At 41.5% G+C, this 72089-nt stretch overlaps 1 protein-coding gene across 1 annotated transcript; it reads right to left on the bottom strand.

Moving 5' to 3' along the window:
- Window positions 1–30155: 30155 nt before the first annotated feature.
- BAS1 (Cytochrome P450 superfamily protein) lies at window positions 30156–33655 on the bottom strand. The gene is made up of 5 exons (XM_020665677.2): window positions 33291–33655; window positions 32966–33189; window positions 32604–32836; window positions 32088–32451; window positions 30156–31386 (listed from the first exon to the last, which is right to left on the bottom strand). Exons 1-5 carry the CDS (start codon window positions 33562–33564, stop codon window positions 30943–30945), a joined length of 1539 nt encoding a protein of 512 aa, XP_020521336.1. The 5' UTR covers window positions 33565–33655; the 3' UTR covers window positions 30156–30942.
- Window positions 33656–72089: the final 38434 nt, after the last annotated feature.

Here is a 72089-nt window from a genome sequence, read left to right on the forward strand (position 1 = left end):
ATTTGGGTTTACTCGGATAATGTGGTCCTAAAGGTTCAGGAAACCATAGAATTTGCCAGATTAAAAATGGGGATGTCTACAAAAGGAAGCAATGCCCCTTATCAACGAGCACTACCTGAAGAAGTACTACTCGTGATTTATGACAACACCGTCCTCATGGTCTCAGAGGCAAGATTCTAAAAACATGCCCTCAGGTCTTGGTGTATGACCATTAAACACACCATATCTATGGTCCAGGAGTCGTGATCTTAAAAGTGCCCCCTTAAAAAAAAAGAGAGATGGGCATGGTGAAAACCTGAAAGAACGCCACGAGCAAAAATGTCCAGAAAAAAAAAAACGGGGGAAACGAAAAGGCATGGTAGCATCGTTCGCTATCATGAGTAAAAATGTCAAAAAAGAGACGGACATGATGAAAACCTGAAAGGGCATCATGCGTAAAAAGAGTTAGTATGAGCAAGAATGAGGAAGAGAAAAAGGGAAAACATTCGTCGTGAACAAGTAGAAGTTTCCATTCGATTAAAAAAGAAGTTACGAGTTACAACTAGGTAATCTCAAAAACCTTAAAAAGTAAAAAAGGTCATCAGCGTTGCTCTTGCATCTAAGGAAAAGAGAACAGTTGATCATCAGCGTTACTCTTGCATCAAAGGAAAAGAAAAAGTTGATCATCAACGTTGCTCTTGCATCTGAGGAAAAGAGAGTGGTCGATCGCCAATGCTGCTCTCAAATCAGAGGAAAAAAAAGAGGGCTTTAGATCGAGTATATCAGATGACGAAAATAGACCCCTTGGCAAGGAACCGCCCTATGATGGAAGGAAACAGGCGTATGATGGAAAACACATCCTAATCATAGTAGGCACACTTCCACATAGCAACATGGAGTACACAATTGTGCTTAAGGACTTGGCTTCCAACAGACTTTGTGAGCCATAATGGTTTTCCTTTGACTGACCCAGCACCCATGAGAATGTCAGCCTTTGGTAGATTTCCTCTCAGACCTCAAAATTCTACAAGACTTCAAGTCGTCGCACAAGCCTCTTAAAGCACACGCCGCCATCCATGTAGCCCCCTGGCACATGCACCACCGTGCACGTAACCCGACATGTGTACTCATCGTTGTGCGCAAGCATTGCCATGCACGTTCTCATTACCATGCACGTACTTTTCGCCATGTGTGCTCACTGTCGTGCGTGTGCCTCCTGCCGTGTGCATACCACTGAGTGCGCACATAGGATGCCTCAAATTCCATGCGTAACGCCTCCCTAATGGGTGACCCTTTGCTTTTCGTGCACTATGCTTATAAGTGTAGTGACTCGCTGCATGAGCATGCGTGACACTTCAATTGCCCCACGACCACTTGGCTGCCCGGTGACCCTGCAGCTGCCCTGTGAGCCACCTTATCAGAAAACCACTGACCGTCGCTGGAAGGACTTCTACAACACACCTGCCCCATGACCGTCAGAATTCCCAAAACCCCGATGCAAAAACCTTCCTGCAAGGCTTCAACTCCCTCGGAGTTTCGCTGCAACACCTCTCGACACGTTCACTTTGCCGAAAAAGTGCCAGAGTCCCCCGGGTTCTCTCCTTGCCACTGCTGCCGAATGGCCCTTGCACGAAAAAAGGCCCTGCCGCCCTTTTGTCCCTTCCCGGCGAACACTCTTCTCACTTCCCTACCTGCTTCTTCCCCTTTCCAATGTGTTCCTCTTGTCGGAAAAATCTCACCGTCAGACCTTCTTCTTCTTTCTGGCAGGTTCCTCTCATCGGAAAATACCCACTGCCGGGTCATGTTTCCCTGCTCACTGAAGTTCACCCTCGCACTGCTAAAAACCCTCAGCCTTTTTTGTCACCAAGGTAAAAATGGTAAAAAGGGGGGGTTTAAACCCCTTTTATACTGAGGGATTCCCAAAAGTGCCCCTCACAAAGGAGAAATGACCCCCGGGTCCAGAAGTCCAAACGGTAATGGGCCATACTGGGTCGGGCTTGATCTGTGCCCGAACCCAAACTGAGACATATTGCCAAGCACCCTCCACTGTCGCGCGCCTCTTCCTACCGTTCGCGTTTTGATGCCAAGCACTTCTCACTGCCGTGCGGGTTATTGATGCCAAGCACTTCTCATTGCCATGCGTGTTTGCACGCCACACACTCTCCACTGTCGCACGCCTCTTGCTGCCGTGTGCATTTTTTATGCCAAGAGCTTCTCACTGCCATGTGCACTTTGATGTCCCAAACTCTTCATCGCTCGACTCTTTTCACTGTTGTGCGTGTTTTGATGCCATGTGTTATTCACCATCAAGCACAACTTTCTGTCGAGTGCACTTCTTAACGCCATGAATGCCACTTTTGTGTTGCTATGTGCAACCTTTTGTCGTTGCACCCATGCCTTTTACATGCACTTTCATGCACACCTTCGCTAACTGGCCCGTCCATGTGCGCACGAGCAGGTTCGGCCCCCATCACCAGCAACAAACCACCCTTGGTTCCTAATTTCCCAATGAATCCATTTCTATCTACCATCCCTCACTGGGCCACCATCACCATCTGAACTCACTGCTTATAAATGGTCTCAGCCATTTCATCCCCAGTGAGTTAGACCACCACCCACAGGCCCATTCCCCATGGAGCCTCATCCACTTCACATCTTCCAGTGAGTCCACCCCTCATTGGGGACCCACATACATGGTGACTCATACACAGACCAGTTGTATGACCTTAAACTATAGTGAACGTCCTGGCCACATGACGCTAAACTGTTTTGCGCAAAGGTCTAGCTGTATGACCTTAAACTAAAGTGCATGTCCTGGCCACATGACGCTAAACTGCTTTGCGCAACAGTCCAGTTGTATGACCTTAAACTATAGTGCACGTCCTGGCTGCATGACGTTAAACTGCTTTACGCAACGGTCCAACTGCATGACTTTAAACTATAGTGCATGTCGCGGTCGCATGACGCTAAACTGCTTTGTGCAACGGTCTAGTTGTATAACCTTAAACTATAGTTCACGTCCTGGCTGCATGACGTTAAGCTGGTTCACACAATGGTCTAGTTGCATGACCTTAAATTGTAGCGCACGTCCTGGCTGCTTGACGTTAAACTGCTTTGCCTAGGTCCCGATGGCATGATCTTAAACACGCCTCCATACACGCGTGCCTCCTCCATTGCACACACCTCATTTCTATGCCGGCCCTTTCATGCACACATTTACACACCATCTTCACTTCATCCCTAGTGAGTCTTACCCATGCTCACAAAACGGTAAGCCATTCCATCATCCATACTCGCAGTCAGTTAGTGGGTCACCCATTATCCACCTTTAATACAAACACGATCCACATTCATAGATTGTCTCGTGCCATCCTCACCAAATGAGTCAACTCACCACCATGCTCATTCCATGGCCTCCACTGACCGTAATTCACCACCACAACGGTCCAGATGTATGACCCTAAAGTATAGTGCATGTCCTGGCCGCATGACTTTAAGCTGCTTTGCCTAGGTCCTTGAAGGCATGACCTTAAACACACCCCCACAAAAAAAACGGGCATGGTGTAAACCTGAAAAGGGAACGCCATGAGTAAAAATGACGAACGGGCATGGTCATGAAGCCATGAGTAAAAGCATTCCGTAAAAAAAACCAAGCACGGTGGAAACCCGAAATGGGCACCATGAGAAAAAATGGACAAAAAGGCCGACATGGTCGTCAGGCCATGGGTAAAAAAGCTTAATAAAAAGGAAGTTGGTGAAAACCATCTTTACGACACCGATCCCCCAGTCTAAGTGAAAACCCACAAGGGCACTCTGACCAATGAAGCATGTTGATGCAGTATTTGTCTTCACATGCAGCTACAGCCAGCATTTCAAGAAAAAAATCCTCGATACCAGAATACCGAGTTATCGAGACCCAAAAAAAAGATCATTCATGAGGCAAGAAACTGTCATGTCTAGCACCTTGCAAATCTGGTGTGGCTGCGAACAACACCACCAAGATGTTCAACAAGGTGCAAACATTAAAATCATCCCTCAACATCCACAACAGGCAAGAACCTATCAAACCAGCTAAATACCTGCCTACAGCAACCAGGGTACATCCCTTTCAAGGCCGCCTCAACAAAAACCCTCCCTAACCGAACCAGACATTCATGCAAGCCAACAAAAAGCCCCTGATTGGACCTGGCAGGATGGGACCTCAGAGGTACCCTGCTTGTCAAAGCAAATCTGACGTAGCAGCAAACAATGCCACCAAAATGTCCAACAGGGTGTAGACCTTAAAATCATCCCTTATAGGCAAGAAACTATCATGTCAGGCACCCTACCAACCTAATATGGCTGCCAACGCTGCCGCCAAGGTGTCCAACGAGGTGAAGACTTTAAAATCATCCCTCACCGATTCTACCGCCACCAAGCCGTCCAATAGGCAGTAGACTTTAAAATCATCCCTCACATGCAAGAAATTGTCATACTAGGCATCCTACAACACCTGGTGTGGCTGCCAACAATTTCGGCAAAACATCTAATAGGATGTAGACTTAAAAATCATCTTTCAGAGGTAAGAAATTGCCATACCAGGCATCCTGTAAAACCTGGTGTGGCTGCCAACAACGCCACCAAAACGTCCAACAGGGGTAGACGTTAAAAGCATCCCTCAATATCCCTTATTCCCCAAAGTATCCATGAATGGATCTCCAACAAATGCGTCCAGACATCTGAGCAGCCTGGTTATAGCATTACGCGAATATTCCTTGGGCGTTCATGTCGTTTTATGGCCATGAGAAAAATAATAATAAAGCCGAAGGGTAATTTTTTTGAATGTTGTCCTTCTCTCTTCTCTTGAAGCACACCATTTGACAGGACAAGCTGTTTGAAGGCATTTTTCATTACCTTGTATCCCCTATGCGGAATAAAGAGAAGCCAGGACAATAAAGCCCTAATCTAGAAGCGAAATTTCTGGCAGTCTCATAATGGCCCAAGAAGGATCAAGAATGTTGATAAAGGTCTCTTAAGAACACCTGCCAAGTTTTGTCGCAATCCGACAAGTTTAAGGTAGTGCAGATGCAGAACCAGTTTTGGAAAAATCAGCCTCTTTCGTCCTGAAATGGACCTTATAACTATAGCCCTATCATCGAAGCATCAAATAACTATGGGACCACCACCATTGGATCTGAAACAACCAAAAAGCTCTAGGGACCAAGTTTTGGCTTGATCAGAGTTTCTTGAACCATGTTATGGTCAAATTACCTGAAATGGGTAAGTCACATGCTATTATCATGCACCCTCAATGAACCAATTTCCATTAATGGAAAATGTGTTCATGGGTTTTGGGCTCAGCTTTGAAATATCATATCTCTCTCATCCCAATCCGGATGAAGCTCAAATTTTACAGGTATGTTCCTCTCTTCGACCCAAGCATTTTGACATGTGGCATGACCCATGTCGTGGCTCGAGCCGAGACAAAAACATGAGAGAAGATCACGATTCAAGGCAAGGTTGCAGATTTTTCAGCAGAAGCACACCTCGATCGAGCGGCCACATCATGACGCTCGCATGTCGGATCGACCCGAAATCCAACCCATTACTAGCACAAGGTTCAAGGCTTCATCAGTGTTGAACCTCACATGTGATGGATGGTCAGATTTGACATATGAAGAGTACGAAGTTGTTGCACTTTTCGACCACCAGAAACCAAATTCCGGCCAAAAGATCAAAAATGGAAAATCTTCGTTCGGACACAAAATCCAGCAACATTAGTCGCCAAATTCTCACAACGACTTGCTCGTCGATATTCAGCAAAGAAATCATTGAAAAACCCCAATAAATAAGCGTAGTCCTTAAACAAAGATCGCACATTTCTCGTGATTTTTGCACTTCGTGATCGAGGACTAAAGACCCAGTTTGTGGCTCGAAAGTGGTATCAAAATGGCCATCTTCCAGAACTGATCAAGAAAATAATCATCTTCCAGTCGAATGGAAATCGGAAAGACCCCAAACTAACTCAAGAAGATCGCAAAATTTCTTGAGCACAACAAGGACTCAATTGGTGCAAGGGAAAAATAGTCGTTTTTCCCAATTTCTTAGATTTTCTTTAATTATTTTAAAGTCTAATTTTTTACAATTAGGTTAACTTTTGATTATACACCCATCTTTGGGCCCCACTTCTATATAAACAAGCATGCACCTCATGTAAAAGGACTCAAGTTTCATCAAGGAAAATTCTACTTTTTGCTTGAGATTTTGGTCACGTCTTAGAGAGAGAGAGGAGAGAGAAGACTTTTAGTGTTACCTTCGAGTATAAGGTAAACTTTCTCTCTCTTCCTTCTCTCTCTTCTTCTCTCTCTTCTTTCTCTCTCTTTCTTCTCTCTCTTCTTTCTCTCACTTCCTTCTCTCTCTTCTTCTCTCTTCTTCCTCTCTCTTCTTTCTCTCTTTTTCTCTCTCTTCATGCTCTCTTCTGTTTGTCTCTCGTCTTTCTTCTTTCCCTTTTTTCTTTCTTCTTTCCTTTTCTTTTTTTTCCATCTTTCATTTTCTTTCTTCTCTTTTTCCTTTCTCTCTTTCTTTTTTCCTTTCTTGTCTCTTATCTTTCTTTTTCTCTCTGTTTCTTTCTCATTTAATGTTCTTCTCTTACTCAGTTTGTTGCACACAACAGTGCATACTGCCGAGCGTGACATTCTTTTCCCTCCTTGATCGTTGCGCACGGCAATGCAAATGATGGGCATGATCTTCTTCTCTTCCTCAGTCTGTTGTGACGATCTCTCCTTTCCCTGTTCATTGTGAATGGTAGTGTAAATGTCAGGCATGATCTTCGTTTCTTCCTCAGTCTATTGCATGTGGCAGTGCATACTGCTGAGCGTGACAATCTCTTCTTTCCCTATCCATTGTGCATGGTAGTGCAAATGCCAAGCGTGATCTCCTTCTCTTCCTCAGTCTGTTGTGCACGGCAGTGCATACTGTTGAGCATGACAATCTCTTCTCTCACTGTCCATTGCGCATGACAGTGTGAATTCTGGGCATGATCTCCTTCTCTCTCTCAGTTGTTGCGTACGACAGTGCATATTGCCTGGCATGACAATCTTTTCCTCCTCTGTCTGTTGCGCACAACAGTGCAAATGTCATGCATGATTTTCCCTTCTTCCTCTCAGACTGTTACGCACGGCACTGAACACTGCCAAGTGTGATTTCCCTCCTTTCTCACTTTTTTGTCGCACACAGCAGCACACACTGCTGGGCATGATTTCCTTTTTCTCTTTTCTCCTTTTGCTTGTTTGACCAGAGACCTGGTTGAGCCTTGCATCAAGCAGTTTAACTGTTGTGCCGGACTAGTTACCGTGCCCGTCTAGCTGCCGCGTCAACCTAATCATCGTGCTAGGACAGTCGCCCTACCAGTCTTGTTATCAAGTAGTTTAGTCGTTGTGCCGGACTTGTTACTGTGCCCATCTATCTAGCTGCCGCATAAGATCAACCACTGCGCCAAATTAGTCACTATGTCTATCTAGTCATCAAGAAGTTTAGTCGTAGTGTCAGTCCAGTTACCGCACTCATCTAGCTACCATGCCAAACCAACCATTGCGTTAGTCTTGTCACTACACCAGCCTAGCCGTCGGGTCAGACAACTCCATTCTTCGAAGGTCCAGCGAGAGCCATGCTGACCTTCATCATTTCTTTCATTCATTTTCTTCTCCTCTTCACAAAAATATCTATTCTCTACCTCTGAGGAGTTGGATGAAAACCAAACCAACCTCCATCCCACTTTTCTCTGATGAACCAGTTAAAAGACATACTAGCCTTCAAACCCTTCCTCCTTTTCTCTGTCATTTTCTCTATCTCACCCCTTTCTTTCTTTCCTTGCTATAGGATCTTATTTAAAGTCCCTTGACAAGAGACACCGTAAGGCTATCGAATTGACATGGACCCTCCTATATTGTTCCTTTCATTTCTCTTTGAGTACACACACACACGTGTTTGTTCACCCTGTGACAAGGTGGGGTCCTCAAACCCACTTGTTTGTACTCTAATGTATGTGTGTGTTATGCAGGTAAGAAGAAAACAGATAAGGGGAGGCGATTCCAAACTGGCCACAGGCCAGGGGGCATTCTTCATGATCTAAGAGAGCACCCACAATAGTTCGCCCGAGCGCGTCACGGACCCACGCGAGGTGACTCCCGCCTTGCGACCCTAATTCCTCTCTCATATGTTGGTATTCCTTCCCATCCCTTCTTTGCATGGTTCCCAAGAGGGTTATCTCAGGTCCCTAGTCCATTTCATACCCAGAACCATGCCACCAGGTCTATCCGACCCGGAGGCCAGATCGAGGCACCTAACCAAAGTCCTCTTTGAAGCAAGTGAGAGAGAAGGTTTGATTTTGGGTTGAGTGTGGTGTATGGGACAGGTGTTGGTGGAGTAGGGAATGGTTATGGTGTACAGTGGTCTAGGGGTATTTCTCTCTCTAAGAAAATGTTTCTCTCTCCTCTCTCGTTGGTCAAAAATTCACAACCAAAGAAACAACAACAAGTAAGCAAATCACTCCAAATGCTTCAAAAAGTTAGACTAACCTTCTAATTTTCAAATTTCAATCAACTAACCAACTGTTTTTCATCTCCCCCCATTTTACAAGTGACATGGGTTTCCTTATATATAGCAACTACTAAATAGGGGTGGAATGCTCAAAAGTACCCTAAATTGTCAAAAAATATAGAATTAATGTTAAAATAATCATCTCAAAATTGGACCAAATGATCAAACTACCCCTAAGCACTCTTCAGCAAATGACAAAATCATTCCTCCATGAGGGGCCTCTTGCCATGGCTAGTCTTCGAGAGATTTTTTAGACATCGACAATGGTAATTCAAGCAATCAAATATCATAGCATTAATGCTTGCATTCTTGTGATCAGATACCCATTAATTGCCTTACAACAATTTTTGAGGAAGAAACCAAAATCTGGCCAAGTTCATGAACTTTGCAAATCTTTAACCATCAATTTAGTTCAATTTGTGATGTTCTAAGTCTTTATTTTTATTATAAATTGCAGAGGACACTGCCACAATCAATTTGCAGTAATTTTCATCCTCTTTGGTTAAGAATTAAGCTTTTCCAATTTCGGGAGGTTATCGAAAAATGAGTTTTCGGCCACTTAAAAATAGCACCCTTCTTCAACCTCAAAATTTGCATTACCATGTATAAAAGTTGTACCAAACTGTAGCTCTTCGACACACTGTTGCAATAGAAACATTTTTGCGATGATCCGTTATCGGAATCTTCAGCTGTGGCCTTCCAAACAATTGGATGTTTTATAATGAATTCGCACATTTTTTAGCACATATTCTCTCTAGAAATTCTCTCACTTCAAGTAATGCCAAGATGCTTTCCTTATACCAAAATGATTGGGCCGTCAAGATCTAGCTTGTGTCCAAATTTGCGCTTGATCAAACTAAAATCGAGCAAGATATGATCATTTGAAAATTCACCCAAAATGAGAAGATATAGTTTCCATAAATGGAAACTGGTTCGCTGAAGCCGCACTGCCATAATGGTTCCGAAGGGTCCGTTTGAGCCGAAATTTGACACCTGGGGGTTTTCGATGTTTCGGATTCAATGGCGGTGGTCTCGTACTATTTTGAAACCTAGAAAATGGGGTTGTAGTTTAAGGTCTACTTTTAGCATGATAGGAGCTAGTATTGAAAATCAAGATTCGTTCTGATAATATAAAAACTTATTAGAATATGACCAAACTTTGCGAGTGTCCTTAGGATATCCCAAACTACTCTTTTCATAAATTTTGAAGTTGTTCGAATGCTTCTTTAAAGGTCACCCAGTTTCAGGCTTATTCTTGTTGTATTTCCATGATCTGGAGATGTCTTGGGTACCAACAGAATAGGACCAGGTTGTTACTAGCTCTCTCTTTATTCGTCTCGAGGATACAAGTACATCAAAAATGATGTATAACACACACTAGATGAGGTGCTCACACACTAACCTTCCTCTAGGCTCATAACATGACCAGAGAACCTCGCCTCATGTAATTGGAATTGTTTAGGGCTATTCGGATTATAATTGGAATTGTTTAGGCCTATTCGGATTGTTTAGGCCTATTCGGATTGTTCCTGGTGACTCCCACTGTAACCTGGAACCATGCTAGGAAAATACAAGTGAAAGACCATAATTCTAACAATAACATACTATAGTATCAAACAATTGAATCTTAAGAATCGAAGAGCCATACTTCTAGAACAACCTGAACAGAAAATTTTGCATAGCTAGATAACTGCCAAAGCTAGTAATCAGCATAGGGCTCGATTTGGAGTGCAAGACTCTTGATCGTCATCTTCAAGGTGTCCATAACTCGAGGTGACATGCAGTCAGTTTGGTAAAGAACTATTTGGTTAGGAGCCTTGATCTCGCCCTCTGGGTCAGGATAACCTGGTGGCGTAGCTCCGAGTCCGAGATGGACCCGAGACCTGCGACCGGTCTCTTGTGAACCGTGTAAGGAAGACACGGGTAGGAATATCAACCGATAAAAGAGGAATTAAGGTATGAGATGGGACTTACCTCACGTGGGTCCATGAGACACTCGGGCTAACTCATGTGGGCACCCTCTTAGATCACATTAGAATGCCCCCAAACCTATGGCCGGTTCGAAAGCGCCTCCCTTTACATGTTCCTTCTTTCCCTACAGTCACACACACACATTAGAATAAAAGACAAGTAGGTCTGAGGACCCCACCTTGTCATAGGGTGAGCACACATGTGCATGTGTACTCAAAGGAACATGGAAAAATAACATGATGGAGTCCGTGTCGATTTGACAGCCTTGCGACGTCTCCTTGACAAATGACTCTTAGTACATATTTTACAGTAAAGAAAGAAAGAAAAGAGTAGGAAGAGAAGATAAGGAGACATAACACAGACAACAGCTAAACTACCATCTGTGAAAGAAGAGAGGAGGAGAGAAAGAAGAAGAAGAGACCACACAGACGGCGGCTTAGCTACCTCAAGGGAGTCCACAGATGGCGGTTGAGTTGCTGTCTATGAAATTAGAGAGAGGAAGAGAAGGAGATTATACGAACGGTAGTTGAGTTGCCGTTTGTGTGGAACACAGAGGAGAGAGAGAGAAGACATAAACGGAAATTGATGCTACCGTCTATGCATGACAGAGGGAGGAGAGAGAAGAGAGAGAAGAAAGAGAGGTGACACAGGTGGCGGTGACACTGCTGTCTATACAAGAGAAGAAAGAATGCGGGAGAAGACATGGACGGCGGCTAATGCTACCGTCTATGCAAGAGAAGAAAAAAAAAGGGAGGAAAGACATAGACGGCAACTGATGTTGTTGTCTGTGTCAGAGAAGGAGAAGAGATAGAGAGTCAACATAGGCGGTGGCTGATGTAAGGGAAACAATTCGATTGAACCGGACCACTTGTGGCAGTGGAGAGAGAGAAGGAAGTTACGGAAGGCAGAAACACACGCCTGGCATTGAGGGCGAAGGCTAGCGTCGTCCAGGTGTTTTGGCCCAGTTCCGTCCATGTAGCATGCAAAGCAAACATCTTGCGTAAGGGTGAAGAAATGGTAATGTCGTGTGAGAAAAAGGGGTATTGCGGCGAGCGTGAGAGAAGTATCAATGTGCATAAGCATTGCTGCGTGCGTATCGCCGACTATCACATCACCGCGAGTATATCGCTGATAGGCGTGTCGCGACAGGCGTATTGCCGCCTGAGGCATTGTAGCATGCAGGAGCTTAATGCCATCAGTGATGAAGGAGCAGAAAAGAGAAAGGAAGAGCAGCGCCGCATGAGTGCGTGACTAACGTCGAGTGCAAGGTAGATGAGCATCGTTGCAAGCGTCACTACCATGTGAGTAACGCCGAGTGCGACTAGAGGGTAACGCCACGTGCATTCAACCAACCACATACGACCAGCGACAAGATCAGCGCCACACCATTTTTGTCAAATACACTCCACATGGCTGACTCTCGCTACAGTACCCTTCCCACCTACCGCGACGTCAGCCACAGTGGGCTTCACCAACTCCCACCAACCCTCACCTACCCCCGCGTCTTTATATAGCGCCCTCTACACATCGTCATGCGCATGCTTGCACCTTAGCCGTGGGAGTGCTATCGTTATGGGGAGGCCTCTGGATCAAAGATGACTGCGCGAGGAAGCTTAGGAGTGTCGTGACCATGTAAGTGGATCTAGTGTTGTGCCTTGAGATTTTCATGTAGTAATGCGATATGCAAAATATTAAAATGGTAGATTAAAATGCAAGAATATAGGAATGCATGGAAAATGAAAAGAATGAACATTTATCCATCCCAATGAGCTTGGAGAAATTGTGAAGAAATTTGTTTTGTCAAAAACTTGCTAATTCAACTTGTAAATGGTAGGTAACATGGTAATAACATGTGAATACTTGTAGAAAAGGGAATTTCCAGCAACTATGAGAGCTCTTGCGTTGAGCCTCTGGCTGACCGAACGGTGCTCATTGGGTCCAAAACAGCTTCAAACAATTGATGTACATGTCTAGTTATAGTTTGCTTCTTACACGATGTTATAATACCATGAAAATCAAAAGATATGGCCCCCTTATGCAAGATATGTAACTTCCACTATTGCTGTAAATTTCCAGCAACCGTGCCCCTTTTTGGGCCGCATTTTCGGCTAGGTATGCGACACCTGATTGCCCCAAATCTGGCACCGATGTAAATCCTTGTGAACGAACATAAAGTTGCATGATTTGAGATTCTTGAAATTCCCCATAAATTCTGAATTATGTTTAAGAATGCATAGACACATCAGTACTCATTGCTATTGCTCATTGGAGGCCGCATCTCGATCTTGTGAATAAAGTATGATTTTCTCAATAAGTGAAGCATCTAACTTTCTTGTTTAGTTATTAATTGAAGTATCAAGATGTATTGATCAAGTAATGAGTGTGATTGCCACATTATAATAGCCATGTATATGCTATGGAAATATGTGAATGATGCCACTTAACAAAGTGTTAGGTGAAGAGTAAACGACGCAATATTGATACGATTGATTTATGTTGAAAGTTTCTTGATAATTGCCAAAATGCCATTAATAATGCTCATGTACGAATGTTATGCTATGAATCATGGAATGAATGCGTCATTATAATTGCCATACTGATATAATACCGTTATGATGAGAATGTGATGTATATGCCATGAGAAAAATGAATTGACTTGGTTGAATGGAATGAGGATTTAATGTTGACCACTATGCATTGGGACCCGAGAGCATTGGTAGTGGGTATTGTATTGTTTTATCGATAAGAATGCTGACCACAATGCATTGGGACCCGAGCCTATTGGTAGTGGATGTTGGACTTATTAATGGGAACACTGGGCACTACACGGTGGAACCCGAGGCCATCAGTAGTAGAGCTAGATTGACCGAGATAGTGATGCCGGTATATTCCGTAACCTGCACAATGGCAGGAACTGTTAAGGGAGAAAGGAGGGTCGCTCCCTGTGATTCATGAGATGAGATATGCGATCGATAGATGCCTTGCAAGGTAAAGGCATGTTAAACCCTCAAGGCACGCTAGGGACCGTGTGCGTGAGTTAAGGGTATTATGAAGTGGATTAACCCGCTTCTCATTACCTTCTCTCTTGTGAGATGGTAGAAGTCCTAAGCAATGGGATTGGCTTGTCCTGATGAATAAGGCTTCTACTAGCAGGAGTAGGTGAATTAGGGACTGAGTATGTAATGGGTAAATTGTGATTGTGATTTCTTATAACTCAAATGACTACATGATACGTCTATAATGGACGCACTGTCCTTTGGATACCTTGTCTATAATTAATACTGTTACTTGGATATCATGTTTATAATTGATGTACTGACCTAATGACCAATACACATGACTATTGCACCCACTGATTATGTTCAAATAAATTGTTTATTTATTTTTGATAAACTTGTTACTAATACATAACACTAGATCTGCTTACTGATGAGCTTCTCATTCTATTATATTTTTTCCCTATAGATTGAAAGCGACAGGTTACCAGTTGGAGGTGTGGACTGCAACTGAGGACTGAGGCAACAACTTTTTGAAGAGGCTTTTAAAACCTTGTAAGTGTTGGGCTCTCAGCCCTACTTAGATTTATTCTTGGCAATTATGTAACTATGGGCTTGGAGCCCTGAACTCTGTTGTATTGCTTTTGGATGTAATGTAATGTATCATCTTTTTCGAAGATGGTTTGGCTAAGTTTTAAATTAAAGACTTATTTAAGCCTTTACTTAGCGGGTTTGCTTAATTTCCAAATCAAAGCGTTATATCTACTCCTACCTGAGTGATGAATGCTTTGTTGGGATCACGAACCCACGCCCGGTCGTCTTCCGTTATGAGGGTTGGACATCGGGCAGCGGGGTCATGACAGTTGATGCTGCCGTCTATGTCAGAGAGGGAGAAAGGCTAGAGAGGCAACATAGGCGACAGTTGATGTTGCCCTCTATGTTAAAAAGAAGAGAGAGAAAATAGAGATAGAGAAGAAAGAAGAAAGAGAAGAGAGAGGAGAAACACAGAGACCACAACAAGACCTACCAAAAGGGTAGACCCACGTTGTTGTCCCTGAGAGAGGAGAGACACAAAGAGAGAAAATACAGAGCCTGCATCGAGGCCCACCAAAAAGGGTAGGCCCACGTTGCTGCCCTTGTGAAGAAAGAGAGAGCAGAAAGAAAGAGAAAGAAGAAGAGAGGGAAAGGAAAGAAGAAGAGAGAGAAAAAAAAAGGCAGAGAGGGGAAAGGAAAGACGAAGAGAGAAGGGAAAGAAAGGAAAGAAGGAGAGAGAGAAAGGAAAGAAGGAGAGAGAGAAAGGACAGAAGAAGAGAGAAAGAAAAGAAGAAGAGAAAGAAAGGAAAGAAGAAGAGAGAGAAAAGAAAGAAGAAGAGAAACAAGGGAGAGAAGAAGAGAGAAAGAGGAAAGAAGAAGAGATAGAAAGGAAAGAAGTAGAGAAAGCAAGGAAAGAAGAAGAGATAATAAGGAAAGAAGAGGAAGAAAGAAAGAAGATAGAGAAAGGAGGAAAGGAGAGAAAAAGAGGAGAGCGAAAGAGGAGGAAAGGAGAGAGAAAGAGGAGAAGAGAAAGAGGAGAAGAGGAGAGAGAAAGTTACCTTTGAGGCTTAGGGATAGCCATCCAGATTTTCTCTCTACTCTCTCTCTCCAAACCGTGACCCAAGACTCAAGCAAAAAAGTAAAAATTTTATTGATTGAGGAAGGATCTCTTAGATGAAGATGGTATGTGGTGCTTATATAGAAGTGGGACCCAAACATGGGTGTACAATCAAATTTTGACCTAATTGTTGAAAATTAACAATTAAATGAATGAAATAAAATTAAGAAAATATGGAAAAAATGAAGATTTGCCCCTTACCCACAAATCTTGAAATTCCAAACAAGTCCCTGCCATGGCCATGCAATCTTCACGATCTTTTGGGATACGTTCAGGGTCCTTTCGGTCTTCATCCGACCAAAATATTGTTCTTTTCTTGATCGGCTAGGGAAGACGATCGTTGTGATACCTCTTTCAAGCCATGGATCGGACTATCGGGTCATGATCACGACGCGGTAAAAACACGAGAAAATGTGCAACCCTAGATTTAGGATTCAGCCCGTTTCTCAGTACTCTTCAATGATTTCTTCATTGTAGCGTGATGACCAAGTAGTCATGATCATTCTGCAAAAAGAACGACTCAATTTGGTGCCCGGACCACCGTTTTCCAAATTGGGAAACTTTGGACATAATTTGGATCTTGGTGGCTGGAATTTTATATTGTTCATCCCTGATTTTTGACGAATCCAACCATTGATCACGCACGATGTTCGACCTGGAGGAAGCTCTCAACCTTGTGGCCATAATGGGTCTGACCTTGCTTCGATTCGATGTGCGAGTGTCATGCAGGCGTTTGATCGAGGGGACATGTTGCTGAAAATTTCTTATTACTTTTGGAACTTTCCGGTGAAATTCTCTCTTAGATTTCTCTCGGCTTGGGATGAGGAAGATACGGCCATGTGAAGTTTTCCCCTGAAATTGAGAACCATAGTTTCCATTAATGGAAACTTGTTCACCGAGGGTGCACCGTAATAGTGTACGACCTACTCATTTTGGGTAATATAGCCATAACTTGCTTCAGAAGCGTCTGATTGCACTGAAAATTGGCACCCGAGGGTTTTCAAATGTTTTGAATCCCATGGAGATGGTCTAGAGACTATTTGATGCTCTGATAATGGTGTTGTAGTTCAGAGTCCATTTTCAGCACGATAGAAGCAGAATTTCCCGAAACTGTTTTGTCATCTGAATTGCCTAAAACTTATCGGATTGCGACGGAACTTGGCAAGAGTTTTTAGGAGACCCTTAGGCACAATCCTGAACATTCTTGGGCCATTCTGAAACTGTCAGAAATTTCACTTCTGGATTAGGGGTTATTGACCTATGGTTTTCGTAGTCCACAGGCATTTGGTACCTACGAACCTAGGTCGCAAACTACTCTCTCCTTATTCCCACTAGGGATACAAGTGATAGAAAATGACCTCAAATACTATTGTAATCAAGGCATGATAAATAGCAACTAAGACTCAAAATATGTTTCTAGGACCAAAATATGGTTCTATAAGTGCAATCACCAAATGACACCATGTTGATTGTGTTTATCTTTCGAAGATGCCCCAAAAACATAAAATGTTTGTCAAAATTGGATATCGGGGCGCAAAGTAATGCCCCTTGGAAGCCTGAGGTTGCATTATAATAGTGCATAGCAAGGCTCAACAAAGAGCTGCAGCCACACTAAAACTGTGCAGCTATGGCTGCTACTTAAAATGCAACTCTAGGAGAAAGTGGAGACCATGTGGCTTCAGCCTCCCATGAAATTATAAAGTCGCATAGAACCAAAACTGTGCAGTTTTCAGAGAACACAGCCTCTGAGGTTACAAAGTATAATATATGGTTGCGGCCACACTATACATCGTGCGATCTCATATGACTGCATCATGTTTAGTTTGTCAATGTGCACCCACACGTGTGCAAACATGTGCACATACCACACATGTGTTGCGACAATGCGCATCCTGCTTGTGCTTTGGCTGCACTTACATACCCCATGCATTCTTGCATGCGGGTGGTGCTACACTGGATAGGTGGCCCCGGCTGCCAGTCCACACTAGTAAGCATGCACCATAGTGGTCCACCGTGTGACCACTATTCGGAACCATTGCAGGTGCACTCTTGGCACATGACCTAGTTGCACCCCATGCGCCCACGTGCGATCGGTCTACGAGTCCATGCGTTGTTGCATGGATGACACGGTGGTCCCTCGCGTAGGACCATAGCCGGTCTAGGACGATATCGTGGTGCCTCAACGAGTCCCGATCGTGCCTGTGTGTGGACGGCACTTCCTTGAACCAGCCCCAAAGCCCAGAGGATCCTACTCCCATTTGACCCCAAAAAACACAAAAAATAATAGAAAATTCTAGAAAAAAGAAACGTCTTTTGCATTTTCTCGCATCAACTATAGTGGGGATCATATTTGAAGGTAGATTTCTTATGTAATGGCTCCGTTATTAGTGTTGGATTACAGGGTGAATCTAAAAGGCAATAGAAACAACTAAAATGAACCAGGTAAGATAGAAATTACATACCTTCTTGGATTTTTATTCCTCTCGAGTAGCTTATACGATCTTTTCATATTTTTCTTTTTGCGCATGTCTCCTCCTATTTGAGAGTTTTATGCTTCGGCCAATTTCTAATTTATAGAGCCAAAAGTAATGTATGTGCAGTTCAAATCCCCTAAACCCTTTGATAGAGGTGGCCTAAAAGATCTCACGTTGGTGTTAGGAACTAACTCACTTTCTAGAGGGAAAAAACTCACGTTTTGGAGGGAAAGAAAAGACAACAAGAGGAGTGAGAGTGTCAAGGGATACCTATTCTCTCTCTAGACCACTCTTTATATAAGTGGTCCTCCCTTCCAAGGTTCCTTAAACTTGAAACGGGCTGTACCTTATCTAGAAGTATAAAAAAGTCAATCTCTCCAAATATTTTAAATTTATTACTATTTAAAATATTCTGGTTAATCCCTCCTCTCGTTATCATATGATCAACAACACAAATTACAAAATGGTCCTCCCACCTACAAAGGGGTAGACCGGACCAAAAATCCAGCATGAAGAAAGATTTTATTTTAAGGCCGTAAGAGTGAGATCCTTGATCGTATTAGGGATTTATTTTTTGTAATTGGTATTTGTAAGTAGAATTTCTTACTTTTAATTAAAGAAAAGATAAGTTTTTAAATTTTGACTCGCAAAGGGTAAGGAATAAGCTTAAAAAGATATGGTTAGAAGTAGTGAGAAAAGACATGAGGATTTATGATCTCACTGAAGGTATAGCCCTTGATAGAATATAATGGTGGATCGGGATTTTTGTAACAGACGCTTAATAGTTGGAAAAAAGCTCTGATGATGATTATGAAAGTTTTTTTAAATTTATTTGAAATTTATTTCCTGAGAACTTCACATAGCTAAAACTTTAACAAATTTTGATGAGAAATCTTGTTATCATCCCCTTTTTACCTTACTTTAAAAAAAAAAAGTTCATCGATCTAAATGAGTAAAAAATTTATTTTCTGAAAATAAATCTTGACCACCACTAAACATCCATCTTTCCTACAAATCACATATCGTCTCTTTATCTTTAGGACCATCAATCATCTCTCTTTCGTTTGAACCTTTCAAGAACTTTTTTTTTTCTTTTTTCTAGGGACCCAAATTGGGTCGAAAGAAAATGGCAGGCTTTCTATGCTTCCCCTACAACATAAAACTTCTATACTTTCCCCCCTTTCCAACCGTCCATTCTAAATGGATAGCTTGGATGGCCTTAATCACAATGTCACTCTCTATACCATTTTATTTTTAATTTTTTATATAAAAAATATTTTGGCACCAAAATTTGGGCATCCAATTCTCTCTTGAACTCGCACGAATAAAAAATATTACCAATAAAATAAAATGACTAAAATATCTCTGAAAATTTCATGGATATTTTGGTCATTGTATTTTATCAAATATATTTTTTTAATATTTTATTTAGGTGCATCCTATTGAGATGATAACAAGTACCAAATTTCATAGTCATATAGTTAGTATAAAAAATATTAAAAATAAAATAATCTAAAGCATTGGATCTAGATTAAATAGTTAGGGGCTCACTTGATCTAAATTGAACAGCTCGATAACTGGGGAAGTATAATCTTTTATACTGTAAAAAAAGCATAAAAACCTTTCCAAAAAGAAACTGAGATCAGTCCATGCTTTATGAATGAAAGGTAAGTCTATTTTTTCATTGGAGAGAAGACGAATTTCACAATAAAAAGATCATGACTTCTTCAACTTAAGTTTGGTTTTTCATGAAATTTATTTTGTTGCAGTGGCTATTTAGTCAACTAATAGATTAATTAGGTTAAGAGAGTGTTAGATTTGTAAAAATAAAAATAAATGAAAAAGAAGAAAAAAATGAGAAATTCAGACAACGAATACTTTAGAGTGCCCAGAGTACCCTACGAAGACATAAGCATCGCCAGCACCCTACGAAGCCAACACTTCCTTATTACCCTATATTTTATGTATTACCAACCCTTTACATCTGGGTGCTACAATCGATGATCTAGGACCACAAATATTGGATCACACTGTCACGAGCACGACCAGCACTTCAACTCTTTAAGTAACAAATAATAACAAGTTCTAACATTCAAAAGAGAATAACAACTTCTAGTAAATTATCAAGGAAAAGGTTTCCATACTTTCCCTACAGTATAGAAGTTTTATCCTTCCCCTACCATCCACCATCCAGCCATCCAATTTTGATCAAGAGAGTCACTCATCGTTTGATCTTAGATCCGATATTTCAAAGTATTTTATTTTTAATTTTTTATACAAATTATATGAATATGAAATTTGGTACATGTCATCTTCTCATTGAGGCGCACCTATAAAAAACATATTAAAAATAATTTTTTGATTAAATATAATTACCAAATACCCCTTGAAGTTTTCAAGGGTATTTTGGTCATTTTATTTTATTGAAAATATTTTTTTAATATTTTTCCCTTGTGCGAGTTTAATAGAGGAATGGATGTCCAAATTTTGGTATCAAAATAGTTTATAGAAAAAAATTAAAAATAAAATAGTGTAGAGACATGACATTGCGATTGGGGCAATCTTAGCCCTCCATTCAAAATGGACGGTTGGATACGGGGAAAGATAAAACTTCTATATTGTAGGGAAAGCATAGAAAGCTTGCCCAATTATCAATATCTAATACAGAAAGTTCCATGCACTCTCTTTTGATATCGGGTATACACTTGGACAAGGGAGTATATACTTTGATCAAACTTTTCACTTACGTTGGCAAGTGAATGCATAGTGTATGGTCATGACCCGAAGGCATCCAGGTGAGATGCAGAGAAGGGTTAGGTCAAGTCAATTGGACCCCAGAAATGAGCCATTGGGTCCTGGCCCGGATATAAAAGTAATTTTTTGACATATTTACATATAATTTATGAAAAAGGTTTATATAAGGTTGTAACTTTAAAATGTAGAATTAAATATGAGCCTAAAAAATCAATTGAAAAATATTATTTTAATGTTGAAAAACCCTCTAATTTATCATCTCGACATCGAAATGTATGAATACAAAAAAAAAAAAAAAAAAAAATTGATTTTGAGTGCAAGAAATACTCAACATAGTTTCCAGATTGTCCATTTTCAAGATTTTCATATGTTTATAGAAATCTACTTCATTTTAACCATATTTGGAGTTTAAAATTTTATAATTAGAAACAAAAATAGATTTTCAGATAATCTTAAGAATTTTTTACACCAAAAGTACATATTATGATAAAATTTGGAGGTGCACCTTAATTGGATTGTTTAAGATTGTAGCCTTACACAAACCAAACGCATAATTTATTATATTACACTATATATTCCTGGTCGGATAGACCCTGACCTGGCCTGGTTTGCTCTAGGCAATACCTAAACCTGGGTCCAGTCAACCGGACCCAACAACAAATAATCCAAAACATAAAACGATAAACCACAATTGTTCTGACTTTTTCTATGCCTATGTGTATTTTACGTGTGGAGGTGTTTCTTTTTGTTGGTAAGAGTGAGATTTGAGTCCCGGCCCGAGAAAAAGAGGTGAGCCCCAAGAAGCAATGGGCTCACCCTCTCTCTCCCTTGGCCTTGTAAGTCATTTTTCAAGTGGTCACATTCGTTTGGGAAAAAGAGGAATGTCAAGGAACAAACACATACGATGATGAAGCATGTCACGTGAAGCTCAAAAAATATATATTAAAACTTAGACAAAGACCTTGGATAAACAACACTCAATGTGAGATGAAGACAAAAGTTGTGAAGGGAATGAGGGAAGTATCATGCAAATTTTTTCAAGTACGATTCCCTATGAATGCCTTATGCCTTAGTAGTAGTGATCAACAGAACATAATTTTCTATTCATATAAACCAGAAAAAAAAAAGAGAACAATAAATTTAAAAAAAAAAACATAACTATTCTAACCAAGAGATTAAATATAATATTAAGGAATGCTTGCTTAGAGCAATAATCAACTCATGCTGGCACTAAGCACTATACAGCTAAGGACCATTTTCACATTCCCAAACAATTGATCCGATCCAATCCAATCTGGGCCAACAACCAAACCTTCGAATGGAATTGCGACCGAATCGATGCAAGTTCGGGATCGGACTGCGTGGCATGCGCTGGCCGCCTAGAAGTGAGAAGGTTAAACAAAGTGGTTTTAGCTTGTGAAGCGGGAAACATCATGTATACTATACACTCATTTCGTTTTTCGTTCTTATTCAAAAGCTGGAACGCCTCACTTGTTTATGCGTATTGAAAGGGTAAATGCAGATCTATATGTAGGAAAAGTGTACTACGCTCCTTCAAACAGTATACTATCATCTTCAAGAACCAAGGGCCAGCAACGAGACCGGGCCTGGGTGGGCCAAATAAAATAAAATAATAAAACAAATTAAATAAAAAAAAGGTAGGGCTGTGCCGGCCCTGCCCTCGGGCCATATTCTATAGCCCATGACCTAGTTTTTCAAGGCCGGGCTGACCGGGCCCATTGCCACTCCTACAAGAACCATCTGTGTCAAAGGTTGGTGGTTGAGGAGAGTCGTCCCTCCACGTAATCTCCCAAACAATTCGACTTTGGGTGGAGACGAGACACCATCCATTACAGGTTGTTAGGGACCTTGTATACAAAAATCCTGGGCTTTTCTCAATACCTAGTTTTGTTGATTCTAAGATGTATAAAAACTGGTTTTGAGCACAATGTTGTTTGGATGGCTGCTGGAACAATTCAATATATATAAAAGTTGGTATTTTACCCTGTTTGACACTATGAAGATGAAAATCAGGTTTTGGTTGTTTGCTGATAATGCAGTTTAGCGTTTGATTCAATAAGTTGATGATTTCCTACTACTACATGGCCAATAAAACATAATTATTAGGAATAAGTTATCGATGATATTTGTCGCTTTTTTATGCTTCAAATTATGATTCTTTCACTCTCTCTCATATTGCTAAAGGAGTTTGTTAGTCTCATGTTTCAAACCAAACAGGTAATATAGTACATGGACTGCACATGTATAAATACATACATACATGCATATATGTGCCATATGTGTACAATCTAACTCACGAATATAATATAATTAATAAATTGTTCTTGTGATTCTTATGAGTTATGTTGAATTATTAACTGCGACAAATTTGCCTAGATGATAATGACATTACTAATTGTTTTCTAACCATGACTTGATTATCGCAAAGGGTGGTTGGATCATTAAAATGCATGTTGGGCTTAGAGAGGCACCCAGAATCGTGGATCTATGCAGCATTCATGTGTGGGAGGCGTGAGGATCCCTTATGAGCTGGCCTCCTTTAGGCACCCAGCCGCTCAATCTCAACCAATGCCTGATGCGTAAGCTCCGTCCTCTTCATCTCTAACTTTTATGGAGAAATAAATGATAAAATGAACCGAGGACATTATGTTTTGATGATTTAGGTCATTATTTATCGGAAAAATATCTCCATACCCCTTGATTTTTTGGTTTAATTTTATAATAGATTCAAGGTTTTAAATGACATGATATCTTGGAGCATAAAAATTGTAGATTTTATTTCTTTTAACCCCTTGAGCTAATTTAAACTTATTTTTTTCGGCCAAACAAATTTAAAAAGATATGTTTTTTCTAAAAGCTATCATCTCAAACTTTTAGAGAGAGAGAGGAGCTACATAGCGGTGAGAGGTTACCAGAAAGAGAGAGAGAGAGAGAGGTATTTTAAGAAATACGAGAGGAGAGAGAGTGAGAAAGATACAGGAAGAGAGAACTCAAAGTTTCCAAAGATATCTTCTAACCCCCTGGTCACTTTAAACCTATTTTTTAACTTAAACAAATGTGAGAAAGGCATGTTATTTTTAAATCCAATCCTTTGTCTCTCTTCACTTATATACCCCAAACTTCTTTTTTTTTCTCTCTTCCTGTATCTTTCTCACTCTCACCGGGCTCTTTAATGTTTAGAAAGATCCAGTGAGCCAAGGTCACTAATGTTCGCATGGGCGTAGCCAATCTGAACCAATATTTCGAGGAGTGAATTACATGTTCGCTACCTTGGCAACAAAAATAATAATAATTATATGCTCGAGAGTATAAAGTAGTAGCCAACATGGTCCAAACCATTTTTAACAATGAGAATCACAATTTAGAAGAGCCCTGCTCATTTAAATGAGCCGGGCTTTGCCTTTCTTGTTATGAAATAAAAATTAATAAGGTAAAGGGTAGTTCAATCAATCCCAAGGCAGGCGAGCAATAGGAAAATGAAATTAATCTCAAGAGGATCGCTTGGAGAGAGGACAAAGACTGCATCTCTCACCGGGAAATTTCTCTCATCTCCACTTCTCCTTTTTTCTTCTTTTCTAACAAAAGGAGGTGGTCCTCCTTTTGTGTATACTGTAGATTTGATTTGATTTGAAAGGAGTGATTGGTTTTGCGTTGGGAATGGAAGCTTCTAACGAAAGCAGTCTCATCTCATGATTTGAAGGGATTTAGAGTTGAGCTGCTGCCCACAGCAGCACCTTTTGCTTAGCAATTTAGACTTGCCAAAAGATTCTTTATTCCTGCAGTTGTATACCATCCATCTACTCCCTCATGCGAAACATTCATTTGAAAGATCTTTTAGATCCTGAATTTTGGGGATGTGATATAGAAACTGGTGACCAAAATTAAAGAAACAAAAATTTAACTCTTACTCTCTAATTGCCTAAAAAATGCATCCCAAAATTGCACTCCAACCATCCAATTTTTAGTTGGATTGATCTAGATATTCAAGAACTCAAAATCCAGAATTTCTCTATTGAAAATAGTTATCTATTTATAATTAGATGGATCCCAAAATTAAAAATAAAAAGAATTATCCTATTATTACTAAGTATTTTGCTCAAAGGAGTAAATATATAGTATGGTCCTGAGAGAGCATAGTATGCAGTCTCGAAAGAATGAATGCGAGACTGTCGCTTTTTCTAAGTATTTTGGTCAAAGGAGTAAATATATAGTATATAGTATGCTCCTGAGAGAGCATAGTACGCTCCCTCGAAAGAATGAATGCGAGACTGTCGCTTTTTCCTTCATTTGGGCTGGGTGAAAAGCAAATCTGGAGCTCCAATATCATCTTATAAATGAGTAAAATTATAGAGAAGATTGTCTTGATTGTGGCGTGACAAATCCTGACACCTATCGATCTATGTGTAAATATTATGATCATATAAAAATGAGATCTCGCGTCTCATAGAGGAGTCTATCACATCTTTTGAGACCACGACCGTTAATGTAGTAGGGGAGAGAGATGGAGGTTTGTATAAGGTGCCCACCTTATACGATACTATACAAGTAGACTACTCCTTTAAAATTTGGTGATGATTGTAGTTTGAGTGTCAAAAACTTTGTGATGACATCGAAATTTATGTTCTTTAAATATAAAATTCAAAATTTGAAAAATAATATATGTCTAGTAGATCTACAAGTCTTTGATAATCTTGAAAATAGATGGTTCAGATGACTTTTATATTATAAATCTCGAGGTGGAGATGTTCAATTGAAAGGGTTTTCAAACTTTTGGTAATTGTTGTTGAGCTAGATTTTTGAAATACACCTTACTTTTATAGTCTAAGGTCGTAACCTTATATAAACTTTGTCCCTTGTGAAAACACCTTAAAAATTCCCATTTTTCAAAAGATCATCTATAGGAATCGATATCAATGTATATTTTACTAACAATCATAAAAACTTCTTTATTATATTAAGGACCCGGTTTTTATGCGGCCAAGCCCGCATATGTAGAAATGCGGTCTTCTTAATAAATCTATTTTTGAGATGGATTTTAATAGTTAATTTTTAAGGACATGTAATCTCTAACATGGATATCACGAATATGAAAAAATAAATCAATTTTAAAAATAAAAAATAATAATTCTAGTAAGAAAACATTTGGACTGTTAGTTACTATTGTTGTTAGAAGAAACACCAAGTTGTATCCAGTTTAAGATGAATGCTTTATACTTTCTTGACCACATATGTAGAAATGTGTTCCAACCCGCATGAAACAATTTTTTTTATATTAATATTGTCACTTTTTAACTTTATTGAAACCTCTCTCTCTCTTCATTTATTTGAAATATTTGAATTGTGGTTATTATAAGTTTACTATAATGAGATTAAATTAAGATCCTTTATTAAACAAATTTTGTGTTAAAAATTTGCCGAAGTATTCTAAAAAACGTATTCCCATAAAAATATTGTGTTACAATAAAATTACTAGATATTCCAGAAAAATAATGTTCCTAAAGCAATTGTATTTGCCCTAAAGATTGCAAAGTTAAATAAATAGTAAACTAATGAATAATCGGGATTTCATTTGAACAAGAGCATCATGCAAAGAGGAAGATAGAAGTCAATATTAAAGATTTAGGCAGTTGGGAATTGGAGTGAGGTTCGAATATTATTATTTTGTTGATACTTCTTATTTGGTACAAATAAGCTTTTTTTTTAAAGGTAAGTTATCAATGATCACCCTTTCAACATAGGGATAAAATTACTATTCTTGTGGCAGGGTAAATTTCAAGCTAAACATTCATGGGGCTTCTTTGCATAACCAAGGCCAAGCAAGGGGTGGTGTTATTAGGAATTTTGATGGTGCTTTCAATGTGCCGTTTGCTAAACCCTTTGGAACCGCTACAAATAATTAGGCAGAATTCTTCTATCTTGAAGAATGATTGATCCTACCTGATCAGTTACAGTGCTACCCTATTCGAATTGAATATAACTCAGCATTGCTTGTTAATGTTATTCATGAACGCTTCTGACGTCCATGGAAGTTATATACAGTTGCAGCAAATTGTTGACAATGTCTTTCTCATTGTGGGTGGTCTATCTCCCATATTTTTTCTGAGGCGAATATGATGGCTGATATTGTTGTAAAGAGGGCTACATCTCGTCTAAAAGCTACTATTTGGCATTCTCGTCCACCAGATTTTATTTGTCTTGCTTTAACTCATGATTTGGTACAAGTGCCTTGATCTAGGGTTGTAAAGTAATGAGCTGTAAACTTTCTATTTTTATCTTTTAATGAAAAATGGGTAGGGGGCCTTCTCCCCCACTAACTTACCCAAAAAACAAAAATTCAAAGAAGCCTTTTATTACTTTCTTTGTATAAAATGTCCCAAATAAAATTATTGTATTGTTTTAGTTATGACAGTGGAATAAGCATACCATATTGTTGTGTTTAACAAAATTTAGACTATAAAATTGTTAATTATGACTCAAAATGCTCCTTGACATAAAAATAATGTTTAGAGATTTTATTGTATCCCGATAGTAACTACAAATTATAATTCTATTTAGGCCACTTATACATGTCCTTCATTTTCACTCTGCTTTTTAGTCAAATTTCTTAGCTTACCTAATTTTTTTATGATCCGGATTTTTTCCCTGACTTTTTGCTTATGCATTCTTATCTAAAATCAATTTATTTGATTTGTTTGCTACTGACATGCTAAATATGATAGTTACCCATGGCAAATACTAAATAAGCGCAACAGTGTATATGAGAGAAAAAGAGGGGGTTTGTTATGGGTTAAAGTAATATAATACTTTAATTAACCATCAAAGTTAGTAATTAAGAACATTAGTTTGTTTGTATGTTTATGTGCGTGAGAGAGAGACTAGCCCAAACTCAACCATGGTAAAAGTAAAAATGGATGCCAGTAATAAAACCATCCATGGTGAGAAAGAGAGAGTAGTGCTAAATGGAATCTGGATTGGATGGGTGCGCAATCCTCGACGCCTCTACTTGTTACTGAGATGTTTTCAAACTGGAAGTTAGAATGAGTTGACAAAAAGGGAAAGATATCTGGAATACTATTAAAATAGATTTCCTTTGGGAACTATAGAAGGTAAAAAATAGGAGATACTTTGAAGATATAAGCAAACATAGCTTTGAAGTGTTTGAGAAGATTAGAGCGGTGGTTGCTGAGTGGTTGTCTGTTAATGATGTATCGTGGGGTATTTATAGAATTGATTTGATGTATAATGCACACATCTTAAATAGGGATAGAGTTGGAAAAAGGCTATGGGTTACCAGCTGGGACGGGAGTCCTTAGTAGAGATAACGATAGTGTGGTGCTGAAGAAGTATTATGGTCTTGTGGGCATGGTAACATCTAATGAGGTGGAGTTGAGATCTGCTATTCTAGATCTTAAATTCGCTAGAGAATTTAATATGAAGTTGGTGGTTGAGGGAGATCCAATGAATATAATAAAGTTGGTTAAACAGGGATGAACGTTATTGGTTATTTTTCTTGTTCTTGGGTAAAGAAGTGAAGAGTATTGGTTAGTTTTCCTTGTTTTTGGGTAATTAAGTGAAGAGTACGGACCGTTTTTTTTTCAAATAGTTTAAAAATTAGTTTTTTTTAAGGTATTAGTAGAATAGTATTACTGAAAATGGAAACCACAATATTGTGAATAGGGTGTGAGGGTGCTACCACCTTGACTGCAATCTCTTTCGCAATGTCCTTAGTTTTTTACTCAAATAATAAGGGAACTATTAGATTGTTGTGCTGAGATGGAGTGCTTTTTTGTACGTGCGTACCGAGAAAGAAATTTCAAGCAGATGTTCTTGCTAAGATGGGGACTACTGCTGAAGTGTTAACTATTGTCTAGTTTCGTTTCATTATTTTTTAGTTGTTTTGATTTATGTATTGATATGAGATGAATTGGCCAATTGGCATATGTAATTGATGTAATTTGTACTGGAATCATTAATAAAACTGTTGCTTTCTTTAAAATAAAAATTAAAATTAAAAAAAAAATATGTGCTAAACCAACTATGGTAAAAATAAGTAGATGTACAGTAGTGCTAAACCGTGAAAAAACGAGTTGATAAGCACCGTAAAAGAATGTGTTTTAAAGGGATAATCAAAAGAAGCGCCAACTAATTATGCCCTAGGATGGGGCACATGGTTGCGCGTGCAAAGGTCTCTCCCTCGTAGTTTCACTTTCTTTTTCGCTGCAATTTCGTATGATGCGTTAATAATATATAAAATTAGGAGAGAGAGAGATGCATTGGGGAAGAGAGAGAAACATATGCACCTGGGGACCATCATCCGCTGTGACCGAAGAGGGATCCCAAGGCTGCCTCTTTCTCAACTTCCAAGTCCAACATACCACATTTCTTATTTCTTCTCTCTGTCTTTGATTTTTTTCTTTTTCTTTGCTCTTTGGGTGCCAAATAATACTGATGTACGGAGTATGATAGACCACATCAATTTTAGTGATGGATGGTGGGGATTGAAAATAGATGTTAATAAAAAACATGGGGAGCAAATTCATTAATTCAATTTGACATCTAATGGTTTGGAGCAACTGTGACGTTCTTCTAACAAAAACAAATGGTCCGGTCATATACAATCCCTTAATCTCCACCTTTTATCATATGTACCGTACCATATAACCTGCTGTTTGTTCCAAGTTTTTAGCTTCTAGGAAGGAAACTATTTTCACTTAGGAAGAAAAGAAAAGTCATAAAATTTAAAAATTTCTATGTAAAATTTATATTGTACTGTTCCAAAGTTTATATTCTTATAAGATAATTAAATTATATCTTTCTATTAATGAATCGCAATCTAAAAAAAAAACCTATAGAAACAAATCTAGCTGTTCTAAAAGGAGGCATCCTTTTTCCGATCTCTATGCATTTTTGCAAAGTTTGGATAACTAAGGTGACGTGCCCTTTAGAAATTGGAACATTTATTTTTGCAAAAATAAATAAAGAGTGATTTACGTATGGACCCTAAAATTTTAGGTTAAATAAGAAAATAAAGAGTGATTTACGTGTGGACCCTAAAATTTTAGGTTAAATAAGAAATGCTCCATTTATATATGGAAATTACAAAAAACGCCTATCAATCCACTTTTTTCATTTTTTTTAAAATACCCCTCGATCAACCCTAATTTTGATTTTGTTGTTTTAGTTTTTTCATTAATAGGGCAATGGCTTAAAGCTTGGGGCACTAACCTACTAAGAAAAAACTAGAAAAAAAAAATCAAAATTGAGGTTGTCCAAGAGGCAATTTTGGAAAAAATAAGAAAGACAGGTTGACCAACCTTCTTTTAATTTTCGTTTATAAGTGGAGCATTTTGCATTTTAACTAAAATTTTCGGGTCTATGCATAAATCACTGATAAATAAGAGCCTACACAATCATAAGTCTTACGCAAATTTCAAGTGGATTAATCTAAGAATTATTAATCACAAAGATGAATAAAAAATAGGAAAAGTATACAATGAGACCATTTATCTTTTGAACAAAGTGGTCACAATTAACCTTGACCTTTGAATGTGAAATTAGGTATTTGCATTTATTCCATTGACTAAGTAAAAACTTCAAAAAATATTTCTTGAATTTATGACATACTTAAGCAATCAAATTTCACATGAGATGGTTATACGCGACTGTGACCACCTTATTCATTGTATACTATCCCTAAAAAATAAACAAAAATAAAGAAAAATAGACAAGTGGTAATATAATATCAAAATTGTATTCAAAGAAGTTCGAAATTGAAAACATCATACTAAGATGTATACATATATTTACAATGCGCTTTTACGAGGGAGGTGAGCGAGGAGGAAGCTAATACACTGGCAAACATAAGAAAAAATAAAAAACAAAGAAAGAGGACTCATTGATCACTCTTTCGTCTTTTTACCTATATTGACCAAAAACTCGTCAAACATCGTGAAAATAACTGTAATGTTCCCGGAAGTGGTAAGATTCCCATCCGAATAGCAATGTATAATGTGCGGGGAACATCATCATTCCAATCCTATCCAAACTATTTACGGTTTGTTATACCATTCATCATCATTCATTCTAATCGTATCCAAACTATTTAGGGTTTGTTACACTAATTATGTTCGACCATTTTACTCTATCAAAAGTCCATATCCTCTTTTCCCTTGTAGTAGTGGCTTGATGGGAATTTAAACAAAAGGGGAATTGTCAAGTAAACAGGATGGATTAGAGAGTATTTTAGACAGAGAGAGACGGCCTGATTCTGAGAGGAAGGGCGAACACATTTTAGTGAGAGAAAAGGTTAGAAAAGTATATCAGTTAGAGAGAAGGGTTATTTTTGTTAGAAGGTGGGGTACTTCGGTTATAGAAGGAAAAACAGTGTCGTATAGCACAAAAAAAAACACGGGTAGTTCCGTTGAGGACAGAGAGAGGAATTTAAGTGAGAGAAAGGGGATCACAGGTATGTCAGAGAGAGAGGTTCGGAAGGGGAAAGATATCAACATGGAGAAAGATGTTAGGAAGTGGGGGCGGAAAGGAGGGGTCTGAAATAGAGGGGGGCGCCATGTTGGGGGTAAAGGAGCATGAGCACAGTGGGTGCGTGTCGATACGCAGGAGATAGAGAGATATCGAATCGCCTCAAAATAATGGTGAGCACCAATTTAGCTTCCAACAGGGCAAGGCTCTGTCCTATACACGTGCGAGCACCGAGGCCGAAGGGGATGAAGGCCACGGGATGGGTTGCGGCACGTGCGACGCCATCGGAAAATCTGGACGGGTTAAATTCGTCGGCGTCTGGGCCCCACAACGCTGGATCGTGATGGACGGCCAGGATTGGAATGAGCAGCTCCATGCCCTTTGGGATGGCGTAGCCTCCTAGCTCCACATTTGTCTTGGCTTGTCTTATTGTTGCGACGGCTGGGGGGTAGAGCCTCAGGGCCTCATTTAATATCATGCTCATCTGTTCCACAAAAATACCAAATTTTTACCTTGACAAGACAAAACACCCTCTCTTTCTCTCTAAAAAAGACTAAACCCAATTCCTCTCTCTCTATTATCCAAGTTCGGATTCTTACACTCTTTCTCCCTATGTCCAGACCAGGCCATCTTAAATCACACGCAAACTTCAACTTCAAGAAACAAACGCTACTTTCTCTCTCTAAAATGGTTGAGGGAAACGGGTTTCTCTCTCTAGGAAATACAACTGGACGGAATTGAAAAATTTAAGCTTGGAACTTAGAGGTAAGGAAGGGTCGATAAAATATTAATATTTTTGGGAAACATGGAAATTCCGGGATTTAATGAAAACGGCCGCTGAACGGAGAGCCAGAATTGTCTAAGAAAGTGAGAATAAGAAATAAAAAACAAAAGGAGAAAATATAATTTTTCTTTGAAAAGAAAAAACAAAACACAATTGAAGAACCCCTGAAGAAAACAGAAGAGATTTTATGGAAATATGAAATCTCAAGAAATAAATAGATGGAAAATTATTTGATTGAGGGATGACAAGACTAATCCATGAGGTTATCTTGAAAAAATGGGCCAGGTATGAAGTGTGAGAAAGAGTTCTCGAGATCCCCAAGGAGATCCCCAAGGGTATTTTTGTTATTTTTTAGAAAAAGTTTGAGCACAATAAAGAAAGAAAAAAGAGGGAGAACTGACGGTCTTGAGCTTGTCGAGTTGGTCCTTGGAAGGGATGATGTAAGGAGGGTCGGGGAGGCCGAGGAGTTCGGCCCGAGCCCGTTCCTGCCACTCGGGGTGCATAGCGAGAAGCACCGCCGCCCACGTCAGCAGGTTCGACGTCGTTTGCTTCCCAGCGAAGAAGAAAGTCTTGCACTCCTCCACTATGTCCTTGGCGCTTATTGCCCCCTCTGCCCTCGCCTTTATCATAAGCCCCAATAGGTCCTCACCATAAACCCCACCTTCCTCTGCCTCTTTCTCTCTCCTCTCTATCAACCGCATCAATGACCTCCTTATTTCCTTGTTCAGCTTCCAAGACCGCCTGTTCTTCGTCGTCGGCAGAAACCTACATGAATCAACTCCGAGATGTTAGAGAGAGTGGAAGTGTATTTTACAGTATTCACGAAAATCGACTCAGTCAAAGTACTCAAAACACTTGGAACGACAGTAATGTATACTAACTAACAAGAGCTTTATACATCTAGAGAGAGAAAAGACCTGTAGCCCGGGATGAAGACTTTGCGAAAAGCATCAGCAGCTAACTCCATTTGTTGAGATTGGAGAGAGAAAACTGCCTTTCCGTCTTCGTAGCTGCTACCGAAAGCAGTGCGTGTTATGATATCCTCTGTTAAGCGTTGGAAGCTCTCTGATACATCAATCTCTGTCTTGCTCGATTCTCCCCAATTCTCTACCATCTTAATGATGCTCTTTCCTACAACTGGTAGCAAAACCTGCAAAATAACCATTCAATCGATGAGAGAGAGAGATGGGTATTCAGTTTTCCTAGTGGACATTTAGAACTTGGAGAGAGAGAAAGAAAGATATGGGTATTATGTATTTAGTGTTAGGAGAGGACTTGCTTTGAGGTTCTCCATGTGGAAGGTGGGGGTAATAATCTTTCTATGGAGAGCCCACTTCTCGCCCTTAAGGCTCAGAAGACCATCACCCTCGAGTTGTCGGACCAGTGGGTGAGACTCGTCCTTCTCATAAAACTCGGATTTTGAAGCAAAGATCTCTCTAATGAGGTCGGGATCGGCCACGGTTAGTCTGGGTGTTGGTCCGAACCAAACCAGGAAAGTCCCACCTTCACAATTCAAACAAATCAATCAAAAACATGATAAGTAGCAGTAGCAGTAGTTGTAGAGACAGAGAGGAAAGAGAGAGAGAGGGGGGTAAAGCATATACCATAAGCTTTCTTCCAGTGGTGGTAGAAAGAGAGAACACGAGGGAGGATATTATGAGAGGGAGACATGGGTTGAGAGGAGGCTTTGATCATCAAACTCATCATCTCCTTCACATTTCCAAGGAATAATCGATAAGGAGGGCCCCCAATCCCTTGACGCTTGAAGTGAGCTTCAATGGCTTTCGGCCTGCGCCACATCAGAGCCCACCCTTTGAGCCCTAGAGAGAGAAGTAGCAGAGCCAATACCCATAGCAGTCCTCTGGGCTCGACCATCATGGCGTAGAGAGAGAGAGAGCTATAAGTGTGTTGCTTTGGAGGAGTTATGGAAGCGGTGGAGAGAGAGAGGGGGGTAATATATATATATATATATATATATATATATAGGTGGGTGAGTAGAGAGAGAGAGGGGCAAGGCCTGCGCCGATGGGGCCGCCACAAGAGATGCAGGGTCAACGAGGGTAGAGAGAGAGAATGGTGAATGCAAGATGCAACGGAGCATGCACATCCCTCTGAGCCTTAGGGGTTTGGAGCTACCCTTCGCTCTCTCTCTCTCTCTCTCTCTAGGATAGCATGCATATCTGCTCAGGAGTCTGTATTAGTAACCAAAAAGTATACAATAAAACCACTTGTCCTTAAAATAAGGTACTGTATATGACTTTGGTAAATAGTATAAAATAAGACCATCTCATGCGGAATATGATAATTTAGGTGTTTCACGGGGTTCAAATTTTATTTTTTTAATTTTGAGTTTAGTCAAGGAAATAAATGTGATTACCGAATTTCACATTCAATGGTCAATATTTATTGTGGCCCCCTTATATCGAAGATAAATATCTCATTAAATACAATGTAAAATCTAATAGTTTGAGTGTGTTAGAAAGTTCGAGATAAAGTAATCACAATTAATCTCTATCGTTGAATGAAAAAATTGGGTGGCTGGAATTATTCAATTGACCCAGCTTGATGATCAAAAGAAATGTTTTAAATTTTATGACAAACCCAAAAATGATTATAAATAGTTTTGAACTTCTTATAAAAATACAAAAAAAAATAGTCTTATTATATACGATTCCAATAGTAATTTGGTAGGCATCTTGCTACCTCTCTCTCTCTCCCCGCTTTTTCTTTTAAACATTTAAAATATCCTCGCCAATCATCATAAAAAACTAAGATCACGAACATAACGTTGAGAGAGATACGAAAACTAGTTGAGGAGAGAGGGTGAATGTCATGGCTCCAACGACGGAGGGAGATATGATTGCGTTTTTGCCATTACTTTACTGTTTCACGACAGAGAAAGAGAGATTACATCAATACTTTTGTCTAGAGAGACGATAGTGTCATTATTTTTGTTTTAGAGTGACAGGGGTTTAGGAGGGAAGAGAGAGATGTCTGGAGAGAGGGAGATATGTTTAGAGATAGAAAGGGAGAGATGGTTAATTCCGGAGAGATCCATTTCATCTCCCTCCTTAAAAATGGAAAAAGTTCGTTGCAAAGTAGAAGTAAGGTGAACCTCAAAAATCCTATTGCAGAGACTGTTTTGGTACTGTAGGACCTTCTAGCTGATCATCTCGACATTGAAATGAATGGACATGAAGAAAAAAAAGAGAATTTCAAGTAAAAAAAATAATGCTTCTTGCAACAAGTTTTTGGACTGTCTATTTTCAAGATTTTCAATTGTTTCTTGATCAGCTGGATCTCTACTATTTTTAAAATTTTAGATTTTTATAACTGACCATAAAAAGAGATTTTAAAGCCATTAAAAGGTTCTCCGAAACAACCTCTCTAAGTAAGGTTTATAGGTGCTTGTTACTTCTAAACCTCATCCCATAAAAATAATAATTGCGTAGATAGAGAACGGTTCCAATAAAAAAAAGTGAAAATGATCTTTATCCTCTTCCCTGAAACTTCCGACACTATTGGCCCCTGGGGTTCACCAAAATACCTTGTACCCCTTCAAATTTAAAATTTTGGGACTATTAGCCCCCTAATAATGTTTTCTTTTGTTTTTTTTAAGAATTTGATCTTTTTATCTTACAAAATTTTCCCTTCCCTTTCTCTTCTGTTGCCTAAAACCAATCTTACCTCTGTTGTATCCCACTCTATAAATTTAGACATGAAAATATATATATATATATATATATATATATATATTTACATTATGACCTATTTTACAATTATATCAATATCGTTTGAACTTGAAAAATGATTAATCAAGATATTTTTTGCTATTCTTAATGTTTATTATTATTTATTTATTCATTTATTAAAATTTTTTAATCAAAATACCTATAAGAGATGGAATATTTAACAATTAATATATTATTGTTGTTATTATTGTTATTATTATAATTATTAATTAATTGTAATAATTATAAATTATTATCATCAATAAAATTTATATATAAGTCACAAAAAAATATGGATGACTAATGTATGGGTTTGGTATTATGTAAAACAAAGAAAACAAATTTATAAAAAGAATAAATATAAATATAATTAGAGGGGTAATGGACCCAAAGTTTAAAACTTGAAGGGATGCAAGGGATTTTGGTTTACCCAAGCAATTAATAAGAATATAAATTCTAGGGAGTTAATAGGAATACAATTTTCAAGAGGGGGTTAGAGGTTATTTTTTCAAAAAAAAAAGAAAAAAACTGCGTAGAGAGAGAATGTGGGGATGATCCCTTTTGGATGTTGCTCTTAAATTTGTGCACATGGAAACAAAGGCTGTCTATTATCGGTGCCCCCTTTTCCCTCTTTTGAGCCTCGACACGCTGCCCCCAACCCTACACTATTTCCCCACGAAAGGGCACTCTCCCCTAATCGTGTCCCAATAACCCCAAAACACTGAGGCCCCACATGCCTCCTCCTTGTCCACCTCTCTCTAACTTTCTCTCTCCTACTATAAGGCCGCTATTAGGGGTTGACAAGGTGACCCTTTCATAAAAGATAAGATCCCTTTAAACAATTAGTACTATTATTCCATGATCATTATTAAATTTTACCAAGAGAATGGGACAAAGTTTGTCACTGGCTTTAATAGAAGATTTTTCATAAGAGGGACATTTTTCCTTGATAAATATTCTACAAACCCCACTTCAGGTTGTGATCATAAATGTACTACCAAGTGTTTAAGTTCTTATAAAATTGCTTAAATTTTTGGTTTGGAAGTTGACACTATGCTACCCCCTCCCCTCCGCCACATGCAAAGGGGGAGTAGCTGGACCCTATACACGACCCCACCTCTCTCTCTCTCTATCATCTCTCTCTATCTCTCTCTCCCTCTCTCCTCACCAGTCACAGAGGATGACACCACACAGTTTCCATTTCTTGTACTTTCTCAATGCATACTCTCAAAAATTTAATCGGTTGGTTTTGCAATAGAGATAATCGTTTTGTCAGTTACATGAAATAATGTATTTCATGTCTTCACAAAAGTTCATGAATAAGTGGGCTACCATGTTTTATTGGGAAAGGCAGACATGATTCAAAATTTAGGCCTACCTTTATGTCGTAGACAATAGAGTTGTCGAGGGGCAAATTTTGGGGCCTCCTCTTCTCAGCCGGAGAGGGACCTCGGAGGAAAAGCTTAAAACCGACGCCGAGTGGGTCTGGGTTTGCTTGGATTAACAGTGGCTTGTTGGGCTTTGAGAGGAATTTAGCATTTGATTGCAATTGCTAACTACTGACTTGGACGGATACCGACTTGGAGAGAAAGAGAGAGAGGGAGAGAGATTATGAGCCCAGCAAGGTGCACCGATTAACGCCTTGCGCATGTAATGGTTTAGCGAATTTATCATGGCTCATGTGCTCATTGACATTAATAGCTGGGGGAATAGTTGGCGGGTCTTGTAGCACAAGGTCGGATGAGTGTCGTCAAATTCGTTTTGCTTTGGCTGAATATGCCAAAGCCTTCGTATTTTAAGCTTAGATCGAAACGAAGCGAAGCCTGGTAGTGTCATTTTGGTTAGATTTGGGTCACTTCTTTTGATTCAGGTTTACTTCAGGCTGATTCAGCCGACGCTTCTTGCTTTTTAGCCTAAACAAGGAAATGTCTATATAAAAATATTTTTCTATTTTTTTATTTTTTTGAAATTTTTATTTTAAATTTTGACATTATTTTATATACAAATATCTAATTTATTTATATTAAATTAAAAATAAAAGTCCGAAGTCTTCCCTCAAATTGCTTTATTTTTCTCACCACACTAAAAATGACTCCGAAGCGAATCTGACAACACTCAGTGAAACAAATTACCAAAAACATTGTATTACTCAAGTTGGATAGAGTGTCAAAGTGCTATGAGACTCAACCGAGTTGCTTGGCCTCGGCTTTCCTCTAAGGCAGCTAGTCGATCCTCGGTCTCAATGTCTCGCGACAATGGACCCTTTCTTAAAACCGTCGTGCTTTTTCTTTTAGAGAGAGAAGAAAAGAGTGTGTTGTTCCCCTTAGGGTTCGTGCACGTGTACGCACAAGGATGACCCCTTTGCCTACTGCGATAAGGGTTGGTGGTGTGGTGTGTGCGGTTCAAACGAACAAAAGAAAGTTTTGAGATAAGGCTTACCTTGTGATTAGGGTCAGATGCGCACACTAGCCGGAGGGCTGCAGGGTGCGGGACCATGATCATAAGGTCACAAATGCCACTCAGGTGGGAGTGCACTCAACGCATTATAAAGACGGAATCAAAGCAAACCACAAAAGAAAACAAAACCTCCATATCACACCCATACACGAACGCTGAACAATTCAGTCCCCAAATTGTAAATACACTTGTACATAACATTTCAAAGTATTACAAAAAAGTCGCAAGCATCAAAGGGCCAAATAATTACATGACTTCAAAATTTTTATAGAAACTATGGCCAAACTTCCATCAGAAACATACAATGGACAAAAAAGACTTTTGCGAGCAGTGCGGGCTCTAACCTCCAGCCGCGATTCCCGAATCGTCCGTCCTTGTTCTGCGGCTAATGCTCTACAAGGATGAAAGTTAAAGGAATGAGTTATAAAACCCAGTAAGTATATTCAGATGCCATGTATCACTATTATATCTAGCAAGGTGTCGTGAGTGGTTCTTTTCAGAGAGGAGTAGTTACAATGCAGATATCATAAGAATTAACAGTTTATCGAATCTGTCCATCACAAGTATCATAACTATAATTAGACAAGTATCACAAGTGTAAATAACATCAGCAGGTATTAACCAACTGACTCCCTAATTCGCCTACTCCACTCCCGAAATTGAAGTCTTATTCATCAGGTCAAGCCAATCCCATTGTTTAAAACTTCTATCATCACTCAGGAGGAAAGACAATGACAATGGATGACCCATTCAGTAATGCCTTCATACGCACACACAGTTCCCAACACGCTTTGGGGCTTTTGATAGGCATTGGCCTTGCAAGACACGTTCATCTCTTTTGCCCTTCCGATGAGAGAGCGTTATCAAAGGGGAGTCCCAATGGATAGTGCCTCGCACTGAAATTTTGGGGTGTGCGACCCTCCCAACTCACACTCATCCTAACTCACCTCCTATCATAGGGAGTTAGAGAAATATCTCAACTGCCAGCACTATTTTCTGACCACTCATGTCATATCACATAGTACTTACTCATCATATGATTGACCACACAGGCCATATCGCATAGCACTTATCACATCATATATGTGGCATGTCTTGTTACTACCATGAACATTCGCTATTTCATAAGCATGTCTTATTAAAACCATGCATGTTCAATATTTTATAAGCATTCAATATTTCATAAGCATGTCTATGCATATTTGATATCTCATAAACATTCACTATGTCATAAGCATGTATTAGTACACCATGCATAGTCAATATTTCTTAAGCATTCACTATTTCATAAGCATGTCTATGCACATTCAGTATTTCATAGCAGAACATAAATTCTAGCATGATAGTGTCTTAGAAATTTTGACATAACTTCCAATCCATAGGAAATTTCATCCTGGTTCCAAAAACTCATACATATTTCATTTAAAATTCGTTTCGCCTCAATTAGAGGCATATTGGTCAGTGAACAGTTCCATATAAAAGCACATATAGTTATGGAAAAACAGTAGAAATCCAAATGTGATAGTCTCACAAAAAAATAGATATAGCTTCCAATCCATAGGAAATTTTGTCATAGTTCTAGAACCATTTTGAAAATAGACTCATCGATCTTTCATTTAAAGGTGGTTTGGACTCAATATGAGCCTTTTTGGTCAGTGAACAGTTCCATATAAAAACGCATACAGTTCTACAAAAACAGCAGAAATCCAAATGTGACAGTCTCATAGAAAAATGGGTATAGCTTCCAATACATAAAAAATTTCGTCATAATTCCAAAACTAGTTTAAAAGAAAATCATTCATATTTCATTTAAAAGTATTTTGGCCTCAATCAATGGTATATTGGTCAGTGAACAGTTCCATATAAAAGCACATATAGTTTTGAAGAACAACAGAAATCCACATGTGACAGTCTTACAGAAAAATGAGTATAGCTTGTAATCCATAGGAAATTTCGTCATGGTTCCAAGACCATTTTGAAAATAGACTCATCTGTCTTTCACTTAAAGGTGGTTTAGTCTCAATTTGAGCCTTTTTGGTCATTGAACAGTTCCATATAAGAACATGTAAAGTTCCTGGAAATTCAGTTCTACAATTTGGCATACCCCAGAAAATGATTAATAATTTTCAAACCAAAATAGGCATTAACACAAGGTCTTTCAATGTTAAAATAGATTCCCAAGGGTTATTTTCCACTAAATTTCATAACCATCAGAGATGTTTTCAGCATTCAAACAATCACACAATTAAGAGTCACAGTTCTTGAAAAACAGGCGCATTCTAGCATAATAACATACATCCACCTCATTTTTACAATTTCGTACATATTCATGCTTGGATTCCATACTGCACAATCAAGCAAAATCATGGGAGCATAGATGCTAGATCTACTTTATGTACTAAAGAGCTCCAATTATACTCAAAAGGCCAAAGCTCCAAGGGTGGGTTATGGTCTCAAGTCCTTAAGGCTGAGGAGGGTGGGCGTGAGTGAGAGAGAGAGAGAGCAAATGCTTAAGGGAAGGTGAGAAGGGCTTTAAATATGCCAAAGGGAGGAGGTGGCAGCATGCAAAAGCTAATTGCATAAAAGAGACATGCAGGTGCCACTTGGCGCACAGGTGGCATACAGGTGGCATCCATGTAGCTTACAATGGCAAAGAAGTGGCTAACATGGGCCACAATGCACTCATTAGAAATCCCCTTTCAGGCATTCACTCATGGCAGAACACTCATGACAGTGTTGTGCTTGGCGGTATCACACATGGTGGCATCCTTACACCGGCGGTTGATCCTTACACTCACGATAGCTGATCCTTTGCACGCATGGTGGTTGATCCTTACACTCACGGCGGCTGATCCTGTGCACACACGGCAGTTGATCCTTACACTCACGACAGCTGATCCTTTGCATGTATGGCGGCTGATCCTTTGCACGCATGACGGTTGATCCTTTGCACGCACGACAGTTGATCCTTTACATGCACGACGGTTGATCCTTACACTCTAAAAAGTCTGGGTCCTTACATCATCCCCCCCTTAAAAAGGATTTTGTCCCCAAAATCGTGCCTCTGCTAATCAAACTCGAGGTCTCTTCTTCAGTCATCAGTGTAACTCTTCTGCCCACTCTAAGCCATTCTGATCCTTTCTCGAATCAAAGCAATCTTCTTGGAGGTTACTGCTTGAAGATATTTTTCAGCACCTTAGGTCCCTGATGCGGAATAAAAGAGAAGCCGGTCAATAAAGCCCTGATTTACAATGGAATTCCCGCTAGTCTCAGAATTACCCCATAATGGGTGAGAATCTTCCTATGGACTCCAAAAAGTCACCTGGCAAGTTTAGTCGTAATCCGACATGTCTAAGGCAGCTCAGGCAAAGAAACAGTTTCGAAAAAATCAGCCTCTAGCACCGTGAAATTGGACCCCTAACTAGAACACTATTTTCGATGCATTAAATGGTTGCGTGACCATCACCATTGGATCCGGCAACGTCAAAAATCCTTAAGAGTCAAGTTTCGGCTTAAACAAACGTTCCAAGACAAAGTTATGGGTGAAACATTAAAAAGGAGCTGACCGCATGCTATTCCTGTGCGGCCTCCCTGCACCAATCTCCATTAAAGGAGACTAGTTTGCACAGTCACAAGCAACAGTTTTGGAGATTCATATATCACTCGTTTTGAGTCAGATTGCACTCAACTTTTGAGAGCATTTTCGTCTCGTCAAGACGAGCACTTTGATATGTGGCACGCCCCATGACGACACTTGAGCAGAGAGAAAAGCTGGAGAGAAGATGATGATTTGTGGCAAAAGTTACAGAAAATTCAGTAGCAACACGTCTCGCCCGAGCAGCCATATCACAACACTTGCGCAACGGATTGACGCGAGACCAGTTCCATTGCGTGTGTAAGATTTGAGGCTACATCTAAGCCGAACCTCGTACATGATGAACAATAGGATTTCATGCGTGAAGCCGATAAAGTTGTTGTAAATTCCTGTTGTCGAAATTCTGGATTCTGACTAAAAACCCAAGATGGAAAAATCTTCTTTCGGGCATGAAATCGAGCTTTGTTTGTGGCAATGCAATTGTGACGACATGCTCAGTATAATTCAGTGAAGAAATCACAAAAAAAAATCAAGAAACGACTGCACTATCGATCCGAAATTTTCAAGATTCTTACAAATTTCAAGTCGCTTGATCGTGGCCTAAAAACATGATCTATGGCTCGAAGTTGGTACCAAATTGATCGTCATGTTGAGCCCAACGAGAAAGTAATCACCTTTTTACAAAACGGACGTCGGAGCAACCCCGAATCATCCATGGAAGATCACACACGTTCTAGGGCAGCAGCAGGGACTATTTTGAAATTTTACGAATTGTTGGGCAGGGGTAAATCAGCTATTTTACACCCTATTTTCCTATTTTCTTTAAGTCAATTAAATCTTAATTTTCAGCAATTAGGCTTAATTTTGATCAATCCGTACATGTTAGGGCAAACTCTATATATATCACGTACTCTCATTGTACAAGGACCGAACTTTGCTTAATAAAATCTCCATCATTTCTTTTTGTTGGGTCATGGCTTGAGAGAGAGAGGAAGGAGAGAGAAACTTTTGGGATGGTACCCCTCTGCTTAACGTAAATCTATTTCGCTCTCTTTTCGTTCTTCTCTTCTTCTCTTTCTTCTTCTTTGTCAGGCTTTTCTCAGAGGCTATGCGCAGCAGTGGCAGTGCCACGCATAACTCTTTCTTTCTTTCTTTCTCCCCCTCTGTTCCACAGGTCGTTCAAGGCAATGGCAGCGCCATACCGAGCTTCTTTCTCCCTATGTTTGTTCATCTCTGTCTCTCAACGAGGAGTGCAGACGGAGGTGCCTATTGCGGCCCGCAAGGGTCTCGCACTGTTGCGTGCCTATCGCAGACGGGGATGCTTATCGTCGCCCCCGAGCGATAGCGGCAATACCTATCATCGTGCGCAAGCTTCTTTTGCGTGCTCGGTGCCTATCATCATCTGTGAGCTTCCTGCGCTCGAAGCCTATCACCGTGCGCTAGCTTCTCTTGCATCCCACGCCTAATGCTGTGTGCTTCGTCAAGGAACTAACGCCGCACGCTTTACAAAAGGCTATCACCGTGCGCTTCACAAGGAGCCATCGTCGCCCATGAAGGGGTGTGTTGCCTTCTCGTGTTGTTAGCGGTGATGCCTAGAGCTGTCTCTAGTTCACTGCTCAACCTCTAACCGTGAGCGACAGTGTTCAACGTCGTCCAAGGGTCGTGACACTGTTACTCCAAGGCTACGGGTGGCGATGTCTAACGCCGTTGGGACCCATCTCTTCGCCATCTCGTGCCTTCTCTTTATTCTCTTCTTTTCTCACTTGACTGAGGGTAAACTCAGTATAGCACTGCCATAGCAGTATGGATGTCGAGCAGTATTGCCGTCGTGCTGGTCCTGAGTGCCACACCCGTCTTGCTGCCACACCAGCTTAAGACAGGCATATCGGCCTCAGTTTCGAGTAGTATTGCCGTCGTGCTGGTCCTGAGTACCGATTATGTCTTGCTACCACTCCGAGTCGGTCGTTGGTCCAACTATCATGCTAGTCTCATCCTTTCATCAAGTCCTCTTCCCTTTCCTCTCTTTATTCAAACTCTCTTCTTTATCACCCTATCTTCTCATGAATGTGCATTGTCTTAAGACAAGGGTGGGTCCTTTGGCCCACTTGTCATGCAAGTTAACCATGATAGTGTTGTGCAGAAAACAAGGAGATTGCAGGTCAAGGGAGGTGATTTCGAACCAGCTGAAGCAGCTGGGGGGTTTTCCGTCATGATCTAAGAGGGCGCCTGCACGAGTCAGCTCGAGTATGTCACAGACCCAGGTGAGGTTGGTCCTTACCTCACATTCAATTCCTCTCTCACCAGTTGGATACCTGCCCTTGTTTTGTGAACGAGCTTCCTAAGAGAGCAATCTCAGAGCTTAGGTCTTTCGAACCCGAGACATGTGTCACCCGATCACCTAGATCCTAGGAGGAGAGATCGAGGCACTTAATCATCTTGGCGAGTCCACTTGGGACTTATTTTCATCGGTTCGCACTTGCTTGATTAGCATAAAAGGTCGGTTCGCACTTGCTTGATTAGCATAACTTTTTACTTTCTGCACTATATTCATGGCATCTGGTTTGTTCAACCCGTTTATCCAAGTTGGGGATTTTTCATCCCTGCATTCCTAACCGTTGTAGGGAAGCGAGCTTCTCAAGACTCGTTCCCTATACTCCTCTTGAGTCAGAACTCACAGTCTTGCTCCCAAGTTCTCTCTTGGATTGGTGCAAGAAGGGACTTGAAGGTTTCTAACCCCCGCTTCCTAGCCCTAGTGGACCCTCCACTAAGGCCCATTGGTGGCACACATGCCACCACACACAGTACTCACCCTGCTACTGGAAAGTCCCTTGCTGGTCATATTACTGAGGTATGTCGAAAGGCTGCCCTGTCCGCTTTCGCGAAAGGCAAGCAGGTTGCCATCGCTCTCGAGAGTCGCCGCAAGGCCACTTCCCATACTCCTTTAGCACCCCGAACCTCTATCCCTAGAGGCTCAGCACATAGAGGTGGAGATCTTGTGATGCCCACCTCTTGCACGCACTCTGAAGACTCGTAGTCCGACCACTCAAGCCATACCTCAGGGTAACTTTCACGCTGCCTTGAGCTATGTCCAAGGCTAGGCCTTCTCATGTCGAATCTTGCATGTGCCATACATCTTCTTCCCACAGCTCGGGGCAGTGTCAATTCTGCTCCACCCTGAGCACAAGTGGGTCGACCACCTCGCCCTCCCTCTCAGCACACATAGCTCCACCCTGTGAGAGACAAGCTCCCACTTGGTCCCTCACAGACACGAGATTGTGGGTCTCGGCCTCCTAAGGTCGAGCCAGCTGACTAAGCCCGAGTTGACCCTCAAGTCACCCGGACGGCTAACTCTAAAGGTGCACACACACCGACTTTGCAGGTTCCTGCCTGATCCCAACTCAAGGGGAGTTGTGAACCAGCTCTTCTTCTGTCGCTCCTCTTTCACCAGGCAAGCACCTCGAGACCTGGTACTCAAAGGTTTTCCCTAAGAGTACCATCTTGAGCTAGCCACCTCAAGTCAGTCACGCACCCGGACTTCACAAGGGAACTCGAGGCAAGGGTCTGATCGCAGATAGAAGTAGCATCCCAGACTACCCTCCATCCTTAGACCGCACTCTTTGCCCTAGCTGCTAGACACGGTCCTCGAATGCTCAAGAAAGACGGGGCAGTCCAAGTCACAGGCTCTATTCTGGACTAAAAATCTATTGCAGTCTCAGGACCAAGCAGAAGAGAGGCCTCTAGATCCTGACTAGAGAGGTTTCAAAGGTAGTTAAGGTTACCCTTCTTGATGACCTCTTGCCTCACAATCCCTTCTTCCCTCTTTGGGTTCCCAAACCTGAACGAGAAGTCCAAGATTGCTCAGTGGTCACCGTCACAGCAAAGGACCGAGCTGCCAAGAAATCACAATCCCAAGACCGTCAAGAACCGGTCCTCACACGATCGGCCTACAAGGCTCGAGTCCAGTTGGGGCATGCTGAGCCCCTACAGACTAACTTGTTGCGTACGACTGGCCAACCTCGGCAGTCCACTACTCCACCTGGCTCTAACCCTCAAGAAGAAACAGTCAGCATTATGGTGATCAACGAGCCAGATGATGCCTAAGAAGTGTGGATGAATAGGTTCGAGGTGATGATGCACTCCATCCTCGAAAAGATGGATCGCTTGGAGGCCTCCAGGTCCCCTGCTTCTTCTCCTCACCATGAAGCCAACTCCCAGCTTAGAGAGGACACAACTCTTGGGCAACTTCCTCCACCGGCCTCCCAAGATGGCTCTGCTCCTCGCATGGTTTTGCAAACCTACATCGATGCTATGGTGACCCAAAGTCTCAAGAATAAGGTCCTGGGCATGCAAGAGATGTCGCTCTACCAAAAGCCATATCCCTCGTACATCGACCAGGTGCCCTTTCCTTCGAACTATAAAAAAGGGAAGCTCCCCTCGTTCAATGGTACTACATCCTTACACCAGCATAACGCTCACTTCCAAGCTGCTTGTCAAGAGACAGCGACTGACGGGCGATTCCTGCTTCGTCAGTTCGTCGAAACTCTTGAAGGGCCAGCCTTCCAGTGGTATGCTCGGCTGCCACCAAACTCGATACACACATGGCAACAAAAGAAGCTGTTGTTTTACCCGCATTTTTATGAAGTCCAGAGAAACATGGAAACCATCGAACTCCTCACTCTGACTGAAGACCCTGTTGAGCGAGGTGATAAGTTCATCGCCTGTGGAGAGTGTTGGCAACCTATCATGCCACTCCCATGACTGAAAGAGAAGCAGTTTAGACCTGCATATGAAATATGCTGCCTGAGATTGCCCTTCATGTTGAGGCTTCCAATTCACCCTCCATGTCAGAGCTCATCTTTAATGCAGTTCGTATAGAAGGTCTGTCCAAGCACCATGATGGATCTCATTAGCAGTCCTCTAGCTTGGGAAACAACGGGGGCAATGACAATTCTCACTCCAACAATCAAGGCAACCAGCAAAAAGCGGTGATTAGTGCGGCCGTCACCGTGACTGACACCAAGAAAGCTTCCCCTCAAACCTTGAACCTCTCTAAGGCGCAGACACCTCAGGCTGGAGGGAAGCAGCAACAGTCCTATAACAAGGTCCTGCTCCTAAAAATGTAAATCAAAGTGATTACTAGATCCAGCACCAGAACAAGGTGTGCCCCTTCGAAGGAGTGGGTTCCTGTGCTGCTTCGATTACTACTACAGCAAAACATGATCCAGCTGCCAGAGGTCAACACCCCAGAACAAGATGGACAGGAGACGCACGAGAGGTACTACGCCTATCATAGGAGAATAGGACATCCCACTCAAGAGTGCTTTATGCTCAAAGACATTATCGAAGGCCTTATTAACAAGGGCTAAATAAAGCTTGAAGAGCTAAAGAAAGCATTCGCGGTAACTGAGGCTTCCCACATAGTTACAATCTAAGAGGATGACGAGGCATGCGCTGTCCTCCTTACACTATTCTCCGTAATGCTCGAAGAAGGTCTCATCATGCCAAAGCCGACAAGGCAGGCCAAGTTCCTGCCTCCAAAAACTGAAAATCTCTGGTGTCCGTATCATCTGATTCGAGGCCATGACCTGAGCAAATGCACTGGCTTCCACGAGCTCTTGGCAAAAAAGATGCAGCAGCACCGAGAAGTTCATGGTAGCCCAGAAGACACCCTCAAGCCTCTGCTCCACCAGTGCAAGAAGACCTCCCAACACAAGTCCAGGGAAGTGCTGAGCTAGACCCTCTTGGAGGCGATGCTCCAACATGGTCTCGTCACTCCCAAGCCCGTTAGACAACCAAAGCATCTTGCTCAGGGTACAAAAACTCTGTAGTGTCCATATCACCAGGTATGGGGCCATGAGCTTGCGAAATGCTATGGGTTTGAAGCTATAGTTGCTGAGAAAGTGCAGAAAGGCCACATTGTCTGCGTTGTTCTCCTTGAACATTCCCAAGCCATCACTCCCATCCAATAAGAAATCCCACTGCAGGTCCCCAATAAGCTTGCACTGGACTCTTCAGAGTCCCCGACTTCTCAGCCTTGGGAAGTCTACCATGGGCGAGGTAGACTCAAGTCCCTGAAGTGTGAGGCAGTCCACCAAGCTAGGGCTACTCATCAACTCGATAGGACAAACCAAACACCGCCCAAGGGATCCAGAAAGAAACAAGCACCTAGGTCGGCTCGTCGAAGGAATCATATTCCTCAGCCACCAGTCGAGGAAGAATTTTTGAAGCGCCTTCCTCCACTGCCGACCTTACGAGACTTCATCCTAGGCGATGCTCGCCTTATATCTTCGTCCAATCAAGTGGACATCCTTGAGTCATTAGTTGCTCATGATATGTCCAATATGAGTGACGACGCTAAAAGCACCCCCCAACGATCAGAGCCGGGGCAAGACTTAAAACACCCCCTGCACACGTCCAGTTTTAGTGACGATGAAAAAAGCAGCCCAGGACATTCTAACTCCACTTCTTCTCCTTCTCCTCCCTCCTCTTCTATCTCTTTAACAGGTGCAGGCCGATAGTGCCCAGACTACGACATACTAAACAAAGAGCTTGAAGGCACCAACATCAGCAGATTGCAGTAGAAGTGCCTACAAAAGATGCTGGCCCAGGCGGTTGGATTCTTAGTAGTCGTCGATGCCCTGACTGCCCGAGCCAAGTTCAAGCCATATTCAAGTTCATGTTCTAAGGAGGCCTCCCATATGTGTTTATGATGAAAATATGACAGATCTTCCAGCAAAGATCTCTTGATTTTAACACCTTAAACTAAATGAAAATGCAAGAAATAAAATGGTAAAGAAAGTAGGACAAATCGAATTTAGATCTGAGGCCAGATCTGCCTAAAAATGAGCAGATCTGTGGCAGGGCCAGCATGATCTAGAGCGTCCAAAATGTGATTTTAAATAAAATTAAAAAAATAGAGCAAAATAAAATTGAAATAATAAAATAAGAAAAAAAGACAGAAATGATACTGAACCGGGTCGGATGGTCCAGGACTCCCGAGCCTTCTGGGGCTCACCCATATCAGAACCGGTCCTCTTTTGTCTCTCTGAGGCGGATGTTTATTAGCAAATCTCTTCGGTGTGAAAGCTTTGATTTGGGATTTTGTTTCCTGAGGGTAGATCTGGGGTTTCTCTCAGGGGGATAAGGCTTCCTAACGCAATTTCCGCGGTTTTGTCTCGTATAACTCCTTCAAGTTTTTCATCTCTATCTCTTCTATATTTCTCTTTCTCTACAGTTCTGATCTCTATCTCTCGATCTCTTTTCTCTCTACAAGGTTTTTAATCTCTATCTCTCTTTGTCTCCTAGGGTTTTTCTCTCTCTCCAGTCTCAATCTCTTTCTCTCTATTTTCGTCCCGTCTAAATGGTCCCCAAAAGATACTAAATAGGGGGAAAAATTTGTTGGGGAGAATATCTTCTCGTAACCAACAAGTTTACTTAGTCAAAACGTGTTTTTGGAGGCCTCAGCTTTGGGAGACATGGCTAGTGTCGCCCCAAAAATAGGTTAAAACATGAAAAATTGTGGAAAATCTAGATTTGGGGTAAAAGGGGGCAGGCGACCGGGTAGTGTCGCCCGTGCAACACTGGTAGTGTTGCCAAGGCTTGGGCGACATTGCCGGTGTTGCCAAAATAAAATTTGGTGAAAATTGATTTTTTAAACTTTATGTGTGTTTCATAGCCTCTTTTGAAGTTACCAGAAAAAATTTGGGTCAACATGGATTTTTTTACTATTTTTAATGATTTGTTTGGTAAAACAGGGAATTTACAAAAGGACTTGGGTAACACCACTGGTTTCACCCAAATAAATTTTTTTTTCACTTTGGCTACTTTCCTCAGGCTCTTATGAAGCTCTCAAAAAACCTTAGGGTCAAATTATATTTTTTTATTATTTTTAATGAGTTTTTTGGTAAAACACATCATTTAAATGACTTGGGCAATGCCACTGGTGTCGCCCACACCAAAACTTGTCCAAATTGATTTTTTTCACTTTGGCAGCATTCCTCAGCTTCTTGTGAAGCTCCCCAAAAAATTTTGGGTTAAAACAAAGTTTTACTATTTTTAATGATTTCTTTTGGTAAAACAGGGCATCTACAAGAATTTGGGTTCCGGGCAGGCAGGCTGGTTCCGGATCACAGGGTAGGTTGTGTGAACTATGGATTTTAGGTTTACTAGAATAATGTAGCCCTAAGGGTTCAGAAACCATAGAATTTTCCAGTTTTAAAATGGGATATCTATAGTTGTCCCTCTTTGGCACTCCCTGTTCTTCGAGGGACAGGCGAGTGGCAAAGAAGTAGACACTTTAGCATTCCTTGTCCTTCAAGGGGCTGGCGAATGCCAAAGATAAAGAAGACACTTTAAATTTCATCTTGACGTCACGTGGTCAGAGGGCACACCAACTATCCCTCCAATTCATTGTGCTCACTGAACTCACCCACCTAGGGCATTTTTCCTCCTAGAGTTTCCGACGTTGTCGATGAGTTACACAAGCTTGAAACTCAAGTTGGATTTTTTGGGCATGTCACTTAACTTCAAGGGTTTTGCAATTTGAAATTTTTATTCGTGGTATTTTTTTTGATCTCCTTAGGGTTTCCTAAGGCTATCTATAAGAAAAAGACTTCTATAGGAAGAGACTTGTCTGGCTAAATCCAAAGAGAGAGACGAGGCAGCAACACGGTAAACGCGGCAACATGGTAAACGTGGCAACGCAGAATTAATCATATATAGGTGTCCAAGCTCCTTCGTTTTAGAAAATGTTTTAGAAATTGTGAAAGTAGGGGGAGATTTGAAATAGAACCCGGAGAAGGGATATGTTATGATTTTAACAAAGAAATTAAAGTTTTTGAAATCACAAACATATAGTGAAAATTTTAAAAAGAGAAAGATATTTGAAAAACAACGTTGGTTAGCAGTTTTAACTCCTGTAACCATAGAGCCCTCTAAGTAGTTTAAAGTCATGCAGCGATGGACCATACACCCGACCCTTTTATGTCATATGGGGAAAGACATTTGAACAAGGTGGTTGTGCCTTGAGCACATTGAACAGGGTGGTGTGCCCTGAACAACATTGAACATGGTGGTTGTGCCCTGAACACATCTGACATTTTACATCATTCGGGACTATATGTTACCTGTTTCATCTCTTTTACGTCGCACGAGTTTGACTTTGAACTGGATATACCTGACCTTTAGCATCATACGACGCTAGATGTTTGAACATGGTGGTTGTGCCCGGAACACATAGAGCATGTTGGTTGTGCCATAAACACATTGAACAAGGTGGTTGTGCCCTGAACACATCTGACATTTTACGCCATACGGGGCTAGAAGTTACCTGTCTTGGCTCTTTAACATCACACGAGTTTGACATTTTTCCTGTCTCGGCTCTTTAACGTCGCACGAGTTTGACATTTTTTCTGTCTCGGCTCTTTAACGTCACACGAGTTTGACGTTTTTCCTATCTCGGCTCTTTAAGGTCACACGAGTTTCACATTTTTCCATTGAAACAGGGTGGTTGTGCCCTGGATCGAGCTTTGGTCTGTAGTTTAGGCTCATGCTACCGAGGAGTGTTCTCTCTTTTTTATTCTAGTTTTTATTTTTTTGAAATTTTGGAAACTTGGTTGGCAGTTTAGGCTCATGGCAATGTAGAGCGTTTGTATTTTTTTGAAATTTTTTGAAATTTCTTGAAAATTGGTTGGCAGTTTAGGCTCATTCCACCGAGGAGTGTTTTATTTTAAAAGTTAATAAAAATGTTTGAAAATGATCATAAAAACCCATGACAAACCATGTTTGATCATTGGAAGTCCCCAAAATTAAGTGGGGGCATTTTTGAAAAAAAAAACATTTGGCCGACAAAAGGCTTGTCGCCGGGTCGGCATTGATGGTATCGTCCACCTAAAAAAAAAAAATTTTATTGAATTTTTGGAAATAAAACGAAGAGGTTTGGACATAAAAAACTTGGGTGACACTAGGAGTGTCGCCCATACAAGTTGGGATTTAAATGGGATATGAGAGATGTTGGTGACACGTGTAGTGTCGCCCATACAGGCAGGGCGACACTAAGCATGTTGCCCAAAAAAAAAATTATTTATTTATTTTTCTGGTTACTTTTTCTAGAATTCTGCCCCTGTTGAGAGGTCCTTTGCAGCCTTTTCCTTGTTATGGGGAGTTTGAAAAACCCCTTCTCATTTTTTATTTTTTTTTATTGCCCTTGTTGGGGATTCTTGCAGTAAGTGTGCATTTGATTAATTGAAGCATAACAAAACACTTTCCTTGCACACACTTCTCAAACTGAATTTCTTACAAACTCAACCCCCTAATTGTAGGGTTTTTGTCTCGAATCTTTTGCTATCGAACCGTCATACGCACATACGGGGATGAGCTCGCCTCAATTTTCCTCAGGGGTTCCCGTCGAGAGAAAAGCTCTCCCAGACTAGCCAATCTCGTCATTGGCGAGATTCACCCATCTCCGATAGTGGTAGTTGGTAGTTATACTCATACAACCATGGAGTGCCTGGCTAGTTTCAAGCCCTCATAACAGGCTTAGGAAGTTGGCTTCGAGAGCGAGGCCAGATTGACTAACAAATTAGCCTCTTGTAGTGATGGGGGAAGTCCCTTATAAAAGGAGAAAGCTTTTGAAAATGGATGATTTTGACAATCAAATTGAAACAACATTTTCAAAAGGGATGGGCCTTACAGTTTTGCCACCTGTGACCCCTTTGGGTGTCATTTTCTATGTGATATTCTGCCCAAAGATGATGAAAGGATTCCCTTGTGGGATCGTGAGAACTCAAAAATCAAGAAGTTCTCTTTTTACCTTTGGAGCATTCATCCTCTACTTCGTGGATACATGAAGAGCCCTATGGATTCTTGTCAGGCTTCCATCTTGGAGGGACTCGATGTTTTTAAGGTCAAAATCACTTCGGTTTTCTATTCATGTCACCCTCCTATATCTTTTTGAGTTGGTTTTGTTGGGAACCTACAGGGTTTAGGGGGAGTCTTCATCCTCGGGGTCTGCTTGTGCAGTATTATTGGAACTTGCAAGTACTTGTTTGTACTTGAGTGTTTTGCATCGAAAGCTCCTTCGTAGAGATCTTTTTATTCCTTTTACCGGTGATGCCATTTCAAGTTTTCACCGTGTCCATTTTTTGTTTTTTTACTTTTTTGTTTTTCTTTGTGATGTCTTTTCAGGTTTTCACCATGTTTTTGAGCCCGTTATGGGTAGTATTTTCTAAGATACATTTCATTAATGGGGTCGTTGAGTTCGTACCCTCCTGATTTTTGATCTTATAAGAATTGCCTGCATGCAGTCGGGTAACCACGAATGGCGCTTCCCAATTAGGTTTGAACTTGCCTAAAGGGCGTGGATTTGTAAGAGTGTGGAAGATTTTCTTGAGTACCATGTCTCCTTCTTTGAATTGTCGAGGAACAACTTTTCTTTGGTATGCCGACTTGGTTTTACGCTGGTAAGCAACGATAGTCTGTGTTGCTCGTAGTCGCTTTTCATCCAAATTAATGAGGGCAGAGATTCGTGCTTCGATCTTTTGTTTCGCATTTGAACTCTTATGAATAAGGACTCGGAGAGGTGGTATCTCAACCTCGATAGGTAGCATTGCATTCATACCATACACTAATGAGTATGAGGTATGCCAGTAGGAGTCTTCTCAGTTGTCCGGTAGGCCCATAGGGCGTTAGTTAGCTTTTCGTGTTGATCTTTCCCACCTTTTATTATTTTGTCTATGATTCTGAGAAGTCCTTTATTTGTGGCTTCTACTTGTCCATTTCCTTGAGGGTAGTAAGGTGTAGAGAATTTCTATGTTATCCTAAACCTTTTGCACACCATATTGACCTTTTCATTCTTGAGATTGGATCCGTTTTCAGTGATGATTGACTCAGAAACACTAAATTTGAATACGATATTGTTCTTTATGAAACGGGCAACATGTTAGCCTTCATGTTTAACAAATGATGCGGCAGCTACCCATTTGGTGAAGTATTATATAACCGTTAATATAAAACGGTGGCTGTTTGAGGCTTTTGGTGATATCATTCAAATGATATTAAGACCCCACATGGTGAAGGGCCATACGGGCGGTGTTGAGTTGAGTGATACGGATGGTGCATGTATGAGGTCTCCATAGAGTTGACATTTGGGACACCTCTTAACGAACTTCCAATAGTCTTCAGCCACGGTGGTCGAGAAATAGACTTGGTGCTTGATTTTCTTAGCTAAGGCGGCTACCCCAAAATGACCTCTTTCATTGTGCAACTCTGTTAGTACTTGATCAATTTCTGGCTGATTGAGGCACTGTAGAATGATGCCATCGAAGGAATTTTTGAATAGGAGATCACCTCTTACTAAGAATCCCATAGAAAACCTTTGAAGGGTTTTTTTATCCCTTTTTATGGCTCTTTTGGGGTATAAACCATCTTTTAGCAGGGACAAAACATCATGGAACCATGGTTTTGCTTTGACTAGCACATCTGAAACCTCGAAAGATACTTCCCCATCATTCTCATTCTCTTGCTCTATTTCTTTTTCGATCCTCGGTGGGGAAGGGTCATATTTGTTTCTGATATAGAATGACAATGTGATGATTTCTGGTGGAATATCAACCATCGAAGCAAGGGTTGCAAGGGTGTCGGTGAACTGATATTTTCCCTAGTTACATGCTGAATGGTGATTTTCTTAAAATATGGAATCATCTTTTCCACCTTTTCTTGATAAGGTTTGAGCTTTTCTTCTTTCACCCTCCAAATCCCTTGAACTTAGTTTGTTACGAGTAAGGAGTCACCAATTACTCGTATTTGCTGAATTATCATTCCCATGGGATTCTCAAGCCCGGCTATCAAGGCTTCATATTCAGCAACGTTATTAGTACATGGGAAATTCAACCTGATGGTTGTTGGCATTAAAATATTCTCGGGTGAGGATAATAAGACTCCTATATCTAACCCATATTCGTTCTTTGCACTGTTGAAGTATAGCTCCCAAATTGAGTCCTTAATTGTGAAGAGGTTCTCATCAAGGAGATCTATGTTAATGGGAATATTGTCTGGCAGTGCATGTTCAGCTAAGTGTTCAACAATGGCTTGTCCTTTGACCGATTTTTTAATTACATACTCAATCTCGAACTCGCTCAATACTATTCTCCACTTCGTCAAACGTCCGTTGAGGACGGCCTCTCCAATAGGTACTTGAGTGGGTCAATTTTTGATATGAGCTTGACTGAATGAGATAAGACATATTGTCTTAGTTTCTGCATGACCCACACAAGTGTTAAGCCGTGTTTCTCCACATACGTGTATCTTGTCTCATAGTTGACCATGGTTTTGCTGATAAAGTATATCGTTTGTTCTTTTTCATGGTCGTTATATTTTCCTAACATTGCCCCCATGGTCTTGTCTTTCACTGATATGTATAGGAACAGGGGTTTATCTGGACTAGGAGGACTAAGGATGGGAGGTTTTGTGAGATACTGATTGATTTGATCGAACGCTTCTTAGCATTCATTGTCCCATATGAATGGGGTGTCCTTCTTAAGGAGTATATTGAATGGTCTGCACTTATCCGCCAGTTGTGAAATGAAATGCTTTATGGCTTGTATGCGACCTTGAAGCCCATGGATTTCTCTGATGTTCCAGGGAGGAGGCATTTCAGTGATGGCTTGTATTTTGGACGGGTCCACCTCAATGCCTCTTTGGCTTACTATAAAACCTAGTAATTTGTCGAATTCAATTCCAAAGGAACATTTTTGTGGATTGAGTTTGAGTTGATGTTTTCGGAGTCTTTTGAAAATGGTTCTCAGGTTGGTGAGATGATCAGACCTGGTCTTTGATGTGACCAGAATGTCGTCAACATAATCTTCCATAATAGTATGCATTAGATCGTGGAATATGCTATTCATTGCCCGTTGATAAGTTGCTCCTGCGTTTTTGGGATCGAAGGGCATGACTTTGTAATAGTAGGTTCCCCATTGCGTTATGAATGATGTCTTGGTTTGGTCTTCTTCTACCCTGAGGATTTGGTTGTAACCCAAGAAGCAGTCCATGAATGACAACATCTCGTGACTCGCAGTGTTGTCGACAAAGGCATCTATGTTTGGTAATGGAAAATTATCTTTAGGACATGTCTTATTGAGGTCTCTGTAATCGACACACACTCGGATCCTCCCTTCTTTCTTGGGTACGTCCACTATGTTGACCAACCATTCTAAATAATTGACAGGAGTAATGAACCTCGCCTTGAGCAATTTTTTGATTTCTTCTTTGATTTTGAGCTCGAGGTGGGTCTTTTGATGTCGGAGTTTCTGCCTTACAGGCTTCGTCCCTTCATTAAATATTAGGTGATGTTACACCAAAGTGGGATCGTATGACCAGGTGAAGATATCTGATATTCCTTGAGAAAGGAAATCATATTTTCTGGCTCCTCAGAAGATAAGGAGGTTCCAATCTTGGTTAACCTTGGGTGGTCCTTCTCAGTTCTTAGGTTCACATCAATCGTCTCTTCGATGATAGCCGTTGAGTCAACATTGAACCTCTTCTTGAATTGTTCAACATGGGAAGCAAGTTCCTCAGGTTGAGAGATTTCTTAAGACTCTTGGCTCTCTTGATCTTCATCTTAGTCGCCCAATTCATCTTCTTGGGTATTATGCACTGTTATTGGGCTATCTTGAGTGAGCGCCGTTTTTTAAAATTCTTTTTCATTATTATCAGTTTTATCATATTTTGAATTTTAGACGGTTTTTGAAATGTCTCAAGAGGTGTCCCTTATGGGACTCGCGAGAGAAACGTTGGGGTCTGGACGTGCAGGGCGGTTAAATGGCCACCCTATGCCTATTCATTTTTTTGCATCGGGACTTGAAGGTGCTGCTGCTATGCTTCCAGCGATTCTCGAGATAGAGGAGTGATTGACCAATTCCATTCTTGGGTTTGGATAGGCGGATGAGCATGTTTGGCTATGTTAAAGCCGATTGTGCATACCTTTAAATCCAGGTCAACAAAAAGATCTTCAATTCCCTATTCTTATGTGGGCTGAGATGTGGAAGAAGAGTTATTCCCTATTGAGGAATCAAGGATCACCTTTGGCCGTTTTAAAGGACAGGCATCGAGAGGATCGAGGCTTTGAATGCCTCCGAATACAAAGCCTTGATAGCTTGAAGGCTTCATCCAGCTTTGAAATAAAGTGAGAGAACACCCGAGACCTTTTCAATCCCCGTTTTTAGTTTTGACTTGGGGTGATTCAGAAATCACCTCCGTTATGCCTTGCCTTTGACTCCGCAAGCCTTGGCCTGGTTGGAAGCCTTGGGGGAGGAGCATGTGCTAAGCTTCGAGGGACCCAAAACTGTATCGATGTTGACATTGGATAATGTCCTCCATCGATGCAAAAGTTTGAAAACTTGGAGGAACATGTTCACCGGCCTCTTGACGTAAGGTGTTACAATAGGCTTGGTCGAAGGAAGTGAGTGGGATTTCTCTAAGCTCGACCCCTACGGCTAGCTTCCTGTTATGTATGCTAGGATTGAGAAAAGAAGGGGGTTCAGTGCATACCTTCACGATGCTATTTTTCATTTGAAATTTGAGGCATTGATGGAGCATAGAGGAGACCACGAGGTTTTTGTACAGCCACGGTCTTCCTAGTAGCATGTTGAATGCAGGTTATATGTCTAAGACATAAAACTTTATCACCTGGACGACCGGGCCGACCTTAAGTGTGAGAGGCAGTATGCTTTCAGCTTATCTTTTAGTCTCGTCGTATGCAGTGATAGTTAGTTGACACGGCTCGAAGTCATGCGGGCTTTTGCCTATCTACTTCACCATTTTCATAGGGCATATGTTTAGGGATGCCCCATTATCAACAAGCACTCTTTGTATTTTATATCCTTGCATGAAAACAGTGATGTGCAGGGGTTGGACATGAAAGCGGTTGAAGCTGGCTGGGATGTCATCGTCCGTGAACAGATTGGCGTTGGTGCCATTAGTTGGTTGATTATACCACATAACCCATCCGGCTGTGTGTTGCTCAGGATGTGTGTCTTGGCGATGACCTTTTCGATCTAGGACCTATGTGCTGGCGAGCAGTTCCAAGATGGAGATTTGAGCCTTGATCTTCCCGAGATGAGCAAGTAGATCATAGGTGGTTTTAGATCCTTGAATTTCCTTGTTCGACTCGTGATCTACAACCCCTATTAGTTGTCTGGCTCGTGAGGAGTTTCCCATCCTGTCATCGAGAGTGTCGACTATTAATTAAACGGGTTTGAACACGCGACCTCTTCGGGTTAGGGAATCAATCTCGCTAGCACGGAGCTCATTAGAGTCAGTCCTAGCAACAGTAATGGGAGATTTAGGGGTTTTGGCTCCTTATTTGGGAGATGACGCCTTTTCATAAGTTCTGACCATATCGATCTCCGGTGTGTCATCTTCGTCATATTGGTCCCACTTGGGAAGGTTGTCGAGGTTTGAAGATGAAGGGCTTCTTCTTAAAAGATCTAATAGATCTTCTTCAGGTTCTTGAAAATGATGATCACAAGCCAATATGAATTGACTGGGATCTTCTTCTTCATCTCCACTCTCAACCATGTGAATGACAAGATTTTCTTTTAAGTTGTCTTGAGCTCCCGGATTTTCGATCATTGTGACCATATTTTTAGGGAAAGGGTTTGTGAAGATACTCATCTTTTGATTAGGCTCTTCAATTGGTTGATTTCTAGGCACGACAGTGATGTCCCCCCTATTGATCAACCCCTAAATTACTTGTTTCAAATATATGCAGTTTTGGGTGTCATGTGCATGGTTTTGATGCCATTTGCACCACTTGCTCTTGTTCGTGACTTGAAATGGTGGTTCAGATGGTGGCAGTAGATAAACCATGTTTCTTGCCAGGATTAATTCCATCACTTTTTCCAACGGGTCTTTGCGAGGAGTGAAATTATCCTCTTGCCTTTGGTTATTATTTCGAGCGTTGGCTCTAAGCGGACCCCTTCAGTTTTGGTTCTGATTGTTGTGCTAAGTGGCTGAACCTTGAGCCGATTTATTAACTACAATCTCGTTAACCTGACCAGAAGCCTTTCCCTTGTTATTGTTTTTGCTCTTATTTCGGGGAGTCGTTATTGGTTTATTGTCGGGCCTGGTGCTGAGGGGTGTCCCTCTCGCCCTTTTATGTCGTGCCACCCGCTCGATCATGGAGTCGAAAGAGTGGGGGATAAGGGCTTGGCTAAAAAAGGTCCTGTATTCAAGAGCAGCATTCTCTAAGGCCATGGAGATTTTGGCTGAGTCTGTCAGTGAGCATTCTACGACCCAAATTGCCGCCTCGCGAAATCGACAGATGAAATCCTTGAAGGATTCTCCTCGATTTTGCTTCGTTGCATTGAGCTCGCCCAAGGAGAGAGATCTTGGTGTTGACCCGCGCTAATGAGAGACAAATAGGTTGAACATTTCATTTGGAGTGATGTGTGGTTGAGCGGACATTGTTCTTTGAGGCCAATTCAAGGCCTCGCCAGTCAATGTTTGAAAAAATATGGCCTTTAGTTGGTTAGGCCTGTCTCACAAAGCTCTGACGGAGAGGAGATATGCGTTGACGTGAGCATTTGGATCTCTCTTCCTGTTAAACTTGTTTCTAAATTATGGGACCATAAATCCCAGGGGAAGGTCCTCCATGCCTCAAAGGATCTCTTGAACATAAGTCTTTGGGGGTAGAATATCATGCATTCCCATTCTTACGAGCATATCCTGCATCGCTTTTAAAGTGCCTTATTGTTAAGTGTTTGACATGATAGTAGGCCCACTGGTCAGTGGGTTCACAAGCGTGGACTGATAAGTCGGGACTTGGGGTACATGTTGGACTGCATGGGCATGAGATTGATGAGCTACAGTCACCGGGGTGGTTTGATACATTTGTGCCTGAGGGGCATACTGACCCATATGTGTCACCACCAGATGCAGAAATTGCACGGTTTGTTGGACCGGATGAACTAGAGGGACCGATTGAAGAATCGGTTGACTCGGTTGTGCTAAGGGTTGACCTATACCACTAAGTTGGTTTGGCATTGACCCGTAAGCTAGGGCATGAACAATGTATCCTAGGTCAACTAGACTTTTGAGAGTAGCTTGGACACCTGTCTTGCCTAGGGGTCAGCTTGGTCGACACCTCTACCTCGTACAATGTTCAGGACATCATGAGTTGAACTACAGGCGACTCAAGGTAGGGTTTGGATCCCCTAGACCTAAGTGGGTTTTGGCCTGGAGATCGCTAGACCTCGGGGTTATCTGAGTTCGAGTTACGGGAATTGACGTTGGATGCCTTATGGATTTCTTCCCTCACTCGACTTCCACTTTGGTTGCCTAAGGTCCCCAGTAGGATGACTTCAGGTCGGACCCCTTGACTATTCAGAGTCTTTTGGGTTGAACCAACCTTTCGGATCACACCCATTTCAGGATTAGGAGTGGATGCTTAGGACTCTGTCTTTAACTGAAGACCTATGCATAGGATAATGGATTGGCCTGGGGTCTGTCGATAGTTCCAAGGGATTGCAACATATTGGTCCTTAGGTTTGGGAAGGTTTGGTTTAGAGTCAGCTGTGGAACAATCATCATGGTCGCCTTGAGTAACCGACATGGTGACTCTCTTTGGCTGGGTTCTAGAATCTAGACTTAGGTAAGAACTAGACTTGACGACTTAGGGTAGACCTAGCCTGACTCTAGGGGCAAAACTTTGACTAAGACCTAGGCTAAGATTAGATTAGAATCTAGACTTACTAGACTCAATGGGTTTTGGTTCAGACCCTCAACGAAGGTAAGCCTACTCTAGCTCAAGAGGCAAGTATATGCTTAGATCTGTGCTAAAATCTAGACTAAGATATATACTAGATAGGTACGAGTTTGACTCGGACCAAGAGTGGGTCTAGGTTCGGACCTGGGTGTGAGCATAGTTCAGACCTGGAGTGAGCTGGGTGCAAGCCTAGGCTTTGACCTAGAGGGTTGTGAAAATCAGACCGAGTATGGACCCGAACTGAATCAAGGATGAACTAGGAACGAGCCTTCAGCTGGGACCAAGAGGGGGGCTTAGGTTCGGACCTGGGTGTTAACCTGGTTCGGACCTAGGCTAGGCTGAGTAAAAGCCTGAACTTGGACCCAGAGAATTTTGGTGATCAGACTAGGTGTGGGCCTAGACTTGATCAAAGATGAGCTAATAAAGAGCTTTCGGCTCGGACCAAAAAGGGGGCCTTGGTTCGGACTTAGATGTGAACCTGGTTCGGACCTGGGCTGGGCTGGGTACAAGCCTGGACTTGGGCCCAGAGGGTTCAGCTCGGACCAAAAGCGGGTCCGGACTGAGATCTAAGATTAACAAATCAGAAAAAACAAGAAAGCACACAAAAACGTTTGACCTAGATTGATTATAGGTAGGCTTGACTTAAGAGTTGGTTCCTAACTATTGAAATGCGGCTAGGCCGATATAAGTCCCCACATAGGTCTTGGCCTCTTGTTATAGAATGTTCACCAGGTCCTACTATAAGCGGAGTTGCTTTGAGGCAAAGGATTACGGAGGGGTGCTCATAGTTAAAGTTATGTGAATCCCGATCGCCTCGACTCTCAAAGCTAGGTTCCCCTCACACCGTTAATGCGAATTTTGGGGGTTTTTTAAATATTTGTTTGCTAGTTTCCTGAGAACTCCCAGTCCAATGTGTGCTGGAGTGTGTAAAGAAGCACGCAATTAAAATAAAGTCAAGCACACAATACACACAAAACGAGAAAGAAAATAAGTGAGCCCTCGACACTGATAGTGCCTAGCGATGCACGCTTCGAGGCGAAACTCGCTCGAAGCACACTATAGATGGAGGGGTAAGCAACCCCTAAGAGGGTAAAATCAGAACAATGAGACCAGGCACAATCCATGCTAAGTCGAGCACGTCCCGAGTCGAGGGTGACTCGAATGGGACACGGTTCAGGGAGGGTGCAAGCAGCCCTCGATATTTATTTATTTATTTTTTTAATTATGTTTATATTTTAAAATTTGATGAAACACAATTAAACTAAGCATATTGAAAGCAGAGAAAAAATGGTTTCAGTCAAAATTAACAAACTAAAATAAAATTAGAAAGCCAGAAACAACACAGACCTATCTGAAGCAAAATATTTTTTTATATTTTTTAAAAATTCATTTTAAGCCAAAACTTGGTCAACAAGGAACCAAAAGGCTCTAGAACAGGCCCGTTAGGTCGCATAATTTATTTGGGACCTTTTCAGTTGGGTGACACTGCTAGTGTAGCCCAAAAAAATATTTCTTTTTAATTTTTTTTATATGTTTTCCTTGTCAAAATTTATTTAATAAGCATGCTTTAAACTTGTAAGAATCAGGTAAAAATATATTTATGATGAAATAAATTATATAGAGGAAAGCAGAATAGTATAGATGGAATAGTAAAATATTGTTTTGGTATTTTTAAAATTTTATTTTGCTCTCAAATTTTGTTTCCAGTCACAAAAGATACCCTAGAACAGATCTGCACAGTTTCAAAAGATTCTAAACCTTTTGAATTTTGGGAGACATGGGGAGTGTCACCTGGATCTGGGCGGCATTGGTGGTGTCGCCCAGGCAACACAGTTGGTGTCGCTCAGAAAAATCCGGGTTTCGCAGCACCAAAACCTTGGATACTGGTTACTGCCAACTTCTGGGACTTTTTGTGACTGAAAACAGTGAAAAATGATGAATAAAAATTGTATTTTGGTGCTTGGATCAAGCTCGAAACGCCCCAAGGTGGGTGCAAAACTATATGAAGAAAATATGACAGATCTTTTAGCGAATATCTCTCGATTTTAACATATTAAACTAAATGAAAATTCAAGAAATAAAATGGTAAAAGAAAGTGGGACAAATCGAATTCAGATCTCAGACCAGATCTGCTCGGAAATGAGTAGATCTATGGCAGTGCCAGCACGATCTAGAGCGTCCAAAATGCGATTTTAAATAAAATTAACAAAACAGATCAAAATAAAATTAAAATAATAAAATAAGAAGAAAAAGAAAGAAATGATACCGAATCGGGCCGGATGGCCCAAAACTCCCAAGCCTTCTGGGGCTCGCCCGTATCAAAACCGATCCTCTTTTGTCTCTCTGAGTTGGATGTTTATCATCAAATATCTTCGTGTGAAGGCTTTGATTTGGGATTTTGTATCCTAGGGGTAGATCTGGTCTATGTCCTAAGGGTGGATCTGGGGTTTCTCTCAAGGGCTAAGGCTTCTTGATGCAATTTTCACGGTTTTCTCTCGTATAGCTCCTTCAGGTTTTTCATCTCTATCTCTTCTATCTTTTTCTTTCTCTACAAGGTTTCTGATCTCTATCTCTCTCTATCTCTTTTTCTCTACAATGTTTCTGATCTCTATTGCTCTCTATCTCCTAGCATTTTTCTCTCTCTCCAGTCTCGATCCCTTTCTCTCTGTTTTCGTACCCTCTAAATGGTCCTGAAACGATACTAAAAAGGGAGAAAATTTTGTTCGGAATAATCCGTAACAAACAAGTTTACTTAGTCAAAACAACTTTTTGGAGGCCTCGGATCTGAGCGACACGGCTAGTGCCACCCCAAAAATAGGTTAAAACGTGGAAAATGGTGGAAAATCTCGGTTTGGGGCAAAAGGGGTTGGGCGACACTGCCCATGTCGCCAAAATAAAATTTGGTCAAAATTGATTTTTTAAAACTTTAAGTGTGTTCCTTAGCCTCTTTTGATGCTACCAGAAAAAATTTGGGTCAAAACATATTTTTTTACTAGGATAATGTGGTTCTAAGAGTTCAGAAACCATAGACTTTGCCAGTTTTAAAATGGGGTGTCTGCAATATGGTGCAGATCTTGGAAGTACCATCCAACATGGGGCAAATGCGTCGAAGATCAAGGATGAAGCTATAGCCCACACTTCAAAAGTTCAAGGTCCTCAAGTTTCCTGATCCTTCACTTTTCCCTAAACCTCAACCTCAAACCTCTACATCCCTAATACATTTCCTGATTACCTCCCCATGAGGCTAGATCACATCGGCTGACCAACCAAGTCAGCTAGTGTCACAAACCAAAACACAATAAAAACCTGCTTCTAAACCTACCCTACTACCCAAACCAGTGGCTGGATCAGGAATACATAAGGCTAAAGAGGATATGGTGAAATTTCTGAAAAAGCTTCCAGCCTTCTAAGCATCTATGACACCCTTATGTTATTCAGAGACTATCGTATGGCCTTAGTTCAAGCCCTTTCTAACCCAGAAGTACACAAGACTGAAGTGGAATCTATTGGGAGGAAAATTTCACAATCTCCCCCTCTTCGTGAAAGGTGAATTACACGCCTACACTATTAACTAGATTATGCTGGATGGAGGGTCAGCAGTTAACCTGATCCCAAGAAGGATCCTCACCCGACTGGGATTAGGATCTGATGACCTCACTCCTACCCACATCACTGTGCAAGGGTTCAACCAATCAGGAGAAAAGTTGGCTGAGACAGTTTGTCTTCCCCTCAAGATCGATGGCCTAAACGATTACACTTAGTTTCACGTAATCGACACTGATACATCTTACAATGTCTTGCTCGGCCGCCCTTGGCTTCATGATCAGGGGGTGGTCCCTTCCACGCTCCACTAATGCTTAAAGTACAGTCGAGATGGGAGACACTACATGATCTATGCTGATAAGAGACCGTTCCCTGTAGCCGAGACTCACTATGTTGATGCTAAGTACTATTTCACAAATGTTCCAGCACTAAAAAGGTTAGAGGATGATGATTGGAAGTCTGTGAGAGAGACATGACCCTCGTCTCATGAAGATGTTGAAGACCTTGGCAAATGATTACAGACATGTTCAAAGAGGAGGAAAGACAAGGTAAAATCTTCCCCTTAACTCCTATTTACCCAAGTATACCTTGCCACCTCTTCGAGGTCATGGTATCGTTTCCCAAAGATGAAGCTTCCCCCTCTACTTCTCCTTCTAGTTCACCAAAACAAAATGACGAGCTAAAAGAAACTTCTGAGACTGAGGAAGCACTAGAGTTAGATCTTCCAGCACCGAGGGTCACCTACACGCCAGACCAACAAAAGGTCCTGCATGTTTCCATTGCTGTTCTAGAAGCAGAACTGACATGCCCACCGCCAAGGAAGGTACTCCAAATCCTGTCCTCCTTGAGCAAGGAGATCACCAGCAACCAAAAGGAGATCTTACACCTCTCAGAGTCTCTCAAAAAAGTACAGATGGACAAGAGTCAGCCCTCCGGCTCTCAGGAACATGACCCAATGACAGAGCTAAGAAGTGTGGTTCGCAGCCTCCAGAATCAGTTGGAGGTTATGCACATCGCTTCAAAGCACTTGAAATAGTTTGTCCTTGAGACTAAGACCTATGATGAAATCAAAAGCAATGCACCTCGAATTGAAGCCAAGTCTCCCCCAAATTAGAGTATTTACAACAAACAGGCTCACCAAATCATGAGAACCAATGAATTATGAGCCCCTGTCCAATCAAAAGCTAAGGGGTGAGGAAGTAAGTGCTCCCCGTTCTAGGTCATTGGAGTCACGGCGAGCAGTCAAAAGACGAAGCAAGGAGTGGGCTATCCTTTTTCGGTGAAAGGGCAGAAACAATGAAGAAAAAGAGAGAATTTTATTCATAAAGCAACAGAACATCACAAGCAATGACATACAAAGAAAGTAAAAGGCAACAAGGAGCATTTTATTTCTATTGCCAAATGTTTGTGTACAACGAATTATAAATGAAGAAGATCGCTTAGTTCTCAAGACTAAGTTGATAGTAGTTTTGTTGTGTCCATTTGATTCCATCCTTCATAGCCGTCTCTTGGAGAAAGGCAAACTTTCTAACCAAAGGAGCATATTCTCCACGTACCAACTGAGGTGAAAATGGGTCTTTTTCTACCTCACAGGTTGTGGTAAGCAAGCCTTCCAAATCATTGACGTTACGTTCAAGAATCGCCATGTCATCGTCATTTTCAAAGCATCAGATTTCTTTAAATATCGAAGGAATCTCTGAAGGAAAAATCTAAAAATCTAGGTGATCGAACTGACGCATGAGTAAGTTGGTTTTAAGGTTACCCAAGTGTTCCGTTGTAGAATCTATGACAGTCACAGGCTTAGGGAGGAACTTAAGTAAAGGCCTGATAGAGGGATATTTCTCAATAGAAGCCGATTCTTCTAAATCCAAAACTGCCCTAGCCTGTTGAACTATTTCAGTCACTTTTGTTTTGAGCAAGTCTGCACCGGAACATTGAAGTCTAGGAGGTTGTCTATCAGCCTCTTCGCCAAAAATGGGAACATGATCAACTCAAAGAAAGAAGCCCGACCAAAGTTGTAAGAGAAAATGCCCGGTTGCCCATTACTATCAAGTTGCAAGGACCAGAATCACCCTGAGAAGGCAGTGGCATTCCACCACTCCTGGGAACAGGAGGTTGAGATGACGGATGTGCTTTGTTAGGTTCAATTACCCTCAATTCTCCCTTATTTTCATTCTCATGAGCCTTTTTCGAAGGGACATGCATTTTGGAAACTTTTGAGGCCCTAGCTGGTCGCCGAGAAGACATCTGTTAAAGAGGATTTATTCAACCATCGTCTACACACAATCAATCAACAAGACACAAGCTTAACACCAGTCGCTCTTATGAAGACTATCGTGTTCTGCCCGCGGGGCTATCGCCTTCTCACGACCAAGGGTCTATTGTCGTCGAGGTCTAACACCTGTGCTCCAGCTGTTTGCACATGTCACATGTGCATCACACCACCTCCCTCGAAATCTAGGCACGATGCCGGACACTCGCGGCGTGGCCTATCACCTCGCGTGTGGAGGGTGACCTTTCACCGTTCTATGGCCCTTCGCCTCCTTGACCGTTACAGGCTTGCAACACCTCGGGTTCTCTCCAGTGTTTCCTCTCCTCGTCGGGAACTTACTCCTACTCGTCGGGAAACACTTCCCTGTCTATTCCTTCTCTTCCATTGGCAACTGAAGCTAAAGAAAAGCAACCAAAATTCCTGAAAAAGCTCCCCTGTGACCCTGCGGGTTTCCCTTCTCCCTTTGTCGCACTTCTTTATCTACCAGCAAAATCGCAGAGCTTCCAGCAGAGCCTTGCTGCTCCTCCTTCTCTTCCAATAACTAGAGGATTGTCAGAGTCCACTGACCCTTCTGTAACTTGCCAGCAATCACGGAACTACTATAAAATCACTGGAATTTTGGTAGAGTACCACTGCGACTCCTGCAGTTTCGTCAGAATCTCGGTGAAGCCCTGTGAAGCTCCCTGTTCCATGCTTAGAAGGTCTCAACACTCTCTAAAGAAGTTCGTAAGCGCTCTGCGAAGACCCGCGACCTATTGAAGTATGTTAAAAATCTCTTGAAGGCTTGCATGCTACACGTTTTGGCCGAGAAACTCTTGCCGAAAATCTCTTGATCAAAGCTTCGGCTCTCTCTCTAAAAAGCTCTTTTCGCTATTTTACCGTTTGGTAAAATAGTAAAATAAGGTTTTACCCCCTTTTTTATACTCAACAGTGCCGCGGAGAGCCCCTTACAAGTTCGAAATGACGATCCATTCCTTGTCTTCAGACAATGATACGTCCAGGCCGGGGTAGGTCAAGCCCAAGGCCTGAATGCAAGTCATTGCCGCTTGTGCCTCATAAACCCGTTGCTATCGCCATGCCTTATCTTCATGGAGGCTATCGTCATGAGCTTGATAGGAGGCTATCGTCGCGCGCTTCATAGGAGGACATCACCACGTGCTTCACCAAGAGTCGTTGCCGTGCGCTTTACCAAGGCCTAACGTTGTGTGCACGTCATCTAGGCTTAATGTCGTGTGCATCATCCAAATCTTAGCGCCGTGCGCATGCTACAGCACTGTCGACGGTGGATTTTTCTCAGTTTCCCAAGAACGTGACCCATCATCCCCACAAGCGGGCCACAACTTTGCATCCCCAGGGAGTCAAGTCTCTAGTTACAACCATGTTCCCCATGGAGTCACATTTGTTACCCACCTAAAGTGGTCTAGGTACATGACCCTAAGCTGCATGATCCAAACTATATGTCCTTAAACTGTAACGGAGGTATAGTTGCATGACCCTAACCTGCATGGTCCTAGCTACATGACTTTAAACTGCATAGCCATGGTCCAAACTATATGACCTTAAGCTGTAGCAGAGGTCTAGCTGCAAGACCTTAAACTGCACAGTCCTCATTGCATGAGTCTAAACTGCATAGTCATGGTCCATCTGTATGACCTTAAACTGTAGTGCACGTCCTGGTCGCATGACATTAAAAGGCTTAGCAACATAGTCCAAATTATACCTTAAACTGTAGCGGAGGTCTAGTTGCACGACCTTAAACTGCATGGTCCTAGTTGCCAGACTTTAAACTGCATAGCTATGGTTCAAGCTACAAAGACCTTAAAATTGTTACGCAAATAATCCATTCACCATACTTTAAAGCTTGAAATGGATGTCACTATCCTCTGCTCTCGACTGTAGTTCCCAATAAAGCTGCATACAAGCCACTGTCCCTCATCCCCAATAGGAGTCACATCCCTATTACAGCCCATTATCCCCAAGGAGTTACGGTCATTCTTATCTTTTCAATCCCCAGTGGGGTTGCATATGTGCTCCGGCCTGTCATTCTCAGCGGAGTCACACACAGACCATTGCCTATTATCCCCGTGGAGTCATGCTTACCCCTTTAATCCCCTATGGGTTAGTCGCACACCAAGCTATCCCCAGGAGTTGGGTTACTTTCCCACGAGCCACGGAGTTCCATCTTTCACCTTAGGGAGTCATACTTGTCCCCCAATCACCAGTGAAGTCTGCTTCTCCATTTAAACCCCATGCTGGTTCTAAACCATTCTTATCCCCAAGGGAGTCAAATTTCTATCCACAGACCTATTCTTCATGGGACTTCACCTACATGGCGACCCACACTCCGGTCTGTGCTGTATGACTTTAAACTGCACAACTGCAGTCTAGGTGAACGACCCTAAACTGCATGGCCCAAACTATATGACCTTAAATTGTAGCGGAGGTCTAGCTGCAAGACCTTAAACTGCATGGTCCTAGTTGCATGACTTTAAACTGTGTAATCACAGTCCAAGCTACATGACCTTAAACCATAGTGCACGTCCTGGCCACATGACGTTAAACTGCTTTGCCCAGGTCTCTGAGGCCCAACCTTAAACTCGCCATCACCAATGCTCACACCCCCTTTATGTGAATTTTCATGCACGCTTTCCCTAACCAGCCCATTCGTGTGCGCGCACCACCTTCACTGCTTCCCCAGTGAACCTATTCACTTCACTACCATTACTATTCATCATTTCATATTGAGTCTCACCCATGCTCACAAAATGGCGAACCATCCCACCATACATACTCGTCATAAGCTAGTGGGTCACTAGTTTCCACCCACCATTCATGCATCATCCAACTGTCATAGGTTGCCTCTTGCCATCTCCCCAAAATGAGTCAAAACCACCACCATACTCACTCCATGGTCTCCATAAACTGCCATTCATCACCACTACAGTCCAGCTGTATGACCTTCAACTCTAGTGCACGTCCGGGCTGCATGACATTAAAAGGCTCCGTACAGGTCCCGAAGACATGACGTTAAACACGCCTTCACAAAAATAACAGGCATGGTGTATACCTGGATGAGAGAATACCATGAGTAAAAATAACGGATGGATATGGTCATGAAAACAAGAGTAAAACAGTTATGTGAAAACCAAAACCCCTCCATGGTGGAAACCCCAAAAAGGCACTATGAGAAAAAACGGATAAAAAGGCTGAGCATGTCCGAAAGGTCATGGGTATAAAAGCCCCAAATAAAAGGAAGTTGGCGAAAATCATCCTTACGGTGCCACTTTCTCAATCCTAGTGAAAACCCCAAAAGGGTACTTGGACCAACAAAATGCAGGTTGACCAACATCATAACCTCAGCCAACACTCAATTGACAAACATGCGTAATTCAGGTTAATGAGGTCCACACAAGATCCTCGACTGTCAGCATCCAATCACAACAGAAAATGGCTCACCCAGGAGTGAGAGCATCATAAGATCTCCCACACTTCAACACCAAAAACAAAACGAGTCCCTGAGGGTGCGGGAGATGAACAACAAATCCCTAAAAAATAAAACGAGTCCCTGAGGGTGTGAGCGATGAACAATAAATACCTCAAAAACAAAAATGAGTTCCTGAGGGTGCTGTCGATGAACAAAATATCCCTCAAAATGCTAAAGAAGCTCACAAAGGCAAGAAACTAACAAAGCCAGGGGAGAACCTACCCCGGCCAGAGACTTCAAGGGGATTGCTCGCCATGAGGCTACCTTGCAAAAATCCCTCCCCAGTCGATAGGCCCAGACTTACGGGACAGGCTAAAAGCTCTTGACTGAACCCCACAGGATGAGTGCCCACAGAACTACCTTGACTATCAAAAGCAAACCTGGTGTAGCAGCAAACAATGTTGATTGAAGGCTCATAGCACTTGGCCACTTGAAAGGCCCAATTCTGGCCAACGAGGTCCACACAAAAAGTCTCAGTGGTCAGAATCGCAAATAGTCCCTTGAGGATGCAGACTTCTATAAAATCTCTCAAATTCTCTTCTCCCTCTAAAGTCTCCATGGATGGGCCTGTACATTGTATCCAAACGTCTGACCATCCTTTTCGAATGTTGTCCTTCTTGCTTCTCTCGAAGCACAACATTTAGCGGGGGCAAGCAATTTGAAGATATTTTTCAGCACCTTTGTCCCTGATGAGGAATAAGGGAGAACCAGGTCAATAAAACCTGACAAACAGTGGAATATTTGATAGTCTTAGAATGGCCCCAGAGCTGGTCAAGATCTTTATAAGGACTCTAAAAAGTCTTCTGCGAAGTTTCGTCGTAATCCGACATGTCTAAGGAAGTGCAGACTGAGAAACAATTCCTGTAGAATTAGTCTCGAGCACCCTAAACGGACCCTCGTAATTAGAATTATATTTCGGTGTGTTACATTGCTGTGAGGACAACTGCCATTGGATCAGGCATGGTCCTAGGGGTCAAATTTCAGCTTGAACATACACTCCAGGAAGAAGTTATGGGAAAAAGATCAAAATAGGAGGAACCTCATACTATTCTCATGTGGCCACCCTACAAGTAATCTCCATTACAGGGACAGTCACAAATAGTGACTTGCGACTGTCATATCTCATTCACCCGGAGTCGGATGATGCTCAAATTTGATGAGCAGGTTCTTCACGCCAAGACGAGCGTTTTGATATGTAGTACACCCCACGATGACACTCGAGCGTAGAGAAAATCTTGAGAGAAGTTTCCTATCCGTGAAGAAAGTTGTCAGAAAATTAGCAGCGACACGCCTCTCTCGATCAGTCGAATCACGACGCTCGCGACCCCGATCGATGTGAAACTAGTTCCATCGTGTGAGTAAGGTCCAAGGCTGTAATTTGTTTGAACCCCGTGCATGATAAACGGTCAGATTTTGGACACAAAGCCAATGAAGTGGCTGTAAATTTCGGCACCAGAATTTCAAATTTTGGCAAAAATTTCAAAGTTGTGAAATCCTTGTCCGAGCATGAAATAGAGCTACGTTTGTTGCCATGTGACTGTGATGGCTTGCTTAGAGTGATCCATCTAAGAAATCAAGAAAAACCATTAAGAAACGAGCACACTATCAATATGAAATTTGCAAGAATCATCCAAATTTCAAATCACATGATCATGGCTTAAAAATACGATCCATGGCTCTAAGTGGTATCAAATCGATTGCCATATCGAGTCCTACAAGAAAACAATCATCTTTCGGACAAACGGGTACTAGAGCAACCCCGAATCATCCATGAAAGATCATATATGTTATAAGGCAGCAGTAGGGACTGTTCTAGAATTTCCACAATTGTTAGGAAGGGGAAAATCAGTCATTTTGCACCCTATTTTCCTATTTTATTTAATTCAATTAAATCTTATTTTTCAGCAATTAGGTTTAATTTTGATCAATCTACCAATATTTGGGAAAACTCTATATATATCACATACTCTCATTGTACAAGGACCGAACTTTGCTTAATAAACTCTCCATCTTTTCTCATTGTTGGATCACGACTTGAGAGAGAGAGAAGAAGGAGAGAGAAACTTTTGGGACGATACCCCTCATCTTAAGGTAAATCTCTTTCTCTCTCTTTTCTTCTTTCTTCTCTTTTTCTCTTTCTTCTTCTTCGTCTAGCTTTTCTCAGAGGCCATGCACAATAGTGAAAGTGCCACTCATGCGTCTTTCTTTCTTTCTTTCTTTTTTTCTCCCCCTATGGTTCCACCGGTCGAGCATGATGATGGCAGTGCCATGCCTGGTTAGGTGCCTCGATCTCTGTTCTCGAACAAGGATCCTGAAAGAGTGATCTCAAAACGCCCCCAGTCTCTTATGAGACCCGAGACGCGTGCTGCCCGATCATCTAGATATAGAGGGCAAGGGCAGGTATTACCAACCGATGAGAGAGGAATTTAAGGTGGGTTCGAGACTTACTTGGTTTGGCTTGCGTGGGCGACCTCTTAGATCATGAAGAAAGCTCCCCGTCCTAAAATTGGTTCGAAATTACCTCCCTTGGCTTGTATTCTCGTGTTTTCTGTAATCACATA

This window comes from Amborella trichopoda, chromosome 5 (genome assembly GCF_054954075.1).
Source record: "Amborella trichopoda isolate Santa Cruz 75 chromosome 5, AtrichopodaSantaCruz75HAP2 v2.0, whole genome shotgun sequence".
Classification (NCBI taxonomy): domain Eukaryota; kingdom Viridiplantae; phylum Streptophyta; class Magnoliopsida; order Amborellales; family Amborellaceae; genus Amborella; species Amborella trichopoda.

Bases quoted from the DNA above. Each gene is read 5' to 3' on its own strand.
- BAS1 (XM_020665677.2), bottom strand. From the start codon at position 33,564: ATGATGGTCGAGCCCAGAGGACTGCTATGGGTATTGGCTCTGCTACTT. The intron at 32,837-32,965 runs GCAAGTCCTCTC...GTTATTTTGCAG, and splicing joins TCCACATGGAGAACCTCAAA to GTTTTGCTACCAGTTGTAGG. The intron at 32,452-32,603 runs GTCTTTTCTCTC...TGATTCATGTAG, and splicing joins GTCTTCATCCCGGGCTACAG to GTTTCTGCCGACGACGAAGA.